General features: G+C 31.5%; 2 protein-coding genes and 1 long non-coding RNA gene across 3 annotated transcripts; 2 read left to right on the top strand and 1 right to left on the bottom strand.

Moving 5' to 3' along the window:
- Positions 1-26,895: 26,895 nt before the first annotated feature.
- LOC120076333 (uncharacterized) lies at positions 26,896-28,075 on the bottom strand. Its single transcript, XM_039030128.2, has one exon. The coding sequence runs from the start codon at positions 27,737-27,739 to the stop codon at positions 26,936-26,938; it is 804 nt and encodes a 267-aa protein (XP_038886056.1). The 5' UTR covers positions 27,740-28,075; the 3' UTR covers positions 26,896-26,935.
- Positions 28,076-43,542: 15,467 nt separating this feature from the next.
- Positions 43,543-44,439, top strand: LOC150036804 (small COPII coat GTPase SAR1-like). The gene is made up of 3 exons (XM_090312554.1): positions 43,543-43,845; positions 43,961-44,092; positions 44,173-44,439. Exons 1-3 carry the CDS (start codon positions 43,732-43,734, stop codon positions 44,185-44,187), a joined length of 261 nt encoding a protein of 86 aa, XP_090168680.1. The 5' UTR covers positions 43,543-43,731; the 3' UTR covers positions 44,188-44,439.
- A 15,625-nt stretch (positions 44,440-60,064) lies between these two features.
- LOC150036803 (uncharacterized) lies at positions 60,065-71,569 on the top strand. Its single transcript, XR_016528895.1, has 2 exons — positions 60,065-64,135; positions 70,407-71,569. It is a non-coding gene; the product is annotated as an uncharacterized LOC150036803 (long non-coding RNA).
- The last annotated feature ends 520 nt before the right edge of the window (positions 71,570-72,089 follow it).

The raw sequence follows: 72,089 nt of genomic DNA, 5'->3' as shown, positions 1-72,089 counted from the left end.
TGAAGGGTAGATCAAATGCTTCTTCATTTGATCGAAACATTCTCAACCAAAAATTATACCCGAAAAACTCTTATTCCTATAAGGTTTAGTTACCATTATTTGGTTAGAATAACATTAACAATTTTAATGTGTTCTTGTAAGTATAATCCATCATTTTAGATCTTATAGTTCTGTACCAACAAACTTACCAAAGGGAAGGTCAATATTGGAAACAAAAAACTACATTATCCATTGTTGAAGTTTACTTTGATGTTGACCCATTCAAATATCTTTTGAAGGAAGGACACTTTCAAGGCGCCACAAGGCCAATCATGAGTCTCATGGTATAACCAATGATGGAGAACACAAGATATGTTGACATATGTCCTTCTCTCAGTTACTATAATTACTTTATCTATTCCACCTTGATCTTGACCCATGCAAACACCTTTCGAAGGGAGGATGCTTCCAGGGCAAGCATGAGTCTCACGATGTGAATCTTCTCAGATAATGCAGGAGAGACAATATATCATATACTTCTATTCTCCCACTAAGTATTTTATAATAGGGATTTCATTACTTAGACAAACTTAGGCTAAATCATTTATTCAAGTTATAATTTAGTTTTCCCAAACATAACTCTTATGTTTGGATAGTTGACATGATGTGAAAATATCCAAGTTCATTAAACTCTTTAATAAACTAATCACATTATGTTATAATAAAAATTTGATTAACTCAACTCCCAAGTAAGTTCCTAGGTAGGGTGTTCTATTATCGTCAGCTTAATACTTAGACTGTTCCCTTATAGACAATTTTTTATTATTTAAATATTTTAATTTTCTCATTTTAAACCATTTAACACTAAGTTAAAAGATCTATATTTAATCTAATCTCAATAGATAAGCATGAAATTTACTTTAGTTTAATCTCATTAGAATTTTAATAAAGATAATCAAAGTTTTAAACAATTTAAAATTTGAATATAATTTTATCTTTGTATAAGTAAGAACCTAATCTCATTAGCGAAACATGCAATATGATTTTAGTTTGATTTTAAACAAGGTCTTAATCCTATTAGGAAAACATGCAATATTTCTAATCTCATTAGAATAATATAAAGATAGATTAAAATTAATTTTATCTTTAGCTAAGCAAGATACTAATCTTATTAGGCATGCATGCAATATTTTCTAATCTCATTAGAAAACTATAAAAATAATTTTAAATTATAAACTATTTGAAATTAAACTAAAATTATCTTTATCTAAGCATGCAATTCTAGGTAGTTCTTCATTTAGTTATCTAATATAACTCTTATATTTTAATTAAAGAAGAATCTCTACATGAATCTCTACAACAATTTAAATATAACTCTTATATTTAAAATGAAACTAAATTATCTTTATCTAAGTATGCAATTTTAGATAGTTCTTCATTTAATTATCTAATATAACCATTAAGTGGAGAATTTCCATCCATTTGCGGTCTCGTTCGCTACACTTGCTTCCTTCTTGCTTCTTCCTTCTAGTAAGATTCTGTCTTTCCTTCTTTCTTTAGGGACCTCAAGTGCTACCTATTTCTCGGTTATCTTTTGATTCATTCCTTCCTTCAGGCCTTTATATTTTAATTAAAGAAGAATGTCTACATGAATCTTTACAACAATTTAAATATAACTCTTATGTTTAAAATTAAAGGAGAATCTCTACATGCATTTAATTAGGATCTATCCTAACAATTTAAATATAACGCTTATATTTAAGTAAAAGAGAATCTCTAGCATAAAATTAGGAATTAAAAAAAAAATTAATTTAAATCATATCTCATGCAAAATTGACCCGCATATTGGCATATCCTAGAAATTAAAAATAAAATTCAAAATTACAATAATTTGAATTTTGAAGGCATATCTTGGCCTTCAATTTTTTCCTTGGCCATATAAAAATTTAGGGTGTGAAATACCTAAACTTAATCTCTTGAAGCTTTAGCCGCACATGTTTTAATCAATGCTACAGATGCTTTAATGACGTGAAACAGAATTTCCAGAATTTCCAGATCTCTTTAATTCGGAAAATACGTGATTTTTTCTTTACACTACTTTTTTTTCATCAAAATATAGAAAAATGTACAAAAAAAAAAAAAAAAAAAAAAAAACCTAAACCTTAAGGATTTTACAATTTACTACAAGAAAAAGGTTTACCATAACTTCGAAAAATACTATCATAGGCCTATTATAACATTTTGACCAAAGTCGTGATAGCTCATGCTATTAAAAGTATTGAACTTTTATAACATTTTTTAAATCTATAGAAAAGTCCAACTTTTTAATCAAAGCCTTGAAATCTAATGCCCAAATATATCTAAACGACCAATTTTGTAAACCATCTCATACATCAGATGTATTTATTTTAAAAGAATATTCTTGATTTTTAATTTGAATAAAAAATCAAAGATTGACTTTAATACCAATTAAAGGAAATTGAATCAAATTAAGATTACAAATAATTAAGAAAAAGATTAAGCGACATAGCTTTGAGGATCCATAATTGCAACAAAAACTCCTCTTGAAACTAGTTGTCTCCTACTTGAATTGTTTTAATTCCACAAGATCTTTCTTGCTATGACTCTAGCATGTATTTCTTGAATTCTTTTAATTCCACAAGATCCTCCTTGTCATGATTCTGGCAAGTATCCAATTAGTGGAAACCTCTTCTTGAAAGAATAGATGGAAGTTTTAGATTAATCGTAGAGATGGATGTAGAGAATGTGTTCTATGAGGCTCCCAAGGGCCCTATTTATAGAATACCCCTAATCCTATTAGAATAAATCTTCTGCAGAGATAAAATTAAATATTTAATAATATTCAATATTAATTTATCTACCAAAATAATATCTCATATTAAATGGTTTAAAATATTTAAATCATATTTAAATATTTATCTCCTGTTTATTTAATTTGAATTTCATCCAAATTAAATAATTAAATAATTAATTATTTAAATCCAATTTAAATTAATTAATTAATTCTTCATTCAATTATTTAATTCAATTTTTTAATTAAATAACTTAATTATATGGATCTCATCCAAATAATTAATTATTTGGATCAAATTCAAATAAATCAATTCTCCCATTGTCTACTTAATTCGAATTGTATTCAAATTAAATAATTTATTTATTTATATGGAACTCATCCAAATAAATAATTAATTATTTGAATCATATTTAAATTTTAGTTCTGATTATTATAATTTGAATCTCATTAAAAAACTTTATAATAAATATGTAATTAATTGTATCCAATGCAATTAATAATTTAAACCACACAATTGTATTCGTGGTGAGCTAGCAAGATTAATTAAATTCTTTAATTAAATTAACCTTCATTCATTAACTATAGGCAAACCACTATAGACCCATAGTTGAACTCTTATGCATTGTAGGACACGTTGAGTCCATAGATTTAATCAATATAAACAAGTCGATCCTTCACGAGTTATTCTAATAAATGCTGGTTAAATGTCCGTTTTGAAGGAAATCAGATTCGAGATTTCCATGAGCAGCGGAAGAAAGATTATTCCAAATCACAATCATAAATGAACAATACATTTACAGTCGACTTCAAAACAAGCGGTTATACAATTCATACAGAAATTGCAGCATAAAAAACTCAAATGAACAGAGAGCAAACTCTACGCACATTTGAAGATGCGTCTCCACGCTCCGTTGCGCAACCGCTCGAACAACAACAACCTCGAACGCTCGAACTATACGACCGCAACACCGCATGAACACAGCACGAACACTTCGCGCTCGTCCTCAACGAATGCCTCGATCACAAACTCCTCAACAACAGCACGAACGTCCTCCAGAAAACCTTGACGGTGTCGAGTTGAGTCTGACACTACCAACAAGGCTACCTTGTATTCTCGGTGTGAGAATTTAGAGGGTGGGCTCTATTCGGACTTGGAATGAGGCAGATGAAGGAGGAAACACCGATCGCGTACACGACTGGGCAAATGGGAGATGGTGGAGACCTATCGTATAGGTCGATGCCCAATTGTTTAGATAAAGCTAAGCGATCTTCTAGAAAAATCTATGCGATTGTTTAGCTCGGTCTGTCACCTACAGACACTACACGATCGTTTACTTAGGGCAAGCGATCGTCTAGCAAAACTATGCAATCGTTTAGTAAATACTGCACGATCGTTTAACTCGCCACTGCACGATCGTTAGCTCGTCCAACCGTTGTTTAGTAAATCCGTATTTACTTGATGACTACCGTGAGATCCTTTTTTCGCCGAGAGAAATCTTAAAAACTTTTTCATTTGTTTTGTAAATCAACTTTTCAAAATAGGAAAACCACTTTCCTTTTAAACTCACGGTTACCATGAATCCAATAACCACACACTCATTTGGTTATTAAAGAAAAAGAATTAATTATCCAATAATTAATATTATTATAAATATAAATAATAACTAACTTATTATACTATATTTATAACCTATAGTTTTAATATTTCATCTCATGAAACATATAAACCATAGTTCTTTTTCTACTCCATGGTACTTAATGTAAATATTATTTACATCAATCCTCTACTAGATGTATCTCATACATCATACCGATTATATCATATATAATCAAATTACCTCTTGTCAATTTGAACACTTCAATCAACACCAAGAACTGATCCTCAACTGAATCCATTGAGCTACCAAGAGGACCTTATGGACTTGTAGCTCGAAGCTCCAATGGTACGTGAATAACTGATTAAACTCTTTAGCCACAGGATCCACTATCCGTTAACTGCCAGACACTCCACTAAAGACCAACGACTGAACTCTCCTTACCACAGATATATTATGTGTCCATCTTAACCAATCAGTAGTGCAACAACCTTTTACAGATCGCTCATAAGTACAGCTGGGCCAATAACCATTATGCCCCTATAGTATCACATATCCATGCTTAAGTTCACATAAGATAACCAAGGAGTTTTGTTTATTGGATATGAGTAAATGCCAGAATTCAATAACATTTATTTTATTCATTAAAAATGTGTATTTTTACAAAACAACGAGACTCCGGGAGAATTAGGACACCAATCCCAACACGTTTTATCCTTGTAATTACATCTTTTCCTTAAATACTACTAATTTGTCTAATGAACAATTTGTTTATGATCCAATTATAAACTAAGTTCTTCTCAGGCTAGTGAGAGGGTGGAGCCCTTTGTTCAAGACCCGAAATCAGTATTTAAGAGAATTACTAATCTACTTACTTTATATGGGAAGGATTGAATTCCATCTTGTGAAGTTATGTTCCCAACTCTCCAAGTCCATAAAATGGTAAGCTTATTGAATTGGCAACTTGAACCACTCTTATCCATGCAAATCATAGGATTGACCTCACAGATAGAAGTTTATAAATAACTCAAGATTAAGATCGAGTCGTACATGATCATCCTATTAAATATTAATCTCATCAATTAACAGATTTAGAAAGAGAGATTAAATATTTCATGGTTTGATCTTAACAAACTCTTTGTACATGATACCGCCTCCATATGAACGATTTGGATCAAACTATTTGTAGCTATTACAAAGTGGGCTGTATCAATAGTGTCACCAAGATAAGGTACCCAATCTTATCCATCCTTATCCATATACTATAGATCTTTTAGATTTTCTCTTGAACATGATCCACCCTATATGTCAACTACATACTGTTCAAGACTACATATGATAATCTTTGATTTTACTGGTTAATGGATAAATTAATATTACATAATTAATAAACTGACATGGATTGGGAACCGTCCCCTCCCTCTTCCCCCATCCCGGCTCTGTTACCAACCACTTTCCTCCCCATTTCTTACAATGATTTACATCTTTCTTAAGTATAATTGGTTGAATTCTTAGCCATTCTTAAGGTCATATTAGGGTGTTAACTTTGTGTTTAATAAGTTATATTATATGTTTAAAAACCAAATTACTATATGTTATTTACTAAATTGAAATTTTAAAGGTAAGTTAGATACAAAGTTAATTTTTTATCGTATAAAATAATTCATTTAATTTTTTGAATAAGCCTAAAATTTATTGGATACAAAATTGAAAGTGTATACATATGTTAAAGATATTTCTGACTAATAACACAAAATTAAGATTTTAGAAATTTATTAGATAAAATATTTTAAAATTTTAAAGATTAAATTTATAATCTAACGTTTATAAATATAAAATATATTGATGTAATATCTAAATTAAGTAATATTAATTACAAGATTATAATAAACTTTTATAAAAGTATCCAACCAAATATATAGGTAAATAATAAAATTTAAAGTATTTATTAAAGTTTTGATAAAACTAAGTTAAAACAATTATTTTTTCTAAAATAATTTATTAAAGATTATAAATTATTTATATATTTGTATATGTATGCATGGTGTGAGAAAAATTAATAGTAGAATTAATTTTTTTTAACTGCTTTCAACTCCAAGTTTAATAAAAAAAAAAACAATCTATACGTATGTATTGTCACGTACAAATTCTTTCTTTTTCTTTTTTTGAAATATTTTAAAATATTTTTAATGTGTGATTGAAGTGAGTTGCACAAAGTCAAGTACAACTAATTCACGAGAGTCTTTCTCTTCAACTGAATACAAAACTAAATCCATGAAGAGTCGTTCCCGAATCTACCACTCCAAATGCCAATGGGAATATTTGATCATTCGCATCAGGCGTGCAAGCAATTTGTAGCGTCCCAGCAAAATTCTTCTTCATACTTGTGTCATCAATAAAAATAATAGGATGACAACATTGCCAAGCACTAATTGATGCAGATAACGCCATAAAAAAAATATAAGAATCATTTTTAACCATCAATCTACACAAATCATTGAAAAAAAAGAAATGTATCATATACAAAAGATACACAAATTGTTAAGTAAGTAACCTGGTCTTGTTCAATTTGTGCTCAGACCGAATATAATAAATTATATCTTTTAGCAGTGCCCAATTCAGTACCCGCAATACTAATCATCTTCTTAATAAATTCTTTAATATAAAAAAATGTTGCTTGCTTGTGATCGATTATTGCAACATCTATTCATTATCAAATCTGATAATAATCCACACAGATCTGCCAATATCTCCACAACATGACGCATGTACTACTGGCCATAGATAATCTTAATAATAGCTATGTATTCAAAATTCTCTCTAATGGCAATGACTCGCAATAATTTTTGCAACACGTCTTTTGTAGAAAACATGTCATGCAATCTTAACTTAATAATTAGAAGAAATCTTAGAAAGATCAATATCTTCAAAAAAAAAAAAAAAAAAATAAGAAGATAAATGTGTTGTTCGATTCCGAAAGATCTTATATGGTAAACCCATCTAACATTAACGTCCAAATCCTTCTTTGAACATTCTTTACATCCAATATAAGCAAAAATCTCTGCTTTCTCAAAATTGGAATTACTGCCTAACTTTGAAACTATTTTAAATTTGAAAAGAGATGTGCTCATGCGAAACGTCTACTTCTCTATAAATCACATAGTTATCTATTTCGTTGAAATAATCATCCTAAGAAATATTTGAAGAACCTGTAGTGAAATTATGTAAACTTGTACGAGTATGTTGAAAAAATAGTATACACTATAATAAATAAACTAACATAATATCAATTATATACATGAATATATTAAATATACGATTTACCATATAACGGATAAGGTAATAGAATATTGTCTTATATATGAATAGCATGAAATATATAATAGACCTCCATATTGGGATAATCAAACTGTTTAATTCTGATAGGAATGGTAATAGGAGGTTATTAGGGTGTTAAGGTCATATTTATAATTAGTTAAGTAGTTTGTTAGAAAAGTTGGTTATAAATAGAGGGGATGGAAATAAAAGAGGATAGCAATATTGTGCAGAGTGAATTAGGTCTTGAATGTTATCTCAAGATTGAGAGAGTCCAAGTACCTTGAATTACAATATGGATTAATTAAAGATTACAAGTGAACTGTGAATGAGGAGATGAAGTCGATATTCAAAGATGTCAAAGAGGAGTGGACTGCCATAAAAACTAAGATTAAACTATCCAAATCTAAGAGGCAGAAATTCATAATCGAATCCAAAATCTAATTGGGAAAGTTATCTAGAATGCTGAGAATGAACAAGAGAGTGAGGCAGGCAACCATGTCAAAGGAAGAATCATCAAAATCCTCTAAGGAGGAACGTAGATGGAGAGAACAAGAAATTGTTGAAAAAGAAAAAGGAGAGGAGATGTGCAAATCAGAAAACACGACTTTTGGAAAAGTAGTAAAAAGTTTGGCAAAAAGAAAAATGTGAAATGATCCAGTTTTTTAAAAAATATCGAATGTTCTCTTGCTAACATCAAAATTTGAATAAAATTATCAAAATATACTAATCTGCATGCAGAAAATCTAATCACTCTAGCTCATCTCGCTCTCTCTTTTCATCACTCGCAAAATCACTTCTCTCTCTTGTTTCTTGTTCACCGAAGTTACATCGGAACTGTTCATATGAACTCTTGTGCGAAAAAGAAGAGAGGAGAAAAAACCAAGAAAAAGAAGCCGGAGAAGAAAAACAGAATAGTAAATTCACGTGTGGTCATGATATCAAGACTCGTTGCCAATTTGGACCTTTAAAATGGGTCTTTTGAACCATTAATCCAAAATGAAGGCAAGGGCAGGGAGAGAAAATCGACAACTTACCAGTATTCGAAACTCACCAAGGGGCACGAAATGTCTTCAAGACGGAGGAGGTGAAGTGTTCGAAGATGATCCGCTAGCAAGGAAGAAAGATAGTCGACAAAAAAAAATCGAAGGGAGATCTTCGGCGGTTTCTGTTTAGAAGGTTGGAGGTGAAAATATGGAAGAAACGTCGTCACAAGGTAAGAGAAGAAGCGGCCAAGGAATCGGAATGGGGCAAAAAAAAAGTGCACTTGACGGAAGACGTTGCTGACGGCGAAGCGTGGTATGGTTGAAGAAAATTACAAAAAAAAAAAAAAAAAAAAGAAGCGAGAGAGAAAGAGGGAAACGGCCACGGAGGCCGATGCTGCTGGAGAACACCGACGGGAACGAAGTGGAGGCGTGGTGGGAGCGGCGGTGCAAGCTCTGTGAAGAGCGGGCATGGTGAAAAAGATTGACGAAACGTGTTGTTAGGAAAAGGCGGAGGAAAGAGAAATAAAAAAAAGAAAGTAAAACCTTAGTGACGTGGATTTTAGGATGGTGAGGATTTGGGCTCTGTGGTTGTTGAATGGGCTGGGTTTGATGAATCAGTGGAGGCCCATTTTCCTACAAATGCAAAAGGGTGGGTTATGTTTTTAACATTGTTTTTAGGGCTGTTTTTATGTGATAAAGAGAGAGTGAAATTTTTTATGGTATGATTTTTGTTTTGTACCTACACCAAGGTGTGTTTTAGAAGTCGGTAATAATCGGAATGGTATTAGTAGGGGCGAAAACGGTTCAGTTCGATTTTATTTGGTGGTCAAATCGAACCGAATGATTTATTGGTTCGAACCGAACCGAACCGGTTTCAAATTCGGTTTTGGCATTTAAAAAAGAAATCCATGTTATATTCTTTTTAATTAAAAAACAGTTCGGTTCGGTTCGGTTTTTGAAAGTCAAACCAAACCGAACCGAATTAATTCGGTTTCAAAATTTCTTCAAATCGGATCGAACCACATTTTTTGGTTTCACTGCGTTTTCGGTTCGGTTCAGTTTGGTTTTTGCGGTTTGAATGACCACCCCTAGGTATTAGGAGGTTATTACGATGTTAAGGGCATATTTGTAATTAGCTAAGCCGTTTGTTAGGAAAGTTTGTTATAAATAGAGGGGGAATAATGGAGGGAGATAGGTAATATTGTAGTGAGTGAATTAGAGCTTGAATATTATCTCAAGATCGGGAGGGTCAAATTACCTTAAATTATTTGGTTAATCTTGTATTTTGGTTATAGTGTATATTACAATATATTTGGGTTCTATCACGATCACATACTCATCTTATGGACAATATACAACGATCAAGACGAATTGAATCAAATGAACAAATCTCGAGAATGAACTTGTAAAAAATGATAAACTAAACAACAATGGATGCTTTGTACTGAAATAAACGAACTACATACAATTACAAAAAGTATCAACGCCGGATGTGAAAGGAATATGTCAGCTAAAATATAACTGTCGTAACATTCTCCATAAGTTAAAGGGATATATACCATATTGGTTAATGCATAAAATAAAATTTGGAAAAGCAATATACACAATTAATGATGTGTATATAAGAGAATAGTATTTAGGGTTAAATATGTCAACAAAATTCAGATAATGGAATATTATTAAATTTTATGACATTTATAGAATTATGCTTGTAAAGTATGATGATAAATCTAATTTATTTTTTTGAAAAATGGGAGGAAATGGCAAAATCAGGGAGTGCCTTTTGATTTTTTGTAAAAAAAAAACGGAAATAATAAGATTTTTGGTAAAAACATGTTGGGTACAAAACATATATTTTTTAATTCTCAAATTGCCCCTAGTATGGTCAATTAACCATTTTTTCGAGTATTGTGTAATTGCGATACCGTGTATAAGTTTTCAATAGAAATACAGTGTAAATGAAATTCGTTATGAGATCGTGAATCAATTCTCAATAAAAATAATGTAAATAGAATCGTCAGTTATGAGACTTTAACCTAATGCAATCAAGACATAACTGGTGCCAAATTTTTCTCCCATTTTAAAATTTGAATTAGTGGTTTCATCTATGTTTTTATTTGAATTAATCACTTTTCGAAAATATTCAAAATTAATCAATTTTTAATTTGTTTATCACCATTTTGATTTTAATTTATAATATATCTTTAGATTTTATATTATATATATTTTTTATTATTGTAAATTCGATTTAAACTTTTTTATCCTAACTAGGATTTTACTCGATATTTTATACATATTATCATCTAAACAAATTATATATCATTATTTGTATATTTTTTTAATCACCGTTTATTCATTGTCATCTTTTTTTTTATTATTATACCATTAATTTGTCTTTTTGACAAACAAATAAATATTCACTTTTGCAATATTGCAATTTTTGCGATTCCTCTGCAACACTTCTTTCATAGGTCTTTTGGTTGATGGAATACAGTGTAATTGTTGAAGCTTAAACGAAATCGGAAATATGACTACAGTGTAATTGTAAATAAATGAGTTCTTTTTCTGACTTTTCCCTTTGAATTATATTTGAATTTATATTTTATTATCAAATTAGATTTTTATCTTACTTATCGAATTAATCACAATAAACAAAAAAAATTTATGAATTTTCTCTCCAATTTATATTTGAATTTATTTATTTTATCAAATTTGATTTTATCTAACTAACTTTCGATTTATTTAAATGTTTGTTTCAAATTCAATTGTATTTAAATATTTTTTTATTATTTTATACATATTGTTAACGGATTAATTTAATTTTTTTTTCATATTTTTTGTTTAAATTAATTATATTTTTTTCTTCATATTTTTTATGTTTCCAATTTTTCATATAAAAACATGTAAAATGGCTTATTATACTTAAAAATAAATATATAAATGGGAATTAAACTTTAATTGTTTGAAGTATGCGTGTATATATAAATATTTATATTTTTTGTTCAGTTTATTATTATTATTATTATTAAAATAAGATAACAAAATACTCTAAATCTCATCTTCTTCATTTTCTTTACTTAGCCACCCCCAAAAATCATTTTTTCTATCTCATGTCTGCAATCGTTGGTTGAACAACCATTTCTTGAATTCCATTGTTGGCTAGACCACCCCCGTTAGATTATCGATTTTTTTTGCTCGCACACATTTCCTGCTTTTGTTTATACTTTGAACATCGTTTTCAACAATGACGTTCTAGGATTGATAGTATTTGAAGTTGGCTTTCAAGATCCAATGAGTAAAATGGTCACAAGGAAATGAAACTCTTTACAACTGGTCTGGTGTAAATGCAATCATATTTTCAATAGTCACATTGTCCTGAAGTTTCAATTCTTTCAAATATTCGCTTATCAACAATAACTTCATGGGTAAAATCAACTTTGCTCTTTCTCACCTTGGAGGAAGTCCACCGTTAAGTTTCTAATAACTCCCACCGTCTCGTCGTCATCTTCTCTTGCATACATGTGTTCTATAAGCAGCTAGAAGTGTTAAGAATCATATTCGGGGATTTTAATTTTTTGCTTGTTTTTGAAATGTTTAGATACCTAGAATGTTTAGGTAGAGTGTATTTGTGGTATTCGAGTTGTTTTTGAAGCAGTGTATTTTTGCTTTTTTGTTTGTACTTAATTTTGTTGTTTTAGGGTAGTTTTGTCATTTACTAATTAGTATTTTCTATTATATAAATTCATTTTGCTATTTTTATAATTTTGAAACCTTTTTACCATTTTTCCAAATTAAACTTTAAACTTTTCTATTTCTTTTGTCATTTTTTTTTTAATTTGTGAAAGTTCTTGGCCCGACCATCCTTTTTAGGCCCATTATCACATTTGGGCTTAGGCATTTTTTTCGCATGCCTCACGCTGGCTTTAATTGATTTTTCTATTTGTAAGAATGTAAAATTGAGAATTCACTTATTGAAAAAAAAAATTATTGACCACATGAATTAGTGGAATGCACCTAGATATCTCAAATAAGTTGACATGATTTTAGCATCCTCGTCATCTAACTCATCTCAATATATATAATATAAAAGAAGGCTCGACCCAAGAATGTTAAAAATGTAAAATATGATTTAAAAGAATTTTAGAGGTCAACATCAACATAGCTTGATTGACGTAAAGTGTAAAAGCTTCCGCCACAACTTCTCCTCCATTAATCCTTTCACCTAGACATGTAAGAAAGGTCAAAATAGCTAAATATACAAGAATAAATAAAATTTTAAAATAAATATGAAGAACAATATACTTTAGAGGGATTTTCAAAAATAGAAAAATAAAGAAAACTATTCACTCAAAATAACAAAGTTTAATCTTCTTTGATAGAGGCTGATAGAAGTTGATAGAAGTTTATTAGTATTTATTAACAATAGAAGTTGATAGAAGTCTATCGTTGATACTATGTGATAGATGCTGATAAAACTCTATCAGTGTTAATCATTATTTTTTTTGCTGTTTATGTAAATAATTTGACATTTTTTCTATTGGTAGAGATTTTCCTCTTTATATTTTATGGTGTTCAAGTACACTTTGATAAGAGTACTAGTATAAGATATTAACTTTTTCTTTTATGAATTGCACATAAATGAAAATAGAACTTTTTAAGAAGCAATTAACAAATTCTATACCATAGCAAGAGTAGAGGAGTTCTTTCACTAGATTTGTTTGAACATTGTTTTTTGAAACAAAACCTTTTGCATAAAATAGTTGTAATAAAAAAGGCCATAATTGTTATATAATATGGTTTTCGAACTCTCGACATTTTGTTTTATTCGTCAAGAGTTATGGGAACTCCCGACGCGCTAAAATATATGTGGAGAGTTCCTTCATTAGTTGAATATTGACTTTTAAATTTATAATTTTTACTTTTTTTAAATTTGATCTGAATAACTTGTAAAACATCATTAACCAACTCAAATAGATTTACATAATAAATAAAACAAAGAAAACAAAGTCCATACTATAGTATACTTGTAACTTTTCATTTATTTGTTAACAAATAAATGAAAAGTTACAATATTCTACAATAAAACAAAGTTAATCCTAAATAAAAGAAATTTGTTTTTAGAAATATATGGAAGAAATAAAATGAAAACAACGTCAATAAATACAAAAAAGAAAACAACGTCTGGAACATAACATCTTGAACAATCGTCCAACCTCATCTCCGAATAACATCCTACAATAAAACAAAAACATTCAAATGTCATAATCTTTAAACATTCACAACACGTTCAAACTTCATAAACAAAACATCTACAAGTATCATAATCGTCCAACCAAACTTCATAAATAAACAATCTAAACCAAACTCATGAACAAGAACATAAACCAATCCTGACCCACCTCTCACAATACATTCGAACTTCATAAACATTCATAAACACACAAAAACTCCAAGTTCAACGACAAAACGAGTATAATCAAACTCTACCCACCCCCACGACAAACATGAAACCTCCCAAACATTAAAAAAAAAAAACACACACACACAAAAACCTACAAATTCAACTCCAAAATGATTACAACCAAACTCTACACACCCCCACAATATGTTCAAACTTCATAAACAAGAAAGAACACACATAAAACTCAAACTTTCTCTTTAAAGCATTCTAAACCAATCTCAACCCATCCTCACAGCATGGACAGACGAGGCAGCAGCTCCAAAGGACTGCTGTTGCTGTAATGCGGCCATAGTGCCTTACGGTTGAGCTAGAGTTTGCATCTCAGGAGCTGGCGGCTATTCCTTGTGGACTGGAACTCATATTCAAGTGCAGGAGGCTGCTCCGGGGGAGATAAATTGGCTGCAAAGGGACATGTGCGACTTCAGGGGCTGATGGAATCACACACTGCGGAGAAGGAGTATCTTTGCTCATAAAGAATTTACCCTTCCTTAGGGCATATTGCCCTTAAGCTCATCTATCACAGTCTTGAACTAACACCTCTCTTCATCATCTGTCACCACTACTCCTGCTCAACTACAAATCTTAACAATGGGTGAAAGGGAGAATGGCCTTCCTCAAGTCCGTGGGCCACACTCAAAAAGCTCCCGCCGGATAATGCTACCTATGTCAATTAGATGGGCCTTCCTTATGCAGTATAGTTTTGATGAGGGGATTGTATTGAAACTTGAATTGATTAAAATTCAAATGAAATGATTGATTGTGTTTTGAAAGTTTCTATTTTACTAAACATTTGTTTGGAGGAATTAATTGAAATAAAGGTTGAGAATTTTTATTATTGTACAATCTGTTTTACGTAGGATTTGAGTTTCTATATTTGTTACAAATTTAACTACAAATGATATCGATTTTAAATTGTCATCGTAGTGTACAAGAATGATGACTATTAAACGTCATCTAAAATAGTTTGAGTTAGACACAATGTCAGTTTATAAACTATCATCTATTAAGCATACAATGATAGTTACAAACAAACGACATAGCAAAGTATCATTGTAAATATGTGATTATGGGTATGATGTCAATTCTAAACTGACATCATATGAAATCGTCACGTAGAGATATGGTGACACGAACTCCAATGTCAGTTAGAAACTGTCATCAAATGTGGATTTAGTATGGGTCTATGGGGCTCAAGTTCTCTCAACTTTATGCTATTTATATAATATATGTAAAAAAAAACTAGGTTTAATATTAAAATCACTAGCTAGCTTAGTAATTAATTTTCCTTTCAACCCCCTCTAGTCCTAGATTCAAGCTGCACACATTGCGTTCATTTTTACTAAATTATATGAAGTCACCCCTCAACAAAATTCTCGGATCTGCCATTGACTGCTATCGTACATAACTGTCATCGTATCTATATGATAAGAGAATTTTAGTTGGCGATTCTAAATTGTCATCGTAGTTAATCCATCATCGTACACTATAATGACGCCTGTATAACTTGTAATATGTAATTCATCATCGTATATATGATGGAAGTTCATAACTAACACCATAGGACAACATCATTGTAAGGGTGCCTTTGTTTATTTAGAATTGAAGATGTCTAGCATATGAGATGTGAAAGTTGAAATAATAATTTGCAAGATTATCTTAGACTTTCTCTAGTCGAAAATTACCCACTGATAGATTCTTCTAGCTATTTGATTAGAATTTCCATGTGTCACGTTCTGATTTTATTGATAAATTATTCAAGTTTGACTAGCATATATGGGATGGGAAATTTGTAATGGCCCAAAAATCAACACCAATCAACAAGTTTCTATAATCTGATTTAATCCAAATTACTTAGATTAAGATGAAATTCAATGTAAGCTTCAGTTGACAGAAATTAGTTGCCTGTGAAAATGTGGGCCAAATACAATCAACCATCTTTATGCGTCTGATTATACTTTGTGATTATTTATTCTATGATGATTATTACTGATATGGTCTGAGAAAGGCCGTTGATTTCCTTTTCAACCGATTAAATAATATTTATATGTCTCCGAACTAAATTAAAATTGTAGTTATAGTTGGTCAGATCGATCCACAGGAAGCGTTTGAATCATTCTTTGATTATAGTTCAATAATTCTTCGAGATTTAACCAATAAAGGGTTTTGATTGTTTGAGATTTCAATGATAATTAAATAGAGGAGAAAGTAATTAGTAAGAATGTAATTGGCGAGAACATAAACGGAATTTCTATTGACCAAAAGGTCTAGTCTAGGGATTCGAATTCACTCATTCGTTTGATTAATCATAAAACACGAAATATACGTAGCTTGTCATTCATGCACTTAGTCTACTTGTCAAACAACCGTCAAGCACCCTAATGGATTGATTAATTAAATTAAACTAGATGTTTGACTAATTAGATTCGATAGTGTGTCCATAAGAATCAAACATCTGCAGTAAGTCTAGGGAATTTTACTAAGATAATTAATAACGTGGATAGTATAAATTACCACTCCATTACGTTCTTGAATATTCAGTCATGCAATGCTGTTACAAAAAGTTGTTCTAAACAACCTAAAATTCACATACAAGCATGCTTGAATTGTGCTACTTGAAGATTTATACAAGGTTAAATGTTGCATACCCAATACAAATCTCTTGTTTAAGAAAAAAAAAGTATGAAGATTGGCCAAATCATTCCCAAACTCAATGTATAGAAGATAAAATTCATTCAAGAACTACAAAAACCAACAAGCAATCTTAGAAAATTACAAGTTCTCGCGAAATATAAATGGGTCTTCAATCCTAACCTTAGATTAGGAAAGACTTACTTTAGTCACTCATGATATTTGATAATTTCTCACGATCAAGAATAAAACTAAAAGATGAATTACAGAATGAAAAGTAAAGAAAAGCAAAGGAAAAACGTGTTGGAATCCATCAAACTCCGTAGTATTATGACGCAATAGGACAACATCGCGGCTCTACCTGCCCTTTGCATATTCTCTTTAGCGTCGTGCAAGTGCTATGGCGCTCTCGCATGGACATGCCTCTACCTTTGTCAGCGTCTCAGCGCTGCAGCGTTGTCTCAGGGACATTTTGGTAATTTTGTGATTTTTTTTCAGGGTTGATGCTTTGGAGCTCTACTTTAGTTTGTTTTAGCCCGATTTCTGCTCTGAAAGTCAATTTTATCCTATGTTGAAGACTACAGAATTATATCATGAACATGAATTAAATAGAATAAAATAGCACTTTTGAACATTATCAATTACGTAAGTGATTGTTATTCAAACATTCACAAATCTATACGAAAATAATTTAGATTAGGAAAATATGACAACCACTTAACACAATAGAATGCCTTAAATTCAATTGTCTTTTTTTTTTTTTTTTTTGATATAATAAGTATATGATGAAAAAAAATTATAAAAACCTTTTCAAATAAAAATAAAAATAATAAATAATAAAACTTATAAAAGGGTGAAATCCAATGAGTTGGATGATCCAAAATTGATTCACTGAATCAAGTTCATAGACTGCGCTTTTAAATATATAGGTACTGGTCTTAATAGTACTTAATAATTTATTTTTATTTGTTATTTCTTGAAAAATAATAGTACTTTATGATAACACCATATCAACCTATCCAAATAATTAATTTTCTTTATTTTATCTTTTTTAATTCACAAATAATAAAATTAACTTCTTTTTTTTTGGATATAATAGCTTTTTGTAGTTTTAAATATGCCTTTGATCCTACATTTTTGTATATTAAAAATAAACTCTAATAACTTTAAATTTGTATTTAAATATTATGACGGGTTGACCATTGTCAAAGTAATTGTCAATTGTAAGGTGGCAGTGACGATTGTCGACAATGAAATTGGTGATTTTTGTAAGCAGGCAACAAAGAAATCTGTTCATCATCGATGGTGGTTGCTCATCGGTGCAGGATCATTGATGGTTAGTAGAGGTCGTCATCTGCAATTAGTAGTTATGGTCGCCAACGATTAGTGTTAGGTTGCAAGCAACAAGTGGCCATATGAAACTGAGGGTATTTTGTCACTTTCATGTATTATGAAAATTTGGAATGAAATCTTAACTAAGTACCCAAGATTAAAATATCTCCAATTTGGATTAAAGTGTTTCACTCAAGATATAGTTTATTTTTGAAAATTCTTTTTTTTTTTTTAAAAAAAAAACATCTTGAATTGGTGTCAAACACCACAAATCTTATGAAAAAATATATATGTTTTTTTAATTAAACACTTCAAAAAGACAATCTAAACACACATTCTAAAAAAATTTAATTAAGTACCTTTGAGGAATCATTTTCTTTGAAAAGAAAGGATAAAAATAATACCTCTCTTTACCATTAAAATTATGTGTTTTCCATTTTCATTATACAAAATAAACAAATCAATAAAGAAGATGAGAATGTTAAATTACAAATTTAATCCTTATAATTTGGAAAATGTTGAGATTTAGTTCTATAGTTAAAAAAAACCATACAAAAAAGGAAAAAAATAAAATAAAAATAAAGATGAAGCATTATCTTTGAAACAAATGGCTACATGTGTCTCTTTGCTTGTCTTTTTCTTCAGTTTTTAAGATTTTTTTTTCCCAATGATTTATATTCTTTTGATAAAGGTCAAAACTTTGACTCATTTATATATCCAATTTTGTGGCTCAAATAACTAATTATCAAAAGTCAGTCTCATTGAATGCATTTTAGAATTTAAAATTATCTAGAACAAGTAACAACAAAGGAAACAACCAAAATGCTTTTCCCTCATGTATTTACATATTTATTGTATTGAAAAATGTAAAGTATTCAAATTTAGACTCTATTATTAATAAATAGGTTAAATTCATATTTTGGTCCTTAAATTTTGAATATTTATCAATTTTAGTTCCTAAATTTTTAAAATGTCTATTTACGAGACCACCACATTGTTATTATATGTCTTCCATTTTAGACTTTATGTTTATTATCCATTTATCAAGTTCAAGATGAAATTGGAAGATATTCATAATTAAAAAAGAGTTCAAACAACATTGAAGTTGCACTCTCACTCGCATAGCAATGAATAACACATATGAAAAAAAAAGATGTGGGCATTTCCTTTGTTTTCTTCTATGCTATGGTATAATTTTTGGGTCGCTTCACGCTTTAAAGTTCCTTCTTTTTCTTACTTGTAACAGAGGCAATTTCTTGCTTAATTTGATAATTAAGGTCTTATTGATTTATCACTTTGATTCAATTAGATATGTTGATAAATTTAAGAGTGTAAAAACCACATGGATTTCAGAAATATTGACTGCAAATGTGGAGACTGAAATTAAAATTGAACGACGTTTTGATTTCGATCATCGATGGAGAATCGAAGATGGAGGAAAAATGGTGACGTGTTCTAATTTTTGTGCTTACTCATACTAACATAAGAGACACTTCACCATCTGTTAGTTTATTAACAAAGTGTTAATTGGCAAGGATCAAAAACCATAATAAAAAGTGTTAAAGGACTATAATAGATATTTTAAAAATTTAAAGACTAAAATGATAAAATTTTAAAGTTTTAAGACCCAAAGGATTTAAACCTATTTAATATCATAATTGAACAAATCGCTTTCTTCAATCTCAGCCTTAAATATATTTAATTGTTTTTTTTTTTTATCGAATTTTATGGCTTTATTTTCAAATCTAAACGTTCTAAAATTTTTAATTGGGCATTTATTATTTTTCATTCTCATTCCAGATTCTATTCCCGACTCATCTAATTGAAGATGAATGACGATAATTTTTTTTTCGCATTTTCATTTATTTTCGTATGTATATCTTTACTATTAATAGCAAGGTTTTCAATATCGACCATGGATTGGGATATCAAAATTTAAATAAAATTTACTATAAAATTAGTATATATATATATATATTATTTCAATTGTCTGGTCAGCATTAAGAATAATAAATAAAACTCTCTCATCAATATCAATGATATTTTAAATCTATTTCTCAATCTAAGTGACTGGGAATACTTAGATTGACTTACAAAAAATTATATTTGGTAACAAATCATTTCTATTTAAATACTTTTGACAAAATTATTTAAAATAAAAACAGTCGCGTTTGGCCACTCTTTTTCACAAGTTTTATATACACACATATATACAAGTTTAAACAATAAGTATTTTTATTAATGTCGAATTACTATAAAGGATCACAATAAAATACTATGAACTAATAATTTAAAATAAGAGTCATTGAAGTTAGTTCGTTTAGGGTGATGGCCGCGAGAGTTGGCCGACGGGGTTGTCGGAGGTGGTCACCCGGGGTGGTGGCTGAAGTTGGTCGTTGGAGGTTGTCAGAATTGACTGGTGGCATTAGCAAGAGGTGGGGTGCTGAAGTTGGTGGCTGCACAACAATGGTTGTGATAGTTCTCTAAAATAGCTAGTTTTTGGGGCTAAATCGAACTAATTCTTAGCAATTTAATGTTTAAATATGCTTCAGAGTATCAAGCTTAGGAGATCCTCGAGACGATTCGGGTGCAAAACAAACTAAAATGGAGTGTTTTTATTTGGTCCTCAGAGAGAAGTAAAAAGGGAAAAAAAACTCCTAAGGACTAGATTTGCACCCCAAAAGCTTAAAAATGCCCTAGTGTGGTGACATTGCTTTGTAGCACCGCGATGTTATCACACTACTATAAAACTTACACTTTGTAGCTAGATCATAACTTTTGAACCAGATGATCGTTTTAAACAAATGACCACTTATTTTTTTTTTCATTTTTTCACCCTCTATCCATCTATAATATTAGTTTTTTATTTTTTTTTTGGATTTTAATATAATTTGGATGATTATCAATCTGACTAGATCATCACAACATGTCGTTGAGGTTAATCTATAGTTTAGGAGTAGGAATCTGTTGTATACTTGTAAGAACTGAGTTTAAATGATAATTATATTATTATTTCTTTCATCTTTGAGCTTTGGTTTAGTTAGATTTGTGTTTCTTAATGGATTGACACTTTAGTCATTGATACATGACTTTTGCAATAGATCCTAGGTGAACATTATCTCCATATTTCGTCTTATTTTAGTCACAAAAGTAGTAAAATTGGATCCATGTATGTTTGAAATGTATGTTATACATAGATCACTCATGCATGCTCAATTTAGATTCAAAGAGAAAGTGGTTTAACTCAGGTTATCCAAGTTATTAATTATCACAATAAAAGTCTTAATCTTAATGCAAATGCTTGAAGAGTATATTGACGTTATCTAACTGAGTAGGATGATGACATTTAATTTAACTAGGACGTTAGTCTTAATTAATAGTTAGGGGCCTTGCTTGATTTTTCCAACAAGTTGGTAGTCTAAATGCATTGGCTGAACTGCATGAGTTGGCTTTGTACTTGCTAATCAGATGTATGTTTTAAGATTCAATGATCGAATTGCATCAGATTACCATTTCTCATAGACTAGATAATTCAATTTTATTACTTTTACTTGCTATCTTTACTTTTATGCATGTTCTCTATCCACACCAAATTCCCCTCATTTACCGTTTTAGTTAGAAAATTAGTTTCTTGAAATAATTATAGCACTTTCCTGCGCCACATCTTCCTGCTAATACTATGCAATAGTAGATGTTGTATTGATCAGTAATTATAAATATTATTTGATGGTAAGAACCCTCGACAAGTTCTTATCATTAGGTGATCCGAGTTGGTTGTCGCAGGTTTGGCCTGAGTTGGTCTACGACGGGCAATGGTAGCCACGAAAACATGATGAAAGTGAGGTAGATGACTTTTGGGGACGTTTTGGTAATTTTAAGAACTATATAATTTAAGGAGAGATTAATCATTACATGCTCAAAAATAATTTTTCTAAAAGTTGATTACAAGTGTTTATCCTAAACCAACTTATTTTTTAAACTCATTTATTCAAAAAATATTTTCAAAATGATTTTTTTTTTAAAAAAATTAGACAATTAAAAAGTTAAACCAAATAAAAAGTTAAACCAAACACACTCTAAAAGTACATATTTTAGAATCTTAATGACCAAACTGATAGAGTAAACTAAGATACAGTGGAAAAAATCAGAATCAATAAGTACTCAAATTACAATTAATTTGAGTTAAAAAATGCAATGAAACATAATTTATGAAGAGAGTTTCTTGAACACAATACCTTTGAAGAACACTCTTCAATTCAAGCTAAATTCCATGAAATGATGCTTCAAACTTATAGTAGACCACCACAGAGATCTTCTCTACTAATCTCTTGCTTGTATTGTGTGGTGGAAATATTGAATTGATGTGGTTTTTTATGAGAAAGAAGAGGGTTTGTACAGGGATGATTTATGTAGAATTTTCTGGGTTTAATCAGATTGCATCAAGACTGAATTGAAGTTCAAAACTCCAATTTATACACGAAAATCATGCAATAAACTTAACATGCCTAATGCCACTTCAATTTAAATGAGGTGTAAAGTTGAGTAGAAAAATCCAATCTTGGATTTTTCCACTTTCAATTTCAAATTCAATTTTAATTCTTCAAATTCTGATTGATTTAATTTAATTAAAATTTAATTTAAAAAAACCAAATTCAATTTTAATTTTATAATTTTTAATTTCAATAAATTTAAAATTTAATTATCAAATTTCTAATTTTGAACAATTTCAAAATTTGAATAAAATTGGATAATTAGTTAAACTAATTTTAATTAATAAAATTTAATATCAAATTATTAAATATTATATTACACCTCACCTAATATTTAAATCGATATTTAAATATTTTGAACTTTCCGATTTCGTTTTATTTTAATAAAATCAAACATTTCAATTTTATCAAATGCAATTAACAGAAACCCTAATTGAATTTGAACATTTCAAATTCTAAATCCTAATTTCAAATCTCATCAAATTCACAAAATTTCAATGAATCACGAGTCGCCACATCATCAATGAAAACCCTAGCCTATTGAAAAAATTATAAGTTGGATTGGGTCGAGTAATTAAAGTTGACTGGGCCCAACCCAATTCAAACCCATGGTGAAATTTTGGGCTAAATTAAAGATTAAGCTTAAACCCAATATTTTGATCCAACAACAAATGGGCCTAAGCCCAACTTTAGCCCAAGTAAAGTAATTAGGCCCAAGCCCACGTAAGGCCCATGAGAAACCTCTAGAAATAGAGGCATTATCTCTTCACTTGGGAGGAGGTTGGAAAAATTTAAGGCAAAATCTATCTGAAGATCTGAAGTTTGAAGCTTCAAGGATCTGAAGAACATAACTCCTCCAAAGTTTTGAAGATCAGAAGTCACTAAAACTCTAAAGATCAAAGACATATCAAAGCTATGAAGATCTTGATACTAAAGCTCTGAAGATCAGAAGACATATTAAAGCTCTAAAAATTTAAGCTCCCAAGATCCAAGACTCGGGCTCTCAAATGCTGAAGACCAAAGCTTCTCAAGCTTCAAAGACTAAAGTTTGTAAATTCTAAAGAACTGAAGATCTTAACTATTTGAAGCTTTGAAGATTAGAAGATTTCAGCAAACTGATCGTATCTTCACATCCTACAAGTTGAAGATTCAATCTCCTCAAACCCAAGGGCCAAGCTCAAGCCCACCTGTGAACTCTATAAATAGAAAAATTCTCTTCATTTGGAGAGGTCAGGAATCCTACATTCCAGAGAGCCTAGAGAGAATTCTCCCAACAACCAGAGGACTCCCTAACTCCTAAAGCTGAACACACTTGAAGACTGAAGTCCTTCAGAGATACAAGCATTCTTCCAAGACTTCAATTCCTAGATCATCATGCGCTTCGCTTCCTCAAATCAAGTGTATGCATTCGACTGAGAGAGGATCAAAGCATCAAGTACTAGAGATCGAACCACATCGCATCAAATCAACATCAACATCAACATCAACACCAACTCAAGTTCAACTCCACGAAACAAGTTTCTCCAAAAGCCTCGTGCGAACACTAATCCTCCAAGAAGGTCATCAAACCCCTGTTAATCGTCCAAGAAGATCAACAAACCCAAAGGTCGATCATCCAAAAAGATCAATAAGCCCAAAGGCCGATCATCCAAGAAGATCAACAAGCCCAAAGGCCGATCATTTAAGAAGATCAACCAGCTTAAAAACTATAGTTCATTTTAAAAGCATAAAAACATTATGAGAGATTGTACTCACTTTCCACAAAATTAATAAAAATACAAAGTTCAAGTTCCATGAAATAAATTTCTCTTGAAATCTCGTGCGAACAATGTGCTCCAACGATTTGCAATTAATTGGTTAAACTCTTTAAACCGAATTAATCACTATTCGTTAACTACCAAGACATACAACTATAACTATAGTTGCCTTCTCCTCATCGTAGATATATTTCTGTCCATTTTAACAATAATCGGTAAGTCGATCCTTCACAGGTCGTTCGTATTTATAGCTAGGTCAAAATTACCGTTTTACCCCTATAAATACATCTTGTTCTTTAAGCTCCCATTGATCTTCTATTGAATAACTTATTTATAGTCCAACTTATAAATTATAACCCTTTCAATCATGAGAGTGCAGGACCCCATTGTTTAAGATTGTCTCAACGCTTAAGAGAATAACCTATCTGCTACCTTAAGTCGGTAAGAGTGAATTCCATCTTGTAAAGTTATGTCCCCAGCTATCTATCCGGTCTTATCCCCAAAATGGGAGGCTTATTGAGCAGTGCTATTAGACTACTCTCACCTACGCAGATCAAAGGATAATCCTGAATGAATAGAAGTTCATAGTTAGCTCAGGATTAAGATCGAGTTACCCTATGTCATTGAATTTGAAATGGTCAGTTTTAATAGTTCCTTAATAAACAGGAGTTCATAGTTAGCTCAGAATTAAGATCGAGTTACCCTTAGGTCATTAAATTTGAAATAGTCAGTTTTAACAATAAACGATTGTTATAAAGAAAAGTGACTATTTCGAGGTCCGGTCTTATGAAAACTCATTGCACTAGATGCCTCCACTCACATGTCTCACATGAATGATTTTTGGATCACATCATTTGTATCAATATATAAAATGGGTCATATCCATTAGTGTCACCAAGATGAGGTACCTAATCTCATCTATATACTTACCATTTTGGCTATATACTAAAACTTGATCCTCTTTGATGTTGCCACATAAAGTTAAAGTATTCATATTATAGTCATGGATTTGTTTATTAGATTTTCATAAAAGAATGCAACATTAACAACTTATTGAATAAAATACTCAATAATATTTTTATTGATAAATAGAATATGTTAAGCGGGTTTAGGACATTCCCAACACAAACAAATTTATTATTAAAACCACAAGGATAAAAAAGTTAACTTTCTTTTAAAAACTTCTATGAATAATATTACGTTTGCATTATTGATAATTTTTATATTCTTTATTATATATTTCATCGAACATATATACATACAATATTGATGGCATTCAATACCCAATTAATATTTATTTGTGTTTTTTTTTTTTCCATCTACCAATAATAATAAAAGAAACCAGCAACTTATATATGAATAGATACTTTTGTGGAAAGAGAAGAATATTTAAGTAGAGAATGTGACATAATTGAGAGTAAAAACAATAGTGGGAGATTGACAAATAGAGTAGAGCCTATTTCTCTTAATTGTCTCATTACAAACTCAAATTTAAAAAAACAAAAAGAACAAAGAGAAATCAGTCCCTTATATGCAATGAAAATATGCAATACACAAGTTAAATCCAAGCTTATAATAAAGACAAAGATAAAGTTAAAGTTAAAGGTGACCCTAATATTAATACCAATTACCTCCCTTTCAAACTTACTTTTGGAATAACCAATCCCTTTAACCAAAAAATAAAGAAAAAAAAGGCTGTTGAAATTGAAACCAATTATTACAAGAGAGAGAGATGATTCCACATGAAATTATGACAATCATAGAGGCAGAAAAAACGAAAAGAAGGCTTCAATCAAAGTTGGAAAGAACAAAGAACAAAGGGACAGCCCATAAGAGTCATTATTGAGGAAGAAAGAAGGGGAAAAAAAAAGAAAACAAAAAAACCCAAATGGGTAAAATAAGAGAAATAGAGTTTTATGGCCATGAAAATGGCATCACTACTTGTTTATGTGTCCCCTAAGTTACATACATTTTTTTATGTGAATGAATCCTTTTTACTCTCTTACCAACAATCATCTCCGAAGTATGTTTGGTGACTGTATTTACACCTTGAAACTTTCAATTGTAATTATAAAAATTGAAAAAAAAAGATTAATAGTTTAAAAGGATTTTAGGAATGTCGATCGAGCCAACCAGGAAGTGGGTTGTCATAGAGGGAAGGAGGCTACCTTGGTCTCGACCAAGGCGGGTAAGTTGGGTCGTCTTCCTTCGGCCTAGTTTGTTTCCTAAACTTCTTTTTTGCGCTCCCGAACTCATGACTCTTGGCCAAATATTGTATAAGTTTGAAGGCGATTCTTTTATATAGTTTGAAGTTAAAGGGTATAATTGTAAATACAATTTTAATTTGGACTGATTTTTGCACTTTGGGATTTTTTGTTTTCTTCAATTCCCACCATGTTCCTTTCAAAATAATATAATGCGATTTCTCTGATTGTTCCAATTTGCAGAGAGTGATCACATGTTTGAAAAACAGAAATAATGGAGACATAAAATCAATCTAAATCTGTACTTGAAGAATCGGTTTCAAGCAAGAAGAATTTTATGAACATAGCATAGAGATGCTTTTTTTTTTTCCTTTCATTTCTTTTTCTTTTTAATCTTACCATTACAAAACAGAGAACCAAATCCGAAAAAACTGACAGTTACTTTGGAAATGTATGGCGGAGGAAGATTGAGAAGAGGACTAATTCGAACTCCATTGCCATTATTCGGTCCCAAATTCTTCCTGATTGAAGGCTTTTGAGAACACGAATTTACAAAATACGAGTTGGAGAAAGAAGATGAAGATGAGGATGAAGTTGATCTTCTACTACTGGAAATTGAAGCCTGTTTCTGCAAATTCGGTCTCTCCTTAGAAACCGATTGCTGTTTCGGATTCAAAGTGGAACCAGTTGAATTACTTCTGGAGAGAAAATGCAAGGATCGAATCAAACTTCTACTCTTGGAGCTTTCGCAATTGAGACTACTGCTTCGCTTGAACTGCCAGAAGGATTTCGATTGCGGTTTCTCATCGCCGTCGAAACTGGCGGATAGAAGCTCTTTAAGGCTCTTCTTCTCGGAGGAGACTGAGTTTCTGGATGGATCGGGAGGAATCGGAGGAATTAGAGGAGGAGATTGGTTAGGTTTAAGAATCTCTCTGTTTGGCTCGATCGATTTGGGGAGGATTTTGCCATTGGAGAAGAGTTCATCGGCGGAGGAGAGATCTTGCCGAAGAAGATTACCAATGCAGAAATCGAAATCGGATTCGAGAAGACTCAAATCCAGACGATCGCGATCGAAATTAGAAGAAGGCAACGAATCTGTTTGGTTCAGATCATGAGAAAACGAGATTCTGGGACTGATTCCTACTGTGGAAATCTCAGAGCAAACATCGATCGCCATTAGCGTTAGAGCTTCTTGGAATTCAAATCAGCAAAATCAAAAGGTTGGGAAAAACGAATTTGGGTAACAAAAGAGTCAGAAATTGCAGGTTTTTTTCAGGCTTTTTCCGGTGAGGAACATCAGCATTTTGAAGAGACCATGGAATCGAAGTAAGGAAGAACAAAAATCTGAGAATTACGAGGAAGGAAAGTGAAGAAAGAGAATGAAAGGTGTTGAAATTAAGCACCGAAAGGCTACAAAAAGAAGAATCCTAGCGAGAGGGAGAGAGGTTTCCAATGGAACTTCGAAATTATTTCAAGGAAAAAACTGCTAAAAATATTAAAAAATATCACAATCCATCTATCACAAGTCAATATTTTACTATTATTTATAAATATTTTGGTTCATTTTTTATTAATTTTTAATTCTTTTTATTTTAGATAAAATCTTGTGGATTTATTGGGTGTATATAGATTGAGTTAGATTGGGTTGATGTTGTTAGTCCAATCCAACCCAACCCAATCCTTACAATTCGGATTGGGATGTCGGATTATAAATTATTTTTTCTTATTATTTTAAAATATATAAATAGTATATGTGGTTTTATTAAAACTTTAAAGAAAGACAAACATCATAATAATTTTAAAAGAAAAATATTAAAAATTTACAAACTCATCCATCAAAAGTAGTTAAGCTTTAAATAAAGAAAAATATATATATATATATTCTTTTTATTATTATATAATTCGGTTTGGGATATTTCATCCAATCAAACCCAACAAAAATAAAAAAAAGTTCAACCCAACCTAATTTAAGAACAAAATTAATCCAATCAATTTGTTAGATAGTCCGAATTGTCGAGTTGTAGAGTTTTTTGAACAGCCCTAGATTTACTATGCTAAATAGGGCCAAAAATACCAAAATGGAAATTTTTTGAATCTAGCGTTACTAAAGCCTAAGATTTGGGTACTTTCATTAATAAAATAAAATAATATGATTTGATTTGATATGATATGATATTTCCTTATATGAATAGTTTAAGATTTGGTATTTTTTCATTAATAAAATAAAAAAATTATTAGTGATAAAAGTCTAAACTTTACTAATATTAGTAATTTTTTTAAAATATTGTTATATACTTTATTATTATTCCTAAAAATACTATCATAATAATTAAAAAAAATGGCACAAAGGCATTCAAATTCATCAACTCCACATTTTAATACGTTGTAGTTTTTTTTCTTCTTTTGTATAGAGATATATGTTGACCGATGAACATTAGTTGAGGTAAAGAATTCACATACAATGTATTTGAAAGTTTCTATTTTTCTAAAAAGACAAACGTAATGTAATTGTGTAGTTTAAAAATTATTGCAAAAGATATATATATATATATTTTTATTAGAAATAGTCACATTCAAATTCAACTTTATTTCAAAGATAATCACATGATATTTGTGTTTCAAGTTTTTCTTTCTTTCTTCTTATACCAAATTTTCAAAAATACCATATTATAAATATAACATAGATTCTATCCGGTATCCATTTCGATTTTGATTAATAGTTTTTGAAAATTATATTTATCTTTTTTTTTTTCTATTTTTTAGGATGATTTCCACTTTCAAGTACAATGATTGAATCCTAAGGCAAATTTCAAAAACAAAAACAAATTTTTAAAGCTATCAGACCGTTTGGTAACTATTTAGTTTTATGTTCTTGTTTTTTAAAATTACGCATATTTCATCCACATTTCTTACAAATACTTGCATCTTTCTTAAGTATAATGGTTGAATTCTTAGCCAAGTTCAAAAAACAAAAAGAACATTTTGAAAGCTATTTTTTTTATTTCTCAAAGTTTGGTTTGGTTTTTTAAACATTGATGAAAAGTACATAACAACAAAGAAATTTTGGGGTAAAGTAGTGTCCAAAAGCTTAATTTCAAAAGACGAAAACAAAAAACAAATTGGTTACCAAATGTGGCCTACCTTTTTAGTTTTCAAATTTTGGTTTGGTTTTTAAATCTATGGGTAAAAAGTAGATAGGAAAGGAAGAATTTTGGAGGTAGAGGTAATGTTTATAGGCTTAATTTAAAAAAAATAAAAAATAAATGTCCCGTTTGGTAATCATTTGATTTTTTGTTTTTGGTTTTGAAAATTAAACCTATTCCATCCACATTTTTAACAATGAATTGCATCTTTATTAAGTACAATGGTTTAATTCTTAACGAAATTTAAAAAAACAAAAAACAACTTTTTGAAAACTATTTTTTGTTCTCAAAATTTGGCCTGACTTTTTAAATCATTGGTGAAAAGTAGATAACAAAAAAAAAAAGAAATTTGAAGGTGGAAGTAATGTCCATAAATTTAATTTTAAAAAACAAAAACTAAAAATAAAATTATTATCAAATGGGATCTAAATAGTTATCAAATAGATTTATAGTTGTCCATAATTTCAAAAACTTTTATCTTTAGATTTTACATTAAAAAGAATAATTCGACCAATTTCACCTTATACCTACGGCTCGAGACATTTATGGCTATTTTTTTTTTTTTTAAAATTTTAGTCCTAATCTTTCCGCAACATCTAAAAAAAAAAAAAAAACTGTACAACCATCTTTTATGCAGCATAGTAAGTTGTTTATTTCGCACTCGGTAATCTCTCTTGCCACAAGATTTCTTTCCTTTTTATGCACTAATTTATTGTTGTCTCCATTTTTTGTTTCTTTCCTCTTTTCTATTTTGTTTATTTTAGAGTCGTTTCACCAAGTTCAAACCAATATCCAACTTTGTTCAATTTTTTTGTGTTAATAAATTGATAGATTTAATTTCATGTTTTTTGAATGCTTTGAATCTGGTATATGTGGTGCTTAAGTTATCTACTTATTTGTCATCTTTACGTTATTATGTTATTTATGACTCCAGGATTTAGATAAGTACACTATATAAATTTTCTAACTTTAGAGGCACCTCGATTATGTAATATATATTGTTCTCTCTAAAATGTTCTCCCTATGCCTATGAACGTAGCTAACATACTTATGTGAGTCACATAAATCTTTGTGTCGATCTCTTTTTGCTTTACATTTTCTATGTATATTTGATTCTCGATTCTTAATTCATGCTACTAATTTGATTCAAATTGCAGACCTTTATCAATTTATTATTATTATTATGTATATACAACATAAAAGAAGATATATATATATATATATATATACATACATACATACATCTATATACATACACATACATACATAAGCACACATATATTTATATATACACATATGTATATGTATGTATGTATATATATATACATATATAGATGTGTGTGTATGCGTGCATGTGCATGCATGTGTGCGTGCATGTGCGTGCATGTGTGCGTGCGTGCAATTATATGATTATAAATATATAACATATATATGGACGCATGGCTAAGTTTTATGTTAGAAATTTGATTATTATTTACTGAATGATAGAAATCTATTGCGGTTTATCATTGACAGACAATAATATTTTGTTATACTTAAAAATATTTTAAATAGTTTACCATTTAAAACAATTGTCCTAAAAATTTAATATTTTTGTTATAGTATATTTATTTTAAGTATTCATTTTGATACTTAGAAAGAAAATCTCATTTGATAACGTTTAATTTTTCACATAAAAAATTGAAGAATTTTAGTCCAGGTACATATTTAAAATTGTACTTAATTTTACTCTAAATTTAATTATCTATAGTTGTATTTGTTGTGAAATTGAGGAGCACAACCGATATTGAGAAAATATAATAATAAATAAGTAAATATTAATGTAATAATAAAATAAAATAACTAAAATTATGAAAATTTAGTGGAAATTTGAAGTGGATTTCTCACCAATATGTGTGATTTTAAGATTCAAATGCCACTATTTATAGGCAAAGTGGCAAGTAGGACGTGGTCTTACATAGACATCAAGCATGAATAACTACAAGGCACATGGATAACATGAAGATTGACACATGGCTTTTAGGACACTATGCAAAGGGCATCTATTTATTTTTATAATATTTATAATACTCTCCCTTAGATATCCATATATATATGAAATATGCCTCACTAAAACCTTACTAGGAAAAATCCAATGGGAAAAAACCCTAGTGAAGGAAAAAAAGTACATATTTCATATAATATATACAAAAAGAATATAATCTATTTACTCCTCTCATAAAAACATCACTTAAGATCTCTGAGTAGCATTCCAATATTGTACACCAATTTTTCAAAAGTTGCGGTTGGTAATATCTTTGTAAATGAGTTTGCTAGGTTATTCTTCGAACAAATTTGTTGTACAGTGATGTCACCATTTTCTTCAAGATCATCAATGTAGAAAAGTTTCGGTGAAATATGCTTTGTTCTATCTTCTTTAATATATTCTCCTTTGATTTGGGTTATACATACTGTATCATCTTTGTATAATATTGTTGGAAGATTTTCATTAGAAGACAAGTCACATGTTCCATGAATGTGTTGAGTCATTGATCTTAACCATACACATTTTTTATTAGCCTCGTGAATTGCAAGAATTTTAGCATGATTTGAGGAAGTGGTTGTTATGGTACGTTTCATTGATTGTTAGGGTATGCGGTAGCTATGTTTCATGGAGGTTAGATGAGTGCATGATGAGCATGAGGCATGGAGTAGGTGACTAAGTGTTGGCCGAGGGTAATGCCATGCGTTAGGCATGGGTTATGCGTTGGCTAAGCCTCATGTGAGGTTAATTGGGCAAGGATGCATGTGGCATATAGATGAGGCCTTAGATGAGTGGCTGTGACTATACATTGGTTTGGCAAGGGCTATGAGAAAGGGAAGCCAATCGATGACCTTGGGCAAGGCGATGGGCGCAAGATTCATTGAGTGTGTATGTTGGCCAAAAAGGTGTGCATCTGTATGTGCCATGCGATGGTAAGATGATGGTGAGCCACGCATTGGGTTACGGGATGATCACAACTTAACCACCAACTTGAATGGGCCAGCTGTCAAGGTTTGGAGAATTAAACCCACTTAGTGAGTGAGATGACAACCTAAGGTTTAAAGGGAGGAGTGCAGTTCATAGTGTAAAAAGAAGGCCCCAATTCAAATGGTTGGTTTAAGCAAACCATTTGTGCTATTGAGGTGATTCTAGAGCTATTTGAACGATTGATGAGTGTAATTGATGGCCCTTGATTGCTGAGAGGAAATTCTTGGAGATTTGAGTCAAAATCTGAAGGATTCTTCACGAAGGTCAGACTCTCGGATGAATCTGGGCCAGTGGTGAAGATTAAAGGTTTTCAGACAAACCAAGAGGAGTTCAAAGCTCAAATTTTAAGGTAATCAAGTTAAGACATTTGAAAACAAGTTTCTAGAGTGAAAATTTCCAAGATAAGGTATGAAAAATAAAGTTGAAATTAGATTTTGGTTGAACAAGTAGGTAGCTACAACTGTTGAGCAAGTAGGCAACTCAACCTAGGTAGGCTGCAGGTACGCATGAGGAGCTGGTTGAGTGCAAGGCGTGTGCTGGGTTGTGTGCGAGGATGTGGTGAAGGGTGCAAAGGTGTGTGGCGTGAGCTTGAGGCCGTGAGCGCAAGGTTGTGCTAAGTACCTGTTGGTGTGTGGTTGGTTGAACGCCTAAGACATACGTTGGCGCATGGGTTGATGACTGATGGTTGTATGGTTCAACCTTAGTACTTAAGGATTTTCCTAAGTATTGAATGCATAAGAAAGGTATGCGTTGAGCTAAAGGATGAAGTTTTAAGTTAAATGTTAAGCTCCTTTATAAGAGATATTCACGAAGAGACCAATAGCCTTGGCTAAACATGTTATGCATGTCCACAGAGTTAACGAAAATAGGAAAGGTTTATCAACCTTCAGAAGAATGCCCAAGGCTGCAAGTGACAAAAATAAGAGTTTTCTAAATGTTCTAGTAACCTATGCTTGCTTATTTTTAAAGGAATGTCTAAGATTGTTTCCAAGAAAACTAAGTTTTAAAGGGCTATTAACGCATGGTAGTTTAAAAGAAAGTTTGTGGAAGCACGTTGTAAGCTTTTATATGCTTTATGATAACAAGCATGCGTTTGAAGTTTATGTTTATATGATAAAGATGTTAAAGCTCATGTTTCATGTTATTATGCCTCCAAGTATACATGCTTTAATGATTAAGATTTTATGATGTATATGTTGAGCCCGAAGGACTATGAGAAGTTATTTGGGTAGTAGTACCTAAGGTATGACGGTACTTAGTTATTACCACGTGCACGTAGGTAGAGTTGACATTGGTAGTGTTGAGGTTGCTCCACACCAACTAAGGATGGACATTGAGAGATTGAGCAAAATGGTTCATTCTTAACTAAGGATACAGATGTTTAATGTTTTCAAGCAGTTTCATATTTTTAAGTTTTAAGTATGAGTTTGCTTGGCAGTTTTCAGTTTAAAGCATGATGTTTATATTCAATTGATCACTCACTGCGCTAGTAACTCATTCATTTAAATGTTTTCCTCCTCTCCAAGTAGTGGTCATCTCCCCAGAAGTTAACTGCATTGCTGCTCTACCATTCATAGACTCCAGTTAAAGCTCAAGATAAAAAGAAGTTTTAGGTGTTTACATGTATATGTCTGTACACATGTACGTTTATATTAGGGACTATGATCCATTGAACTCTGTTTCTGTATATATGTTGTAATTATGTTTTTTGTTGAACCCCGAGTGTTGCTGAAGTTGTTTTAGGTTCTTTATGCATATTGAAAATTGAGTTTTATTTCCAGGGTTTTCTAAGTAGGTTAAGGATGTCAGTTAGGCAGTAAGTGCCACAAAAGGTTGGTAACTGCTGCCGTCCCATTCTCTTTTGGATTAAGAAGGTACTCTGAGAGGGGCTGTGACAACAACATTAAGTCTAGATATTCTCAAAGTCAAAAGAAACACTTGAAGTTCCATGATCTGTGCCAATTTTCTCTTCGAGAGATTTAAAGAAGTCCGCCACATCCAAATTTATCATATGGGATGGGTCAAATGTGTCATTATACTGGTATGCAAAATTTGCTTCCACATTTTTCTCTTTTTCCTTCAGGGAAGCTTGATAGAGGTCAACTAATTGTTTTGACGTACAACAAGTACGTGACCAATGTCCAGTCATTCTGCTTCGGAAGCATTTATTTTCAACACTCTTTGAACTCTTATCTTGTGGTTTTTCCTTTGTGATCATCATTTTGTGTGGTTCTTTTGAAATTTGAATGATTAGAACGACCACCACGAAAATAATAATTATTTCTTCATCTGCCACGGTCACGACCTTGACCACGACTACGATCTCAATCACGATTATTAACATTCATAGCATTCACTCCAGGGAATTGTATTATTCTAGTTGGTCGAGATTTGTGGTTCTTCATCAATAACTCGTTATTTTGTTCGGCCACGAGAAGACATGAAATTAGTTCAGAATATTGTTTAAAATCTTTCTCTCGATATTGCTACTGTAGGAGCATATTCGAGACATGAAATGTAGAAAATGTCTTCTCTAACATACCAACATCAGTAATTTTGTCTCTGCATAACAACAATTTTAAACTGATTTTAAATAATGTGGAATTGTAATCACTTACTGATTTAAAATCTTGTATCCTTAAATGCATTCACTCATAATGAGCTTTAGGAAGAATAACTGCTTTTTGATGATCATACATTTCATTCAAATTTTTCTACAAGATACGAGGCTTTTTTTTATTGTAAGATACTCTATTCTTAATCCCTCGTGGAGATGATGACGAAGAAAAATCATAATTTTTGCTTTGTCCTGACTGGATGTCATATTTTCTTCTTTAATTGTTTCTCCCAAGTTCATAGCATTCAGGTGAATTTCGGCATCGAGCACCCATGACAAATAATTACTGCCATTAATGTCAAGGGTTGCGAATTCTAATTTTGTAAGGTTTGTCATGACAACACTTTATGACCTACCTTTAGCGATGGAAACAACATGAGCTCGTACTGATATCGTCTTGTGAAATTGAGGAGCACAACGAATATGGAGAAAATATAATATAATAATATATAAATATAGCAATAACCAAATAAATAATTATAACATAATAATAAAATAAAATAACTAAAATTATGAAAATTTAATAATATGAAAATCTCATTAAAATTTGAAGTGGATTTCTCACCAATGTGTGTGATTTTTATCATCCACCAGATGTCACTATTTATAGGCAAAGTAACAAGTAGGATGTGGTTTTGTATATACACCAAGTATGAATAAGTACAAGACACATAGACAAAATGAAGATTAACACGTGACTTTTAAAACACTAAGCAATGGATATCTATTTATTTTTGTAATATTTATAATAATATTTTCGTTAATTTAATTTATTATTTTAATTAATTGAAGTTTTTTACCTTTCAAAAGTATATGTAACCTTTACATTCTTTAAAATGCTCCGAAAAATCGTGATTCATTATTATAAAGTGTTTTTTTTTAATTTAATTATAATTTAAAATGAACTATTAATAACCATTTGTTTTTTAAGATTTTTTTTTTCTTCAGATAATTACTTTTTCGTGACCTTTCAAAAATCAATCGGACATTTATACTTTTTAAGGTTGCTTGGAATTTTGTTATTTCATTATTAATGAAGTGATTTTTAGTTGATTATTTATAAAGTTATTTTCTCATACTTTTAATTATAACTAGTGATCAGACACTGCATCGCACGTGATTTTGTAGACATAATTTTTTAACGTAAAATTTTAATACTACTAAATGAAATATTTTTATTCATTTCAATGAGTAAGATTTGATATTTTAAATTTGTAATGTAAGATGAAAATCTCTTAACATGAATTGTAGGGTAAAATATATATTCTGATTTAATAGACTTTTCATTATGTTTAAATGTAATCTGATTACCTTAAATTTAAAAGTAAGAAAATTATATAAAAATGAAAAAAATAGATGGATGGATAAAATTAAAATTCATATATATGATGTAATTGCAACTAAAGTATATTTATTAGATTTTTCTATTTAAGTTAAGAAGTCATTGTATTTTTTTTTTTTTTTGTTGTTATTATTCTTTTAAGTTTGTATAAATGGCTAGGTCCGTAACTGTTCTATTTAATTTACATGGGTGGGGTACGTTAGTTAAGAATTTGCAAATTTTTTTCTTGTTTGTAAAAAAATGATTATTATTATTATATATTTTTTACAATTTTATCATATATTTATAGAAATGATGTATGTTATATTTTAAATTGTAATACAGATGTCATCTCTAAATTATTTAACAAAGAAAGTAAAATACCATACTTGTTTAATTGATTTTATAATTTATATTAACATTCAATGTTTTTTAAAATATTTATTTTCATTTTTATTATTTCTATTTTTTTCAAAAAGAAAAGTTAGTTGAGATTGTTTTTAAGGAAGTTACTATGGGTTTTTTCGTGTGTTACATGGAATATTTAAATTAGGCAATTAACCGTAGGAGCAATGGAAGAGTAAAATAGTAATTATAAAAAAAATAAAAGGACGGTAAACAAAGATTCTCCCATATTGTCCCATTTAATATAACTAGCTAGTCTAAAAATACTGTTGATAATTGGACCAAATCGACGGCGTCATGACAATGGAAGAGAGGGGACCGATGTGATGTAGCTTGTGCTGAACCAGACAACGAAGAGAAGAAAAAAAAACTAAATACAATATATTTTGTAGATACACAACCCATATATTTAGTAAAATATATTTACATTAACAATTTATATATATATATATATCATATCTAAATTGCCAATGAAATCTCAAAGCAAGTCCACCCTAACAATTTAGTGCAATTTCTTTTTTGGTTGTTAATAATTGGCCACCATAAAAATTTATATCTCTCCATTTTTTCCCATCTTTTTACTAAATATCCTCCCTTGGTTTCCTTCTTTCACAAAAAAAAAAAAAAAAAAAAAAATCACCTTGATCCATAAAAGACTTCATTATGAGAGCCTTGGGTGTTGGTGACAATAGAAATCCACTGCATAAAGAAACCAATACAATAGATATATGAAGGAGGATCGAGACCATTATAAAATAGAAAAAAGAAAAGAAGAAGATAGATATACAAAGGAGGATCGAGACCGTTATAAAATGGAAAAAACAAGAAGAAGAAGAAGAAGAAGAAGAAGAAGAAGAAACTCACTTTGATCCATAAAAGACTTCCTATTTGAGCCTTGGCAATTATAATGTGATGGAATGTGTCGAAGTGATGCAATTTTGTAGAGGGATATATCTATATGAAGTGATGTGTCAAAAGAATTCGAATTCAAAAATAGAAAATAAGGAAAACTATTTACACAAAATAGCAAAATTTAATCTAATAGAAGTCTATGAAATCTATCCGTGTCTTTTTTTTTTTTTTTGCTATTTTTATAAATAGTTTGTCATTTTTTCTATCTCTTAGAATTTTCCTAATAAAAATTTTGATAATTAATTAAAAAAAAAAACATCGTCCGGACTATATAGTTAAATTTTAAAGTAAATGAACTAAATTGTTATAGAAATTACATTATTGTTACAAATTTGAAAAGTAAAAAAAACTAAGAGTATGTTTGATTTAACTTTTCATGTATTTACTTTTGAAGATAAATCATTTTGGAAAAAAATTGAAGTGTTTTGGCAACAAGTCAAAATAGTTTTGAAAACACTTCCAAAGTGTGTATTTTAAACCATTTTTTATCAACAAATTTTAAATAAAAATGATTTTATTTAAAAACACTTTTTTCTTTAATCACTTCAAAGAGGACCTAAAATCTTTATAATATAAAATTTAGGAATTAAATTGTAAATGATCAAAATTGTTGGAAAGCAAATTTAATCACTTCAAAGAGGACCTACAGATCAAAAGCGTGTATCATCCTGCTACTTTTATGGCCTCTTGCAATGGACTTTCTCTTCCTCTAAGGCTCCCGCTATCTCTCTTTGGAAAGCAAAAGTGCTTCCCAAAGCAAAGCTTTGTGTCTGGAGAGTGACCCCTCCTTTCTATTTACAAGGATTTTGGTTGCCATCACATCTATGAGGGTGTGGATGTAGACAAGATTGAGAAGTTGATCGGTGCAAGGTCATCACTATCTTGTGGTGTCTTGGAGCTATCGAAATTCTATTAGCATCAATTCATCAAAAGGTCGCTTAAGCAGTTTCAAAGTAACCCAAATTGGGTGGTGGAACCTGTAACATCCCGAATTTCAAGAAAATTTAAGTTAATTATTTAAAATTATTGAGTTTAAATTTTCCTTTCATTTGGAAAATTGAGGGTTAAATTGAAATAATTGAAAAACTTTTATTGGTTAAATTGAATTTAATTGATTAGATATTCGAACTGATTATCTTGAAAATATTGAATTTTGCTTCCCTTTGATTTTGGATTTTAGGGCCAACTTAAAAAAAATAAAATAAAAGAGATAATTAATGTCATGTGATTTTGAATTGATTTAAATATTTAGAAGGATTTAATTTATATCAAATTGATGGATGCCCCTTTAATTTTGGTTTTTGAAGTTGAAAAGTTAATTGATTTCTAAATTTAATAAAATCTTTGGAGATTTTGGAGATATTGTGATAAAATATTTTATTTATCTTTTCAAAATTTGGAAAAAATAAAAGAATTGAGATTTTTTTTGAAATTAAATGAGAGTGAAAAGAGGTAAAAAAATTGGGGAGAAAACAATTCGGTTTTTTAGTGACAGCTTCCACAAAATTGTCAATTGCCAGAGTTTGAACCATTGGATCGTGCTCAAATTTGGTCAGTCTGTTCGAGACATATAGAGTTTCATTTTGGACGGTTTGATCGTAACTAGAAATTCCCATTCTCTTCCATTCTTGCAAACCCTCTTCATACAAGACCTTCACTACCAGGCCGCTAGCCTAAACAATTTATGCCGTCCGAAAGCAACACACGCTGCCTATCTATGGTAGCCACAAGTCGACGCGCCGTTGGCCACCATTGCCCCGATCTTTTCTGGAATTTTGAGGAAAACCTTGGGTAAGACTTATGTTTCCTTATAATTTGGGTGGTGAAGTTCATCCCTTTGATTTTGGGTTAAATTAGTAACCTCTCTTTGGTTTTAAACTTAGATTCAAGTTTTGGAAGTTTTGAGGAATTGACCATCAAGTTAGATACCATTTTGTTTTGTAGAAAATTAGTGAAGATCGGTAAGCTTTGTAAATTGTTGGATAGTTATTCTTTTGGATTGAGAGTAATAGTGGGAAAATTAAATATTTTCAATTCTCCAAATACATTTAATTTGATAATTAAATGTTAATTATACATATATAATAATCCAAACCCTAATTTGAATTTAATATTTCAAATTCTCTCAACATACTATTCTAAGGTTTAATCTATTTACGAGCTAGTAGAGGAACCTAATGAACCTACATATCATGAGTTCTAATGATTTGAGATTAATTGGCTAAACTCTTTTAATCCAAATTAATCAATGCTCGTTAACTATTGGGGCACTCTAAAGCCCAGTAGTTGCACTCTCCTCACTATAGATATATTTCTGTCCACTTGATTTACCATAATTAGTAAATCGATCCTTCACAGGTTGTTCGAAATTATAACTGGGTCAAAATTATCGTTTTACCCATGTTACATCTTACTTCTTAAGTCTCCACTGATCTACTAATGAACAATTGGTTTATGGTCCTACTGATAAACCGAGTCCCTCTCAGCCATAGAGTGGGTGGGCCCCTTATTCAAGATTGGGATAAAATACTTAAGGGAACAACCTATCTACCATCCTTTAAATCGGGTAGGAGCAAATTCAATTTTGCAGGACTATATCCCTAGTTATTTACCCGGTCTTACCTCTAAAATGGGAGACTTATTAAGCAGCTATGTTGAGCCACTCTCAGCATTGTAGATTAAAGGATAATTTTGAATAACTAGGAGTTCATAATTAGCTCAGGATTGAGATCGAGTTACCTTAGGTCATCGAGTTGAAATGGTCAGTTTTAACCGTAAACAGTGATATAAAGGAAAGTGACTATTTCATGGTCCAGTCTTATGCAAACATCTTTTCCATAGGATGCCTCCACTTGCATGTCTCCACATGAATGATTTCAAGATTACATCGTTTGTATCAAATACTTCCAGGTCACATCCAAGATAAGGTACTCAACTTTATCCTCTTACTTATAAACTGTTTTGGCTATATACTCAAACTTGATCCTCTTTTATGTCTCTACATAAAGTTTAAGTATTCATGCTAGTCAGGGTTCGTTTAGTTTACATGTACAATAACAACATTATTAAATGAACCTTAATAACAACTTTATTGTAAATATAATAATTTAAATATTACAAACTGCAAGTTTTAGGACATACAACCCAATAGTAACACTGTTGACTAAAGAGATTAATATTTCATAGGATGACCGTATGTAACTCAATCTCTCTGAGTGATTTATGGACTCATGTCTACGAGGCTATCCTTTGATTTGTATGATGAGAGATGGCTCGAGTTGCCGACTCAATCAACCTACCATTTTGAGGACTTGTCCAAGTGCAGAACTGGGAACATAACTACACAAGATGGAATTTACTCTTTGCTGTCTTTAGAATAAGTAGATGAATGGTTTCCTTAAATGCTAGTTCTGAGTCTTGGAAAAAGGGTACTTGCCCTCTCATTGGCCTGAGAGGGACTAGGATTTATGGTAGGACCATAAATAGATTGTTTATTAGAGAGATCGGTGGTACTTAAAGAGTAAGAGGTAATTACAGGGGTTAAACGGTAATTTGACCTAGCTATAATTACGAAAAACTCGTGAAGAATCGACTTACTTATAGTGGTTAAATAGGGACACAAATATATTCTACAATGCAAAGAATGTAGTTGTAGGTCTTTAATGGAGTGACCCATAGTTAATGAACGACATTAACATAATTAAAGAGTTTAATTAGTTAATCTTTGATCATTGGAGCTTCTAATCTGTAGGTCAACTAGGTCTCCCTTGTAGCTTGTAATAGGTAAAGAAGAACTAATAGTTTTGAAAGAATTTGAAATGTTCAAATTTATTAAAGGGATATTTATTAATTATAAATGATATAATTAAAATAATATATACAGATCCATTATTATGTAAACTTAATTTTGGATAAGATTCATAATTAAATTTATAATAAAAGGAGACTTTTTGTATTTGAATAAGATTCAAATATGAATTAGATTCATATTTAGAATTAATATGAATGAGATTCATATTAAAATAATCTACAGGTTATGAAGGAGATATATATTTGAGTAAGATTCAAATATTTAAATTAAATGTATTTGAATTAGATATTTAATTTTGTAAATTAATTTAACTAAAGCTAGCATTAATGTTTCTTTGGAAAGGATAATTATTTTCGTTAATTTAAGTCAGTATAATTTAATTTAAATAGAGAAAATGTGATGTTGGTGGTTTTTTGGGAGAGGAAGTTTTTTTTTTTTTTTTGTGTTGTTGGTTATTGTACAGAAAAACTCCTCCACATGTTCTTCTCCTCTCTCTCAATGAATTTAACAGAGAAGCGAGTTCTTTGTAAAAACTCTTGGAAGAAATTCAATTCCTTTTTATCTCTTTTAAAAGGTAGTTCTCACAAATTGGTCCTTGCTAGACTTTTTGGTGGCATCTTGTTACTGTTTATGGAAGAAAGTAAATCACCAAAAAAGGGTGTCGAAGAAAGACATTTAGAGGCCAAATCTGTATGCACGTTGCCCATTCATATAGTGACTTATGTAAAAGGGTAAAAGTCTTAAAACTTAGAAAGTAAATCAGATCTCATTTTCCACCAAATAGATTTTATAAAGTAAGTCAGCTTTCATTTTCCATCAAATATTAGGTTATTTGTCATTGTATTTCCGTTACTTTCTTAATTGATTAATAGTTACAAATCTTAAAAGACTCCTAATATCCAAAAAGAGAAAACCATTCAACTAATTGTGGATGTGGAGGCTTACACTTCTTAATAATAATGTCAATAAAAAGCAAAGTAGATGAAAATTGGTTAATAATTTCAATTAAGTTTTGGACACAATTAATTAAAAAAAACCGTAGATTTGTAAATAAAATTAGGAGATGAAAATTGGTTAATAATTTCATTGTATTTAGGCATTTTGTTGGTTGTAAAAGGTGTGAGTGAGTGGAATTATGTGGTGTTAATGGATGGGAGTAGGTGTCATTTTGTTGTAATTTTTAATATAATATTTAGAAATTTTAATATAATGTTTCTCTCTCACCAAACAGTAACCATGCAACTTCTTCTTCTTCTTCAATCAAAACAAAAAAACAATTGCAGAGCAGCTTCACTCTCACTTGCAAGCTACCAAACTTTTTATTCTCTGTAATCTAAGTAAGAGCTACTACCAATTACCATCTTGTTTTATTTAACACTCCAATAATAATCACTCAATTCTCTCATGCCTTACAAAATTTAATTCTTTTCTAATTTTTGGATTAACTAATCTCATCACTTTAATTTTACTTCCTGTAATTTAATTTAGAAAACCCATCTCAACCCTTTTTTCAATTAATTTATGAACCTGAGTAACAAATTATTATTATTATTATTTGAAATGAATATGTGTTTATTTGAAATTAAATAAATGAAAATATAATAATTAACCAAATTAAACTTGAAGCAGCGGTTAATGATTCCTCTTATTTTTACCAGCAACGGCTATGAGGCAACCGGCAACCGGCAACGGCTATTTTTTTTAGTGTGGTCGGTGAAAAGGGGGAGCGGCCCCTCTGCTTCACTCATATAATTTAAATTTTTTTTCACTCATACGAGAAAGCTGTATTCTATTTTCTATCCCTTTCGTATTCTCATCTTCTCCTTCCAAATTCCCCAAATTCCCAATTCCAAATTCCTTTCTGTGCAGCAGATCGAAGACCTTAAAGCATTCAGATTCCTCAATCGCCGACGTAGATCCTCTCCGATCTGCTTTCAATCCGCTCCTCCAATGTTCCTCATTGACTGGTTCTATGGCGTCTTGAGACCGAGGGAGGCCAAGATCCTCTTTCTCGGCCTCGATAATGCCGGAAAAACCACCCTCCTCCATATGTTGAAAGAAGAGGTTTCAATTCATTTCTTCCATTTCCCTTTATTCCATTTCTGTTTTTACGATCTGGGTATAAACCATCTGTTTTGTTTCATATATTGTTCTTTGTTTCTTTCTTTGCTTGTTCTAGAGGTTAGTTCAGCACCAGCCTACCCAGTACCCCACCTCCGAGGAGAGGGGTATTGGAAAAATCAAATTCAAGGCCTTTGATTTGGGTGGACATCAAATCGCTCGTAGAGTCTGGAAGGATTATTATGCCAAGGTAACCGACAACGCTGTTCTTCTCAAACTCAAGCTTTTTCTATTTCCATTTCTGTTTGATTTCTTTGCTTTTGTGGTCAGTATTTTGGGCGTTAGCTTCTGTTGAGAAACCAATTTCCTATGAAATGAAGAAGAACTACCTCTCAATGCTTGTACCTTTTACGGCTTCTCATATGAGTGAAGTAGAGGGGCCGCTCCCCAGGCACAATTAATTACTTTTCAAAATTCAAATTCAAATTTCTTTTTCCTCTTCTTCTTCTTCTAATTAAAATACTAATTGCTTGAATTATGTTCTTCTTATTTTTGTTTATAATTATGGATTTTCTATGTAACTCTATTTTTCTCTTCTTTCATTTGATCTATGGATGGTGTGTAATTAAAATTATTTGATCTCTTCCTTAATTTTCTTCTTCTTCATTATTAGGTTCTAATTAATTCTCTAATCAATCTTCAACCAAAATGAGGCGATGAAATCCCAAAATTATGCACAACAAATTGAGGAACATTCATTCCTACGCATCGGAATCCGGTGGTAAGTAAATTGGGGAACATTCATTCCTACGCATCGGAATCCGGTGGTAAGTAATTTACCTTTGTTTATTGTCTTCAATTTTAATTAATTAACCTTAATTATTGCACCAAGCCTTTCCTTGCTTAATTAATCGTGATTATTATTCTAATTATATATAGAGTATGAATTCATATCGACATCCCTGGAAAGAGGGATTTAATTAGGTTTTTCCTGTTACATTCTCTCTTTCATTTTTTTTAATATGTGACTTTTTAGATTGTTGTTTATTATTATAGTTCTCTTTTATTTGATTCAGATGTGGTTTGTTGTTAATTATATTTGGTTACATTCTCTCATTTATTTTTTTTAATATGTGACTTTTTAGATTGTTTTAATTTATTATAGTTTCACTTTTATATTTTATTGATTACTTTTATATTTTATTTGATTCAGATGTGGATTGTTAATTATATGAGTGATGTTTTAGTTTCACCTTATTGTTATTCTTGGTAGATTTTTTTTTTCTTCTTTTAAAGTAGAATATTGAATTAAATTTCTTTGAGACTAAGTATAATTTATTTAATATTTTTTTGCACGGATGGTTTAATTGTTTTCACTCGTGACATTCTTTTGTTTGTTTGTTACATTGTTTCTACTATGGATTCGATTTCTCTTATCTCATAATGTGACATTCTTTAATTAGTTCCATTTTTGTATTCTCTATTTTATTAATTTTTGGTATTTTTTAAATTTCACTTTTTGTTCTCTATTTTAATTTCTTTTTTTTATTCTTCTAGCTTTATTTGGTCCGGTTCCACTAGTAAATTTCAACATTATTATTTCTAATGTTATTACTGGATTGTTTCAATTTCCCCCTCTTCTATGATCTCTTTTTGTCTTTTAGTTTTTAATATTTTGGGTTATATGCTAAGGGTTCAAAAAGTACCTTTTCCTTTAGAGTGTAACATTATCACTCCCTTGTCTTATTAGTTTCACTTTTTTAAATTTATTAGTTTTGTGTTTAATGTTACATATTATTGTAAGTCTCTTGACAATGTTAACTTTTTGTGTGTTTTATTATTTTTGGTACTTTCTTCTCTTACTTATTTGATTATATTGTATTTCTTTGGATGTAGCATTTATTTGTACTGTCATAGTGGTCATTTGCACTATGGATGGTTCAACTATATCTTTCATCTTTCTTTTCGTATTCCTTTTAATATTATTATATTTTTTGTACTTCTTTGGTAACCATTTGGTCATTTTTTCTTTTGGCATAATTGCAATTTGCACTATGGATGGTTTTTTTTCTAACAATATGTGTCATCTTGAGTATCAGTTTTTGTATTGTTATTTATTTTTTGGTACGTTTTTATTTATTCATTTGGACATTTTTAGAAATAGATTCTTATGTGTTGGATAAATGTAGAATTTATTTATTATTAGACATGCCTTTCCATTAATGGATAAGGTTTTAATTTGTTTTCACCCTTAGTCTATGTTGTGTTGTCGTTTTTGTTTTATTTTATTTGCTTTTTACCATAATTTGGTGGGGTGCGCACTCTTCAAATATCCTCATCCAGTTTCACATTATTCTTTTCTATTTTATTACTCTTTGTACATTTTTATTCTTTTCATTTAGTATTTTTTACAGAAGATATTTTATATATATTTCTTTCGGGCCCAAGGTGAAATAACTATTTATCTTGTTTGGCATGGATAGTTTAATTTTTTTTCACTCTTTCTCTTCCCTCTTTTGATTCAATTGAAGTATTGGGTTCTATTGTTTTGGCATTATATGGTTTGCTCAAAACTTTTCACTTTCTTTATTCTCTATTTTATTATTTTTGGTGTATATATATATATATATATATATTATATATATATATATATTACTTTACGCATTGGTTGAAAAAACTCACTTTCTCTGTTGTGTGACATATTCTTCTAGTATAATTATATTTTGTTCTCTATTATGGATTATTTTTGGTATATTTTTTCTATATGGATTGTTCTAATCCATATAGAAATCTTTATGAAATTTAGACCAATTATGGATGATTACTCATTTAGTTGTTTAAATAGATTATTATATTTTGTTTCATTTATATCAAATATAGTATTTATTTTTCTTTTGGCATGGTTGTATTTATATAGTTTTGTATGCACACTTCTCTTTTGTGTGAGTGACATGAATTTGGTACATTTGTTTGTTTATTTAACTATGAATGAGCTATCATTCTTTCTCTTCAAAATAATTCATTTATAAGCATATGTATTTCTTGACTATTATTTGTTGATTTTTTTGCAAAATATTATTTTTTTGAAGTACTATATTTCTCTTAGTTTTATCATTTTTTGGTTCTAATTTTTAATTCGTCACTCCCTCTTCTATTTTAGTTTACTTTGTGTATTATTAGTTGGGATATTGTTTCGTTAGTTAAATTTGTGCAAGCACATCATATTTTTATAATATATTTCTTTGGTATATTGCTTTAGTTTTACTTTGTGCATAATATTTTTATTTGTTATATTGCTTTGTTAGTTATTTAATACAGTGCATTGTTGCACATCATATTTTTATAATATGTTTCTTTTATGGGACTTTATTTTAGTTCTACTATTATCAATATTGTTTGAATTATAGATTGTTCAAATAATTATCATTTTTCTCTTCTAGTGTCCATCATTAGTTTTTTATATTATTTTCTAATTATAATTTTTCTCTTCTAGTTTCACTTTTATATTTTATTTGATTCAGATGTGGACTGTTCTAATTTGTAGATTTTTATATGTGTGATGTTCTAGTTTCACTTTATTGTTATTTTTTGTAGATTTTTTTTCTTCTTTTAAAGTAGTATTGAATTAAATTTCTTTGGGACTGGAAGTATAATTTTTTAATACTTTTTTTGTCCGAATGGTAATTGTTTTCACCGCAAATTTTTCGTGACATTCTTTTGGTTGTTTGTTGTTTCTACTATGATTTTTTCACTTTCTCTCTTCTTCTGTTGTCTTATAATGTGACATTCGTTAATTAGTTCCATTTTTTGTATTCTTTATGTTATTATTTTTTGTATTTTCTAAATTGCACTTTTTGTTTTTTCTATTTTATTTGCTTGTTTTTATAGTTCTAGCTTTATTCTTTTTTGTGTGACTATACAAGGGTGAACAGTCTTACCCTTTTCCTTTTCTGTGAGTTTTTTTTTTTTTTTTTAATTATGGATTGTCCAAATTTTTATCACTCTCTCTTTTCCTTATTAGTTTCACCTTTTTAAATTTATTAATTGATTTGGTAGTTTTGTGCTTCATTTTACACATTTTCATGTTCTTTCTATGTGTTTTATTATTTTTGGTACTTTCTTCTTTTACTTATTTGATTATATTTTATATCTTTGGGATGTAGCTGTTGGATGAGAAATTTTGAACTGATTACAAGTCACCACGTCGTTTGCTAAATTAACGACGAATTTCTAAAATCATTGACTTTGGGTCAGATGAGAAGACCCAGAGAGAATTCACTAACAAGCGAGGACTCCCAAGACTCCTGAAGTTGCACTCCTATAAGGCAGAAGACTCAGACACAAATACTCTTCCAAGGCTTCTACTTCAAGCTTCCAAGACTCCTGAAGCTGTATCCTAGACTTGACCTTTGAAGATACAAATACTCTTCTAAGACTTCTACTTCTAGCTTCCAAGACTCTTGAAGTGCACTCTAAGGCTTGACCTTTGAAGACAAAAATACAACAAGACTTCTACTTCAAGCTTCTAAGACTCCCAAAGCTACACAGGAAGGCTTTTTGACCTTTGAAGACATACTCTTCCAAGACTTCTACTCCAAGCTTCCAAGACTTCTTCTACAAGAACGTTTGGTGCTTTCCTTCTTCAAGTCGCGCATCTACCAAACCGAGAGAGAATCTGATCAAGTAATGATCGAACCACATTGCATCAAATCAACTCCAACTACACCAACTTAAGTTCAACTCCACGAAACACATTTCTCCGGAGATCTCGTATGGCTTTGGCACGCCCAGTGAGACCTTTCTACCTCTCATCTCTCTCTCGTCATCCGAGTCAAGAAACCTACAGATGGCATCAAAGAAAGTTGCATGAAAAGCTACCACCGTCGCAAGCAACACTTACATAAGCTCTATCATCACGGAGGAAATCTGGGGCCAACTGATGGAATTTCCTAAAGGCGGAATCGTCATCAGAGAAAATCCCTTATTTGAAAACTATGCTTCTGTTACTGATCTATCAGAGAAGGAATCACATTTTGATGTAGTGTCGGTCATTATGACTGACGTAATGACTGAGTCGACCATGGCAGATCTGAGGTAAAGATAAATCTCTTAATGGAGGAGCGAGATCATGAAATCGATGCTTTAAGAAATCAGATACATGCTCGAGATACTGCTGAATCAAGTCAATTCGAAATTAGAGCTTCTGAAGTTTAAATAAAAGCTCCTCATCGCAAGAGCCTAAACTGCATGATGCTTATAACCCGCATGAGCTTAAAATGTGAACGGACCCTAAGAAAAAAATTGTATGAACTACGTTACGACTTGATCCCTTTCATTATCTAGGGTACGTGGGCAACTTAAAGACATTTAAGTTTAGTCGCACATAAAAAGGAAAAAAATTCCTTCGAACTACATTATTACTTGATCCCTATTATTAAGACATGAATGTGTAGCTTGAAAGAAACTTCAAGTTCAGTCCAGTTAAAAAAAAAAACTACGTCATGATTCGATCCCTTTATTTAAAGGTACGAAGAAAACTTAAAGAAATTTAAGTTTGGTCCATTAGAAGAGGTACCACAACCACCTAAGTATAATACTACAAGATTGATGTTGATCATCCCCGTCAAAGAATGACATTCAAATTGAAGATGTTCATCCCTATTGGGGGCAAAACAATGGGTGTTCATCCCTCGTAAGAAGCCAAAACAGTAAATAAAAGGCACACACGTGGAATGCGCTTTGCTTCCTCTTTAAAAGTATACTTATACGCTTCTCCATCTTCAAGTTTTAGAGGCTCCATCGATGCTTCATCTTCAAGCTCAAAGTCACAAAGTCAAGCCAGCCAAAGCTTCATGCTTCATCAAACTCAAATGCGAAGAATTTGTCAATGCTTTGTCAAACTCAAGTGTGAAGGTCTCGTCGATGCTTCTCCATATTTACGTTCAGAGGCTTCATCAATACTTCTCCATCTTTAAGTTCAAAGGCTTCGTTGATGCCTCTCCATCTTTAAGTTCAAGATTGGCATGCATGGCCTCACTAAATCTTCAAGTTAAAGGTCGATATGCATGACTCCACTCCATCTTCAAGTTCAAGGTCAGTATGCATGGCTTAGCTCCATCTTCAATGACTCAGACTACAAAATCATGACGCAGTTTGCTTCATCTCCAAATTAATGACGCGTCTTCACTTCATCTTCAAAGTCGTGGTGTGGCTTCGTTTCATCTCCAAACTAATGACGCGGCTTCACTTCATCTTCAAAGTCGTGGCGTGGCTTCGTTTCATCTCTAAACTAATGACGCAGCTTTGCTTCATCTCCAAGTTGTGGCGTGGCTTCGTTTCATCTCAAAACTAATGACACGACTTCGCTCCATCTTCAAAGTCGTGGTGCGGGTTCGTTTCCTCTCCAAAAACAGTACAACTTCACCTCATATGTGAGATCAAGTTTGGTTTGTCTAGCTCTACCTCATATGGAGGACGACTCTAGTCCATTCAGACCTCATATGTGAGGACAACTCCGATCCGTCTGGCCCTTGTACGTGAAATCGACTCTAGCCAACTCTCGTTCAAAATCTTGATGGCAGATTCTTCTCATCTTCAACGTTTGATGGCATATCCGCCTGATCTTCAAATACTCAATGGAATATTTCCCTTATCTTCAAATTTTGATCAAGGATACATAACAAGGCAAACCTTTCGAGGATCCTCACTAGGGTGATCAAATGGGAGAGTTGTATGCAGGCAGGGCCCCTTTCCATGACGAACAGGATATACGAGCGGCGCTACAAAGTAGACCTTGGGTGATCGAATGGGAGAGTTATAAGCCTTTGCGAGGCCCCTCCCATGACGATCAGGATACACGAGCTGCACTACAAGTTAGATCTTTCTGAGATCCTCCCTAGGGTGATCGAATGGGAGAGTTGTAAGCCTTTGCGGGGCCCCTCCCATGACGATCAGGATACACGAGCTGCACTACAAGTTAGATCTTTCTGAGATCCTCCCTAGGGTGATCGAATGGGAGAGTTGTAAGCCTTTGCGGGGCCCCTCCCATGACGATCAGAATGTACGAACGGTGCTACAAAGTAGACTTTTTTGGGATCCACCTAGGGTGATCGAATGGGAGAGTTGTAAGCCTTTGAGGAGCCCCTCCCATGGCGATGAGGATACACGAGCGCATCAAAGTCGGGTCGATGAGATTAAAAAAAAAAAAACTTGTTTTGTTGTGCTCCTTTGGTTGCACCATAACTCCTACAAAAAAATAATAGAGGGGCAAGTTGGTAAAAAAATAATAAAAAAAAAAGAGAGCAAAAAAAAAAAAAAATGAGCCCTAATTCCCTATCCTTCCTTCTTTCTCCCTTCTCCTCACTTAGAGTCCTATTGCAATCCAAGTCTGATTGACAAAGGATGGAAAGGACGTGAGAACGAAGGAGATCACACTACAAGATGAAGAAGATCATGCGTCCTACAAGTATACCTAAGTTCGATGGGATTTTTTTCTACTAATTAGTTGAAATCTGATAAAATCACGGGTTACTCGAACTGAATACTGTTTATTTTGTTGTGGAACTCCGATTCTTGCTGAAATTAGTTAAGAGTCAACAAAAAAAGATCATGCTTGATTGGAGGTTGCCTGAATTAGGGGTCACGGTGGAGTTTTGGATCCCCAGATTCAACGGCGAGGAGTTTTGAGCTTAAGACTTGAGAGAATCTGGCATAAGCAAACAGTATGGAGAAGGAAATCTCGCTAAGGCTGGTATCGCTAACCACAAAGCAGATGGCTGCTGAGATAAAAAAAAAAAGAAAAAAATTAATAATAATAATAAAAAAAAGGAGAATCTCGCACGATCTCGCACTCTCCCACAATCTCGCTCTCTCGAATGTCGCTCTCTCCTAAAATCTTGTTCTCTCCTAAAATCTCGCTCTCTCCACTCTGGCTCGAAATGCTCTCGCTGGTCTCGCTCTCTCCCACGATCTCGCTCTCTCCAATGTCGCTCTCTCCCACAATCTCGCTCTCTCCTAAAATCTTGCTCTTTCCCACTTTCTCACTCAAAATCTCGCTCTCTCCAACGAGTCAGCCAAATCGGGTGAGATAAATGTCAAATCCGTCCAAAATTAAAATTTGTCCATATCCCAAATTTTATGAATATTCGAATGGTTAACCTTGATATTGAGTTATGAATAAAATTCCGAGTCAAAATTTGGCTATATTCCAAATTTTATCTCAAATTTAAATCAGCCTTAGTTTCTATACTCATTTCCAAGTAAAATTGAACATATCCCAAATTTTTATCTAAAACCAAAATTGATCAAGATTCAATTTCACCCCAAATTCTATTCCAAATTCGAATTAAATTAAATTTTCAATTAAAGTGGAACATTATAAAAGTTCAAATTAAAGTTTATTGGCTTGTGTGTCAAACGAACAAGATTTCAAATCAAAATTTTGAGCTAAATTCTCATATTTTGATCATGATGGCATCAAATTAACAGAGTAAAAAAAAATCATACCTTGATCTCAAATTACATTCTTTTCAAAATCATCCACCCATACATGCATAAATATCGAAAAGGGGGCATTTTGAATGAGAAATTTTGGACCAATCACAAGTCACCACGTCGTTTGCAAAATTAACGAAGAATTTCTAAATCATTGACGTTGGGTCCAATTTTTGACACATCTCAAATTAAACTGAAGACAAGTTTCGATGACGTCACGTGGATGAATCAGATGAGATTAAATTGGTCCAATTTGATAATACTATTTGGGCTTAAAGTCCAAACTATAAAAAAAGTTGAATTGGACCCAAATTCCAGATCAGATCCAAAACAAATTAATTGGGCCCAAGGGTCAGACCCATGGACCAACCAAGCCCACAAAGCCCACTTGAGAACTCTATAAATAGAGAAGTTCTCTTCATTTGTAGAGGCAACATTTTTCTACACTCAGAAAACCCAGAGAGAATTCACTAACAAGCGAGAACTCCCAAGACTCTTGAAGCTGCACTTCTATAAGGCAGAAGACCTTTGAAGACACAAATACTCTTCCAAGACTTCTACTTCAAGCTTCCAAGACTCCTGAAGCTGTACTTCTATGAGGCAGAAGACAAGAAGACACAAATACTCTTCCAAGACTTCTACTCCAAGCTTCCAAGACTTCTTCTACAAGAACGTTTGGTACTTTTCTTCTTCAAGTCAAGCGCATCCACCCAACCGAGAGAGAATCAGAGGATCAAGTACTGATCGAACCACATCGCATCAAATCAACTCCAACATCACCAACTTAAGTTCAACTCCACGAAACACATTTCTCAGGAAACCTCATATGAACTTTGGCACGCCCAGTGGGACCTTTCTACCTCTCATCTCTCTCTCGTCATTCGAGTCAAGAAATCTACAGATGGCACCAAAGAAAGTTACATCCAAAGCTACCGTCGCAAGCAACACTTACTTGCTCTGTCATCATGGAGGAAATCTATGGCTAGCTGATGGAATTTTCTAAAGGCAGGATCGTCATCAGAGAAAATCCCTTGTTTGAAACTATGCTTCTGTTACTGATCTATTAGAGAAAGATTCACATTTTGATGACTCTGTCATGATGACTGACGTAACGACTAAGTCGACCATGGCAGAGTTGAAGGTAAAGATAAATCTCCTAATGAAGGCTGTAGAGGAGCGAGATCATGAAATCGTTGCGTTAAGAGATCAGATGCAAGCTCGAGATACTGCTGAATCAAGTCAATCCCATGCTACAAAAGCCAATGACAAAGGAAAGACTGTCTTGCAGGAAAGTCAGCCACCACAATTTTGCCTCCCTGTCAGTTCAACAACTCAAGGATATGATTACAAACTCCATAAGAGCTCAATACGAAGAACCATTGCAAACCTCCTTTATGTACTCCAAGCCATACACCAAGAGAATCGACAACCTGAGAATACCAGCTGGGTATCAACCTCCAAAGTTCTAACAATTCGACGGAAAGGGAAACCCAAAGCAACACATCGCCCACTTTGTAAAACATGCAAAAAAGCGGGAACAAGAGGAGATCTACTGGTCAAACAGTTCGTGAGAACCCTCAAAAGGAACGCTTTTGATTGGTACACAGACTTAGAGCCTGAGGTGATTGACAGTTGGGAGCAACTTGAAAGAGAATTCTTGAATCGTTTCTACAGCACCAGACGCACCGTCAGCATGATGGAGCTGACAAACTCCAAACAACGGAAAGGGGAACCAGTCGTCGACTACATCAATCGATGGAGAGCTCTGAGTCTAGATTGCAAATATCGATTCACCGAGTTGTCTACTGTGGAAATGTGCACGCAAGGTATGCACTGGGAACTTCTCTACCCCGTACCTTTGAAGAATTAGCGACCCGCGCTCACAACATGGAGCTAAGTATCGCCAACCTACGAGGGACTTTTTGAACCACAAACCGAGGAAAGACCCACTTCCCTCAATTCCGACGGCTGGCAATTTCGGTAGAATTTCTCCCAAGAAGCTTTCTCAATAATCATCCAGAGAAAGTATTAGAAGTTATTGCATGTCACACTGTCTGCATAGTGGAAGTCGACAACAATCATGTGACTACCGAAGAAGTCAAAGACTCAGAAGAAATGAAGCCAAGAACTTCTGTCTTCGATCGTATTAAGCATTCATGTGATCGATCTTCGGTCTTTCAAAGATCGAGTATGGGCACGATAGGAGAAGAAGACCAATGTCCAACGACTACTTCTGCTCAAACTTCAGCCTTTAAAAGGCTAAGTATATCCACATGAAAGAAAGATGTCTAGCATCTGCTTTTGATCATCTCAAGACAACAAGCGATCCACGTAAAGGAAGGATGAAAATCTTGAAGCCAATGTCATTCCATGAAGAAAACAACGACGAAAAGATTCACAGTCGTGTCCCTTCATGCATGAAGAGGAAACTTTTTTTGTTGACATAAGTACAGAAAGTTTCTTGATAGTGAAGCCAAAACTCATCGTATTGACGAATCCTACAAATAAAGAGGATAATCAAAACCATGATGAAATAAGAGCTTCTGAAGTTTAAATGAAAAAGCTCCTCATCGCAAGAACCTAAACAGCATGATGCTCCTAGCCAGCATGAGGTTAAAATGTGAACGACCCAAAAAAAAAATTGTATGAACTACGTTACGACTTGATCCTTTCCATTATACAGGGTAGGCAACTTAAAGAAATTTAAGTTCAATCGTACATAAAAAGGAAAAAAAAATCTCTTTGAACTACATTATGACTTGATCCCTATAAGAAGGGTATGTGCGAAAGAAACTTCAAGTTCAGTCCAGTTAAAAAAAAAAAAAAAAAACTTGAACTACGTAATGATTCGATCCCTTTCTTTAAAGGTACGAAGGAAACTTAAAGAAATTTAAGTTTAGTCCATCAAAGAGGTACCACAACCACCTAATACTACAAGATTAATGCTGATCATCCCCGTCAAAGAATGACACTTCAGATTGAAGATGCTCATCCCTATTAAGGGCAACACAATGGGTTGAAGATGTTCATCCCACGTAAGGAGCCAACACAGTAAATAAAACGCACACACGTAGAATGCGCTTCGCTTCTTCTTTAAAAGTAAACTTATACTCTCCTCCATCTTCAAGTTTAGTGGCTCCATCGATGCTTCATCTTCATGCTCAAAGTCACAAAGTTAAGCCTAATGCCAAAGCTTCATGCTTCATCAAACTCAAATGCAAAGAATTTGTCGATGTTTTGTCAAACTCAAGTGTGAAGGTCTCGTCGATGCTTCTCCATATTAAAGTTCAAAGGCTTCATCAATACTTCTCCATCTTTAAGTTCAAAGGTTTCGTTGATGCCTCTCCATCTTTAAGTTCAAGATTGGCATGCATGGCCCCACTTCTATCTTCAAGTTAAAGGTCGGTGTGCATGACTCCGCTCCATCTTCAAGTTCAAGGTCGGTGTGCATGGCTCGGCTTCATCTTCAATGACTCGATCTACAAAATCATGATGCAGCTTCGTTTTATCTCCAAACTAATGACGCGGCTTCACTTCATCTTCAAAGTTGTGGCGTGGCTTCGTTTCATCTCCAAACTAATGACGCGGCTTCACTTCATCTTCAAAGTCGTGGCGTGGCTTCATTTCATCTCCAAACAAATAGCGCGGCTTCGCTTCATCTCCAAGTCGTGGCGTGGCTTCGTTTCATCGCCAAACTGATGACGCGACTTCAAGATCTTCAAAGTTGTGGTGCGGTTTGGTTTCCTCTCCAAAATATTGGTACAACTTCACCTCTTCTCCAAAATTTGTGTAGCTTCGCTTCCTCTCCAGAAATGTGGGTGTGGTTCTACCTCATATGCAAGATCAAGTATGGTTTGTCTAGCTCTACCTCATATGCGAGGACGACTTTAGTCCATCCGGCTCCACCTCATATGCGAGGACAACTCCGGTCCGTCTGGCTCCGCCTTGTACGCGAGATCGACTCTAGCCAACCTAACTCCATTCAAAATCTTGATGGCACATTCTTCTCATCTTCAAAGTTTGATGGCATATCCGCCTCATCTTCAAATACTCAATGGCATATTTCCCTTATCTTCAAATTTTGATCAAGGAGTAACATAACAAGGCAAACCTTTCGAGGATCCTCCCTAGGGTAATCGAATGGGAGAGTTGTATGCCTTTGCGGGGCCCCTTCCCATGATGATCAGGATACACGAGCGGCGCTACAAGGTAGACCTTTCCGAGATCCTCCCTAGGGTGATCGAATGGGAGAGTTGTAAGCCTTTGCGGGGCCCCTCCCATGACGATCAGGATGTACGAACGGTGCTACAGATCTTTTCGGGTCCACCTAGGGTGATCGAATGGGAGAGTTGTAAGCCTTTGCGGGGCCTCTCCCGTGACGATTAGAATGTACGAACGGTGCTACAAAGTAGACCTTTTCAGGATCCACCTAGGGTGATCGAATGGGAGAGTTGTAAGCCTTTGCGGGGCCCCTTCCATGATGATCAGGATACATAAGCGCACCAAAGACGGGTCGATGAGATTAAAAAAAAAAACATGTTTTGTTGTACTCCTTTAGTTGCACCGTAACTCCTACAAAAAAATAGTAGGGGGGAAAGTTAGTAAAATAATAATAATAATAATAATAATAAAAGAGAGCAAAAAAAAAACAAGAAAAGGGAAGCCCTAATTCCCCATCTTTCCTTCTTTCTCCCTTCTCCTCACTTACAGCTTTCTATTGCAATCCAAGTCTGATTGACAAAGGATGGAAAGGATGTAAGAATGAAGGAAATCATACTACAAGATGAAGAAGAGCATGCGTCCTGCCAGTATTTATATAGCTAAGTTCGATGGGATTTTTTCTCTACTAATCAGTTGAAATCTGATAAAATCACGGGTTACTCGAACTGAATACTGTTTATTTTGTTGTGGAACTCCGATTGTTGCTGAAATTAGTTCAGAGTCAACAAAAAAAAATCATGCTCGATTGGAGGTTGCCTGAATTAGGGATCACGGTGGAGTTTTGGATCCCCAGATTCAACGGCGAGGAGTTTTGAGCTTAAGACTTGAGAGAATCTGGCATAATAATTAATTGTTTATTGAATCGTCACTCTCTTTTCTATTTTAGTTTACTTTGTATTATTTCTCTTAGTTTTATCTTTTTTAGTTCTAATAATTAATTGTTTATTGAACTATGATCAATGGAGCTATCATTCTTTCTCTTCTATTGATTCATTTATAAGTTTTACATTTGTATATTTTTTTCTCTAGTTAAATTTGTGCATAATGTTGCACATCATATTTTTCTGATATATTTCTTTGGTATATTGCTTTAGTTTTAATTTGTGCATAGTGCAACACATCATATCTTAGTTATATTATTATTTGATATATTGCTTTGTTAGTTTTAATTTGTACATTGTTGCACTTCATATTTTTATAATATGTTTCTTTTATGGGACTTTATTGTTCTACTATTATCTGGTATATTGTTTGAACTATAGATTGTTCAAATAATTATTATTTTTCTCTTCTAATGTCCATCATTAGTTGCTTTTTATATTGTTTTCTAATTATAATTTTTCTCTTCTAGTTTCACTTTTATATTTTATGTGATTCAGATGTGGACTGTTCTAATTTGTGAATTGTTAATTATATGAGTGATGTTCTAGTTTCACTTTATTGCTATTCTTGGTAGATTTTTTTTCTCTTTTAAAGTAGAATATTGAATTAAATTTCTTTGGGACTAGAAATATAATTTTCTAATACTTTTTTGCACGGATGGTTTAATTGTTTTCCAGTTTCTATTTTTTGTGACATTCTTTTGGTTGTTAGTTACATTGTTTCTACTATGGATGAATTTCTCTCTTCTTCTGTTAGTGTCTGACATTCTTTAATTAGTTCCTTTTTTTTTCTATATTTTATTTGCTTGTTTTTATAGTTCTAGCTTTATTTTGTCTCGTTGTCTACTATTATTTCAACATTATTGTTTTTCTAATGTTATTGCACTAGATTGTTCCAATTTCCCCTCCCTCTTCTACGGTCTCTTTTTATGTGACATTCTTTTAGTTTTACCGATATTTTGGATTGTATTTGCACTATACAAGGGTTCAAAAAGTCTTACTATTTTTTCTTTCTGTGAATTTTTTTTTAACTATGGATTGTCCAAATTTTTATCACTCTCTCTTCTCCTTATTAGTTGACTTTTTTAAATTTATTAATTGATTTATTAATTTTGTGCTTCATTTTACACATTATTATAACTCTCTTGATATATTATGTATTACTTTCTTGTGTGTTTTATTATTTTTGGTACCTTCTTCTTTTAGTTATTTGATTATATTATATATCTTTGGGATGTATATTTTTATAATATGTTTCTTTTATGGGACATTATTTTAGTTCTACTATTACTTGTTTGTTTGAATAGATTGATCAAATAATTATAATTTTTCCCTTTTAGTGATCATTCTGCTTTTTATATTAGTTTCTTATTACCTTCTTGACAAAATATCATGAATTATTCTTATGAAATTATATGTATATTTTTTGTCTTCTATTCTTTTCTTCTGTCCATTTTATGACATTTTTATAGTTTCATTTTTTTGTGTATTATTTTCTTTGGTTCATTATTCTTATATTGATTTGTTAGGCTTGCTTCAGCCTTTGTGTTCCTTTTTTTTTTAATTATTATTTTTCCTTTTTCTTTATTTGGTCTTTTTTTGAAACATTAAATCTTGGACCAAATGAAGTTTTTGTATTAACAGTGGATGCTTTTATGTGGACATTTTTTTATACTCTGTTTTATTATTTTTGTATTTTTTTATTTAACTCATTTGGTCCTATTTTATTTCTTTGGGATCAAATGTGGAATTTATGGTTTAATATTTTTTCATCCTCTCTATTAAGTGACTATGGATTGTTCAAATGTTTCTCACTCTTTTCTCTCTTTTGTTGTTTGATTATGTGACATTCTTTGACTCCACTTTTGTTATATTATCTTATTTGGTCATATATTATTATTTAGTATATTGATGTGTTAGTTTTATATATATTTCTTGATGATTACTTCTACTAGATTTTGTTATATTTTATTTCTTTGGTATTTTTTGTTCTTTTGGTGTGGTTGAACTGTTCAAGTTTTTAACGTCTCTTTGATGTGTGATATTATTTTAGTTTTCTTGTTTGGTTGGATATACCTTTTATATATGTTTTTTTAATAGCTTTATCTTGTTGAAGTTAGCCTAGTTCGAATGACATATTAGTTCAAATGACATATGATAGTAGAGCCTAGTTCAAAAAAAAAAAAAAAAAAAAAAAAAAAAAAAAAAAAAAAAAAAAAAAAAACTCCTCAAAATATTTTATTTTTTTCAGCTCACCTTTTTATTAAAAAAATAATAATAAATAACTCTCTTTTTCCCCAACATTTACTCAAAACTCTTCACTTCAAAATTTGTTTAGATAACTCTCTTTCTCAAACTTTTTTCTTTTAAATTTTATTTTTGCAAAATTTATTACACATAAACATTTTTCAAGGAAAAAAAAAACTTTTTTAGTTCCTAGGTTTTAGATCTAGTTTTTATTTAGTCCAACGGTTTCAAAATGTTAATCCTTAAGTTATGAGATCTGTTTTAATTTAGTATTTAAGGTTTCAAAATGCTACAATTTCACCCTTGACATTTGAGTTCTTTTCTAATTTGATCCCTATGTTTCAAGATTTAAACTTTTAAACCGATTTTTCACTAAATACTCACCTTTTATCTTTATGTTAATAAATTTTATTAAAAGGATTATAATTAATTAAGTTTCACTATTTTATTTATTGTTTTTAAAATTCTACTTTATGTTTTTAATTAATGAATAGAAATTTGAGATTAAAAATGTAAAATCTTGAAATCCTAAACCAAATTGAAAAGACATTTTGAAATTTAGGGATTAAATTGAAACAAAACTCAAAATTTATAGACTAAACGTATAACATTTTAAAACCTAAGGTAATAGAAACTATAGTAAAAACTTGGGGACTAAAACGGTATTATTCCCCTTTTTGAAATTATTTTCTAAACATCTTCTGAGCAAAACATTGATGATCCTTTTACAAAGACCCTCACGACTAAAGTGTTTGAAGGTCACCTACAGAGTCTAGGTCTACGAAGTTTGTAAACTAGGACAAGTGGGAGAACTTTTGGGAATATGCCCTAGTTTATTGTATTCATATGTTTATTGTACTCATATTGTTTCTCACTTAAATTCAATATTGTGATACTCCACTAGGAGTTTTAGTCCAAGTGGGAGTTTGTTGGATTTTATGTCCTAAAACTTGTAGTTTGTAAATTAATAAACATATTCTATTTTATTTTTTGATAAAGTTGTTATTGAAATTGTAATCTTGAATGCAATAAACTAAGGTCATGAGGCTATTTAATGTAGTTTGAACTTTATGTAGTGACATAAATGTGGATAGAGTTCAAATATATAGCCAAAATGGTCTATAGTATATGAATAAAGTTGAGCGCCTTATTCTGGGGACACTATAGATGCACCCCACTTTGTAGTTAGAACAAACGATGTGATCCTGAATCGTTCATGTGGAGACATGAAAGTTGAGGCGTTCTATATAAAGAGTTTACATAAGACTAAACCAGGAAATAGTCACTTTTTACGTTCTAAATGTCGTTTAATGTATAAAACTAACTATTTTGTTAATTGATGACTTAGGTAACTTAATCTTAATCCTGAGCTAACTATGAAATCCTGTTCACTCAGAATTATCCTTAGATCTGCATAGGTTAGGGCAGCTCATTATCGCTGGCCCAATAAGCCTCCCATTTCCGGGGTAAGATCAAGTGGATAGTTGGGAACATAGGGTGCAAGACGGAATTCACTCCTACCCATTATAGGGATAATAGATATTGTTCCCTTTAATACTATATCCAGGTCTTGGACAAAGGGCCCCACCCTCTCCTTGGCTCGAGAGGGTTTCGGTTTATAGGTTGGATCTTAAACCAATTGTTCATTAGAGGATCAATGGAACTTAAAAAAGAAGATGTAGTCTTGGGGGTAAAACGGTTTTATGACCCAGCTGAGATTAAGAACAACCTATGAAGGATTAACTTACTAATCATGGTTATATCAAATGGACACAAATATATCTATAGTGAGAGGAGTGCAACTACGAGACTATAGTGGAATGACCCGTTAGTTAACGAATGTTGATTAGCTCCGTCTAAAAGAGTTTTAGCCAGCTAATCTCGGATCGTTGGAGCCCATGATCTATAGGTCCATTAGGTTCCCCTACTAGCTCATATGGAATAAACTTAGAACAGTATGATAGAATAATTCGAATTGTTCGAATTAGGTGAAGAGAGAGAAACCGACAAGTATATGTGATATAGTAGTCGGTTTTATAGTTTAGAGATATAGCTTTAATATTTAAATATGATTTAAATATCAAGAATGTGGATACGTTCATATTCGGAAGCTCGAAAATAATGGAAATGGTCAAAGATGTAAAAAGTCAAAAAGTTGACTTTTGACTTTGAAAAGTCAAACTTTGACCAACATTATATTCAAATATGATTTTAATTTCAAGAAAATGAATGCGGATTCATGCTCGGGAGGTCAAAATTAGTCAACACAAAAAAAATCATAAAAAGTCAAAATCTTGACTTTTTGGTCAAAGTTTGACTTTGACAAAATGACTATTTTGCCCTTTGACTAAAGTTAGTGGGAAAATCCAAACTTTTGTTGGATAATTCCACTAACAAAATAGTGGGTTAGGTGTTGGTTTATAGTGGAGACATTAAGCCCACTTAGATAGTGGATTCTAGGTGTTGGGTTTTTACGAATTGATTTCATGCAATTTTTGCATGGCCTTTTTCTATAAATATGGGATTTGAATTTGGATTAAAAATTTTACCCATTTGCCAAAAAAATTTTCAAATCTGGGCTGAAAAAAAAATACTATTTTAAGGAAAATTCATAACCCAAAACCCAACCCAAAAAAACATTTCTTTTCCATCTCTTTTTCTCTCCAGTTTCTTCATCAACCGGGTCCCACAATTTGGTTCTGAGTCCAGAGAATAGTAGATCAAATCTAGTGGTGGTTTGAAAGATTTTAGGTCGAGATTCAGCAAGGAAAAGTGATTTTCGGGAGCTTCAAAAGTAATCTTTAATTTACTATTTTTTCCTTCAATTGCATGCTGTTTTTCTTTAAATTAAAAGCAATTAGAGTGTAATTAGATCCTTATTCCACTGCGTATGTCTCGTGTTCCATCAAAAACAAGGTTACTATTGGCCGAGCCTTCGAGACAACGTCATGCAATGTACCAAGACTTACCTTGTCTACCAACAAGATAAGGTCGAAGGGCGAAATTAACGGGTCTTTTGGAGCCCCTACTGTGCCCTCTAGACCATGGGAAAGTGTGTCTCTCGACTTCATCACCCATTTGCCCAAGGTTAAAGAGTTTGAATCGATCCTTGTTATCATCGACCGGTTCTCAAAATATGCCACATTTATCCTAACGTCGAAGATGTGTACAGCTGTGATGACTACCCAACTGTTCTTCAAGCACATTGTGAAATTATGGGGCGTCCCCGTGAGCATTGTTAGTGATCGGGACGGGAGATTCACTGGGACCTTCTGGAAAGAATTGTTAAAGATATTGGGATCAGCACTAAACATTTCCTCTAGCTACCATTCCCAAACAGACGGCCAGACGGAACGCTTTACAACATGCTCGAGGAATATCTGTGTTACTTTATCGATGATAAACAGAAGAACTGGGTCTAGTTGTTAGAAATTGCTCAGTTCAGCTTCAACAGCCAACAAAGTTCCACAACTAGAAAGACGCCCTTCGAGGTAGTGTACGGCAGACAACCACTCATGCCACATCTGGTGGACCATCCCTATGCGGGCAAAAGCCCTCAGGCACACAATTTCACCAAGGAGTGGAGCCAAACCTCTAAAATAGCTCGCACCTGTCTAGAAAGAGCGTAAAAAATGACGAAGTGGGCTGATAAGAAGCGGAGGCCCCTCGAGTTTCAAGCTAAAGTACTGATCAAGCTGCGACCAGAACAGTTCCTTTTCTGAGGCCAGAGAGACCAACGTCTAGTACGAAAATAAGAAGGGCCAGTGGAAGTGATTGAGAAGGTCGGGAAAATCTTGTATAGGGTTCAGCTACCCTCATGGATGAAGATCCACCCTGTCATCCATGTGAGTATCCTGAAGCCCTATCACCCCGATCCCGATGATGAGCAACGGAATATATTGATGCGCCCACCTGTCACGATGAAGAATTCAACTGAAAGGGAAGTTACACAAATTATGGATAGATGTACTCACCGTATCGGAAGACCGAGACGAGAACTGAAGAGTTCTTAGTGAAGTGGAAGGACCTCCTTGACGAAGAAATCAGTTAGGAGCGCGTGGAAGACTTGAAGAATGCAGTTCCAGCAATCGCCGAGTTCGAGCAGGGTCAGTTGACAGGGACGTCAACCAATTAAGTGGGGGAGTGTCACGGTCATCTTGTCCAGGGCCTGTTGCCCATGGCTACATGCCCGATCCAACCCCTTTTTATTATGCTTTCATGTCAGGTATTGTATTAGTTTAGTTAGCTTGCTTTCTTCATATTTTTGTTGTAAGTGACCGCTCTCCCTTTTGCATATGCAAGAGTATCAGTTGGCTTTTTGTTCAGAATGCACTATATGGAGATAAGACTAATCATCACTTCCCCATATCTGGAGTAGTACTCTATAAAGCTGTTGTTGTTGCTCATTGCTTTCTAGTCTACTACAAATATTCATTCCTACGCATCCAATGGTAAGTAATTTACCCTTGTTTATTGTCTTCAATTTTAGTTAATTAACCTTAATTATTGCACCAAGCCTTTCCTTGCTTAATTAATCGTGATTATTATTCTAATTATGTATCATGGAGTATGTTAATTTCATATCGACATCCCTCGAAAGAGGGATTTAATTAATACACACACCTTAATTCCATCTCCATACCTTTCCCTCACAATTTTTTCTGTTTCATTCTCTCTTTCCTTTTTTTTAATATGTGACTTTTTGGATTGTTCTAATTTTTTATTGTTTCACTGTTATATTTTATTTGATCCAGATGTAGATTGTTAATTATATGAATGATGTTCTAGTTTCACTTTATTGTTATTCTTGGTAGATTTTTTTTCTTCTTTTAAAGTAGAATATTGAATTAAACTTCTTTGGGACTAAGTATAATTTATTTAATACTTTTTTGCATGGATGGTTTAATTATTTTCACCGTTTCTATTTTTCATGACATTCTTTTGGTTGTTTGTTACATTGTTTCTAGTATGGATTTTTCAATTTCTCTCTTCTTCTGTTGTCTCATAATGTGACATTCTTTAATTAGTTCCCTTTTTTATATTCTTTATTTTATTATATTTTTGGTATTTTCTAAATTTCACTTTTTTTTTCTCTATTTTATTTTCTTTTTTTATTCTTCTAGCTTTATTTTGTTTGGTTCTACTATTATTTCAACATCATTATTTTTTTAATGTTATTGCACCATGGATTGTTCCAATTTCCCCCTCTTGTATGGTCTCTTTTTTGTGTGACATTCTTTTAGTTTTACACTGATATTTTGGGTTGTATTTGCACTATATAAGGGTTCAAAAAGTCTCACCCATTTCCTTTATAGTGTAACATTATCACTCTCTTCTCCTTATTAGTTTCACTTTTTTTAAATTTATTAGTTGATTTGTTAGTTTTGTGCTCAATGATATACGTTATTATAACTCTCTTGACATATTATGTATTACTTTTTGTGTCTTTTATTATTTTTGGTACTTTTTTCTTTTACTTATTTGATTATATTTTATTTCTTTGGGATGTAGCATTTATTTGTCGTTGGCATAGTTGCCCTTTGCACTATGGATGGTTCAGCTATTATCTTTCGTTTTAGTTCTTATATTCCTTTTAATATTGTTATTATTTATTTTTTGTATTCTTTATTTTACCCATTTGGTCATTTTTAGAAGTATATTCATTTTTTCTTTTGGCATAGTTGTATTTTGCACTATGGATGGTTTTTTTTTTCTAACCTTTTTATGTGTCATCTTTAGCTTCAGTTTTTGTATTAATTTTTTATATTGTTATTTATTTTTTGTACGTTTTTATTTATTCATTTGGTCATTTTTTAGAAATAGATTCTTATGTGTTGGACAAAGGTAGAATTTATTTATCTTTTCACCTACCTTTCCATTGATGGATAAGGTTTTAATTTTTTTCACCCTTAGTCTATGTTGTGTTGTCTTTTTTGTATGGGCACATTCATTTAGTTTTATTTTATTTGCTTTCTACCATAATTTAATGTATAGACTCTTCAAATATCCTCATCTAGTTTCACATTATTTTTTTTTCTATTTTATTATTCTTTGCACATTTTTGTTTTTTCATTCAATATTTTTTTAGGTAAGAAATATTATATATTTCTTTTGGACCCAAAGTGGAATTTATCTATTTATTTTGTTTGACATTTTCTTCCCTCTTTTGATTCAATTGTTTGGTATTTGGTTCTAGTTAGGTACATTATATGGTTTGTTCACAATTTTTCACTTTCTTTATTCTCTATTTTATTATTTTTGGTATATATATATATATATATATATATTATTTTACGCAATGGTTGCATTTGCACAATTAATTATTCAAACAAAAACACCCTCTCTCTGTTGTGTGACATTTTTATTCTTCTAGTTTAATTGTGTTTGGTTCTCTATTATGGATTTTGTTTGATATATTTTTTCTATATGGATTGTTATATTCCAAAATTTTCCCTTTCTCTTCTATTTTCTCTTTTATATCACCTTCTTTAGTTTCACTTTAGATTTCATAGAAAATTTTATGAAATCTCTTTATAAATTATGGATGGTACTTGTGTAGTTTATTGATTCACTTTAGTTTCACTTATGTAGGTTAGTACTTTTTTCTCTTTATGTAACACTTTTTTTAGTTGTATCTTATTTGGTACATTTGTATGTTTATTGAACTATGAATTGGCTATCATTCTTTCTCTTCTATTGTGATATTCATTTATAACTTTTACTTTTGTATATTATTTTCTTCTTAGTTCTACCGTATTATTTATTATATTGGTTTGTTAGTTTTATGCATAATGTTACATATTATTTTATTATTTTTTTAGGAGTACTATATATATTTCTCTTAGTTTTATCCTTTTTTAGGTCTAATATTTAATTCGTGACTCTCTCTTCTATTTTAGTTTTACTTTGTGTTATTTAGTTGGTATATTGCTTTGTTAGTTTTAATTTGTGTATCTTGCATATCATATTTTTATAATATATTTCTTTAGTATATTCCTTTAGTTTTAATTTGTGCATAATGTTACACATCATATCTTAGTTCTATTTCATCCTCTCTATTAAGTGACTATGGATTGTTCAAATGTTTCTCACTCTTTTCTCTCTTTTGTTGTTTGATTATGTGACATTCTGACTCCACTTTTGTTATATTATCTTATTTGGTCATACATTATTATTTAGTATATTGATGTGTTAGTTTTATATATATTTCTTGATGATTACTTCTACTAGATTTTGTTATATTTTATTTCTTTGGTATTTTTTGTTCTTTTGGTGTGGTTGAACTGTTCAAGTTTTTAACGTCTCTTTGGTGTGTGATATTATTTTAATTTTCTTATTTGGTTGGATATACCTTTTATATATGTTTTTCTAATAATTTTATCTTGTTGAAGTTAGCCTAGTTCAAATGACATATGATCGTAGAGCCTAGTTCAAATGACATACGGTAGTAGATCTTTGGTTTGAATCCCCCACCTCTATTGTACTAAATAAAAAAAAAAAGTAGTTTTATCTTTCTTTTTTTTTTTTTTTAATCTTGTTTTGTTGTACTACTAAGTCGAGTCTATCAATGATAGACATATCTGATCACATTTTCTAAGACTTTTTGTCTCCAATTTCGTTTTCACAAAAACTCATTTTCATAAAATTTTCCAAAATATTTTTTCAAATTTTTGTTTTTGCCAAAAAAAAAAAAAAAAAAAAAAGAAAGAAAAGAAAAAGCTCTTTAAAAAACATTGTCTCAAACTATTCCATTTAGCAAAGTTCTCTCCCATAAAATTTCCAAAATATATTTTTTAAAAGGCCAATAAAAAATGTTTATTATTATTATTATTTACTGTGAATATTGTTTCAAGCTTTCTTCTTCTTTCTTCCGTCTTTTCAAAACATTTCTTAAAACTTTTTTCATTTTATTTTAATTTTGTTTCAAAAACGCATTATTTCAATATTCTCAAACTTTTTTTTCTCTTCAATTTTGTTTGTGCTTCTTTCTCATAAAACTTTCCAAAATATTTTTTTTTATCAAACTTTTTACTCTCTTTCAAATACACATTTCAAAATATTTTCTGAAACTCTTCTTCAATTTTGAATGTTCCCAAAATATTTTCGCACACTTTTCTCTTCCTTTTTTTAGAACCCAAAATATCTTTCTCGTAAAAATTTTCAAAATATTTTCTTAAACGATTCTCTTTTGAAAAAAATACCTTTTTGTTCCTTAGGTTTTGAGTCTAGTTTCTATTTTCTTTCTTTCTTTCTTTTGAAAAAGATACATCCGAAATAAGTAAGTAACATCATCATATCCCCCATCCCATTCATTAACAGACTATATAGTTTGTAGGATACAAAAAGGAGGGCTAGAGATAAGTCCATGTTTCTCACATGGAAGGCATAAATTTAGAGGAATGGTAGCAAGAGGGTAGTCTTTGAAGAGTTTCGATCTGGTACGCCAAAGACTTAGTACACGCATTTTCCCAAACCTTGGTTTTGGAATTGTCATAGTTGTTGAAGGTCCGATTGTTTCTTTCAAGCCATAGGGACCAACAAATTGCAATCACCAAGTTTAGAAATATTACATATTAGGTTCTTAAGTTTTCAGTTTTGTTTCAAATTAGTCTCTAATTCTCAAAGTGTTATAATTTTACCCTTAAGATTTGAGTCTTGTTTCACTTTAGTCCTTGGGTTTCAAGATTTTACATTTTTAGCCTCAATTTTCAATTAAACACAAAATCATTGACGTCAATTTCTATTCACTATTAAAAATAATTATGAGGTAAAATTTTTAATTTAATTTAAAAATGATAAAAAAAAAAGTTAATTAATTAATTTCTTTTGATGATTTTTAATTTATTAATATAAATAATGCGTATTTAGGGAATAATCGAGTTAAAAGTGTAAATCTTGAAACATAAGAATCAAATTGAACTAAAACTTAAATGTCAAGGATAAAATTGTAATCTTTTGAAACTTAGAGACTAAATTGAAATTTAATTCTTAACTTAAGCATTTAATGTGCAACATTTTGAGTCAGTACTAAATAGAGACTAGACCCAAAACCTATCTATGATGGTACCAAAAAAGACTTCATTCAAACCCCTCTTTCATATAAACATTTTCTCAAAGCATTTTAGATTCAATTTTGTTTTTTTGCAAAAATTCATTTTCATAAAACTTCTCAAAATACTTTTTCAAAAAAATTTTTGTACCTTTTTTTTTGTTTGCAAAATCTTTCTCCTTAAAAAAAACTCTCATCATATTCTCACACTGTTTTCTTCCTTTTTTTCAAGAGCGTTATCTTTCAAAAACTCTACTCAAAATATTTTTTCGAAGCTTTTATTTATTTATTTATTGGGTTTTAAACTATTTCTGAAATATTTGCTGCAAACTATTTTTTTTCACAATATATTCTCAATTCGTTTTTCCAATTTAATTTTTCTTTTGAAAAAATCTCTCTTTCAAAACTATTTCCACTTTTAAGTTTTCTTTCAAAACCCCTATCTCATCATTATTTTTTCTTTATTATTATTATTATTATTTTTTTTTTTGCAAAAATTCATTGCATAAAACATTCAATCTCTTTCAAAAATATTTTCCTAAATCCTTTTGCAAAAACTCTTTCCAAAACATTTTTTGTTTTCAAATATTTTCCCGAACCTTTTTCTTTTTCAAAAACTCTCTTCTTCGAAAAACTCTCTTTTTAAACATTTTCGCAAACTTTTCTTTTCAATTTTTGTTTCAGCAAAACTCCATTCCAAAAAAAAAAATTCTTAATCTTTTCCACTTCAAATCTGGTTTTGTTTTTCAAAATATTTTCTCAAACTTTGTTGTTCCTTTTTTTTTTTTTATCGAAAACTCTCTTTCAAAAACATTTTCCAATTTTTTTACTTTAAATTTTGTTTCAAAACCTCATTCAAAAATAATTTCTCAATTTTTTTTTCTCTTTAATTTTTTTTTAAAAAAAAAATTCATAAAAGAAGTAGTCAAACATTTCAAACTTTTTTCTCTTAAAAATTTATATGTTATTTCAATTTGTTAGTTAACTTTAGTGCTCTTAAGGTAAATTCTCTATTACATTATTTATTTCAAATATTATTGAGCAGTAATTCTTCTACTTCTATATTGTTGTCTCTTTAAGAATGTAATTGCCCTTTATCTCTCTTATATTCAGTAAATTTGAGGTGGTGTAAGAAAAATTAATTGATCGAGAATCAAATTTTCTATTTCATCTTATCCCTACCTTATTGTTTTTTTATTTTTTTAGCTATAATGTGTACCTTCTGTTTTTCTAATTTTATTTTCATATGAAGATTATTATTATGTATGTGGTTGAAATTTAGGGTGGTTAATGAAGGTTAGATTTGGTCATCTTTATATTTATGTTTGTTGTCTTGTAGTAAACATTTGCACCTTGCTTTTCAGGAAAATTTTCCTTTACCTCTTTTGAAAAATTATGTATTGCTTTTTTTCTTTTTTTCTTTTTCCTCCTTTTTTCTTTTTTCTTTTTTCTTTTTTCTTTTTTATGTGAGTGATCTTCTAGTTTTACTTTTTATTTTATTTTATTTTTGTTACACTTATCTAGCTCTTTTCTTTTTTAGTAGATTATTATATATTAAATTTCTTTTAGACATTTTAATTCGTGTCCTACTATTGTTTGGTAATTATTGTTTTTCTAATGTTATTGGGCGAGATTGTTTTAGTTTCTTTTAATTTTATTTTTTATATTTCCAGCGAGATTCCATGATCGAGCAGTGAGATTTGACAAAGTTTCATGCGAGATTTCATTTCCAGCGAGATTCTGATGGAATTTTCAAGCGAGATTTTGAGCAAGATTTCTAGTTCGAGCGAGATTCTAATGGAATTTTGAGGGAGAGATCGAGTTCGAGCGAGATCTTGATCAACTTCGAGCGAGATTTCGAGCAAGGAGTGAAAGATCAAGTTTGAGCGAGATTATTGAGCCGGTTTTCAACGAGAGATCGAGTTTTAGCAAGATTCAAGCAAGTCGATGAGCCAACAGTAAGATTGAATCAGTTCAGTGAGCGAGATCCAGCGAGATCAGTTGGTTTGATCAGTTTTCTCCTTTGCATGATGTCTTGCGATATAAGAAGATTGAAGTAGAACTCAAGCATGCATCCATTGAGTTTTTGCTAAAAAAATTCGAGTTGAAGAAGGTTTTCTTCAAGTGGGTGCAGTGTGTTCTTCTCCAAATTCCTTTCATTCAAGCTTATTTTGAGTCTCACAACTAAATCTAAAGCTCCAAGAGAATAGTAGGGAAGATCTTGAGGTGGTTCATAGGAGATTTGGAGAAAATTTGCAGCTGAATTCGTGATTCAATAGGTTCTACAAAGGAATTACTTGAAACCATCTTATTATTATATGAGCATGCTTTATTTAAAGCCAAAATTAGTGAATTAGAATGCTTATTGATCCTTGTTGCTTTCGCTGCATGCTGATATACTCCTTCATTGGGAAGCCACTAAGTGCATACTAAGATATCTAACATGGTCAAAGGATGCTAGAATAACCTATCAAAGGTCAGAGGAATATGAATTTAACCTAGTTTGGGAATGTTGACTAAGAACTTTGCTTAGGAAAATGACAAAAGAAGATCCTTATTGGGTTATATATTCCTACTAAGGGAAATATAATTAGTTGGAAAGCCACCCTACTATCAATAGTGACTTTATCAACAATAGAGGCATAATGTATTGCTTTTACAGAGGCAATCAAAGAAGGTTTATGGCTTAAAGGATTGGTGAATGATCTCATATTAAATCAAACAGTAGTTGATATCTACTGTGAAAATAAGAGCACCGTTCACCTCTCGAAAAGTCTAAAATATCATAGTAGAACCAAGCACATTGATGTTAAATATCACTTCATCAGAGACAAAATTGAAAATGGAAAGATACAAATTTTAAAAGGTCATGCTTTTGACAATCATGTAGATATGCTCACAAAACCTGTGTCGAAGTTAAAGCTCCATAAGTACCTCGAGCTAATAGGCTTCGATTTTCCTGAAAAGGATAATATTGATCAGATCTGAAAGACACTTGAAGAAAATATAAAGACACTTAGAAGCTAATGTTGTTATCACCTCAGATTTAACAGAGGCAGACCTATGGCACAACAGATTGTCTCACATTAGCTCCAAAGGCCTTGATGCCCTATCCAAACAAGGAATTTTACCCAAGGAGATCAGTAATAAAATGTCTTTATGTAAACACCGTGTGTTGGAAAAAGTTAAAAGACATTCCTTCATCAAAGCATAGCATACAACAAAGGACATGCTAGACTACATCCATACAGACTTATGGGGGATAACCTCAATTCCAAGCCTAAGTGGTCAAGGTATATACTATCCTTTACATATGATTTTTCAAGAAAAAGTTGGTTGTATTTTCTAAAAAAAAG

Source organism: Benincasa hispida, chromosome 4 (assembly GCF_027475165.1).
Source record: "Benincasa hispida cultivar pf3 chromosome 4, pf3_genome.v1.1, whole genome shotgun sequence".
In the NCBI taxonomy this organism is placed as follows: Eukaryota; Viridiplantae; Streptophyta; class Magnoliopsida; order Cucurbitales; family Cucurbitaceae; genus Benincasa; species Benincasa hispida.
The sequence above is the reverse complement of the archived record's forward strand: the minus strand, read 5'-3'. Positions and strand labels throughout refer to the sequence as shown.

Excerpts from the sequence above, each read along its gene's own strand:
- LOC120076333 (XM_039030128.2), bottom strand. The coding sequence starts at position 27,739 with ATGGCGATCGATGTTTGCTCTGAGATTTCCACAGTAGGAATCAGTCCC.
- LOC150036804 (XM_090312554.1), top strand. The coding sequence starts at position 43,732 with ATGTTCCTCATTGACTGGTTCTATGGCGTCTTGAGACCGAGGGAGGCC. Across the intron at positions 43,846-43,960 it reads TCCATATGTTGAAAGAAGAG|AGGTTAGTTCAGCACCAGCC; the intron begins GTTTCAATTCAT and ends TGCTTGTTCTAG.